Below are 70,850 nucleotides of genomic sequence, written 5' to 3'. Positions count from 1 at the left end.
TCAAAAAAATTTCCCAGTGCCTCAGGCTTCAACACTTGCCATTGCTACAGGAAGTGAATGGCATGCTGTAGACAGGATGCAGCCTGTCAAAATGAGAAGAGGCTGATCAATGGACAGGAAAGAGGAGAGGCTGCGTGTGTTTCTTATGTACATAAAGTTCAAACAAGTGACTAAACAAAATCTTACTCTGCCTCACACGTCATATGATCTGTGTGCCTCTATTCAACTCGCAAACAAACGCAAGCGCAAGAAGTCTGGCGAAACAGATGGCGTTTCATGGAGCTGAGAAGAACACAAGGTTCGTTGAAAGGTGATTAGAGCTATCTGTCTGCGCTTGAGAGTAATCAAAGGCTGCAGACATGAAAACAACATCATATGACAGGGGTTGTGATGCACTGCTGCGCCAGTGTCTGAACCGCATGAGGAAGAATAGAGTTCACTGGAGACAGCATGACCCAGTGGGAAAGAGGAGAAAGGATGAAACAATAATACGAGGAAAGGAAAGAAACTAAATCATGAGGAAGGGGGTAAACATGCAGCTAAAAACAGGTAGAAGTGGAATGATACATTTCCAAGTTTTTTCTGAGGTGCTCTTGCAAAATGCCTGTTTGGAGCTGAAAAAGACCCGCCACTGTTGTGAACTATCACTCGAAAAGATCAAACATTTCCAAATGATGTTCACAAGCTCAGAGACGTATTTGAGTTCAGCCTTGGGCCTCAGTTCAACAAGCATTCACTCAAACAAATGCTACCTGATCAGTTATTTAAAAGCCGTTAGGTGGTTCCTCCAGTTCTTCATAACTGCTCGTCAGCGGATAGAAACGTAATTTTAAACATACACACACGACAGACGTACATAGCCTTTAAAATGAACACAGGACTACAGGCTGCTATAGGTCACAGAGCAAACAGGAGGGGATTTTTCTAACAAAGTTCCTTGTAGCCTGATAGTTATTACTGAAAAATGACATGATTGCGCAGCCACACACATACTCACAAGCACACACACTGATCTCTGTGGTCTTGTAATTAAGACAAAGTGCCCCATTAGTTTTCCATTAATGACTGGAACAACTACACGTCCAATCAAGTAATTTGGTCCACTATTCATACTTGGTTTCTATAGCAACAGACCTATTGAGCCTCTCAACGCTTGATTAACAGTGAAGAGTTTGCACCATAATGCACTCCATTATGACCAACTCCATCCAATGTCAATCAAGAGCAAAACGAGCATGCTAACATATTAATAAACACAGAGGAGAGTGCAATATGTTCAATCCTCCGCATCTGTTTTCCTGCTTTAATCCAAATCAGCTCACTTCTGTTTAGTTTGCTTTGTTAGCATGCATGAGTATAGCTGCAGTACATTAACAACAGTAACAGAGCTTACATCAGGTTGGTTGAGTATCCTGTTTAAAACATTTGTGAATTAAAACCGTCCGAACTATAGCTGTTTTTTTTTGTTTGTTTTTTTAGAAATCACAATGTGCTGGCTCAGACACTGTGAAAGAAACCGGACACTGAGGCATGTAAGCACCTTGTACAGGTGTCTGATGGATGTCTCTGTGAGTGTGGGTGCACCTTTGATTCAAGTAGCTTGAAACTATTGAAGAAAACTAGAGTCACTTGTTGCTTCTACTACTGGAGATAAGATGAAGAAGCCAAATCTTCATGTTTTGCCAAATATGTTTGAGGGGGAAACTTGCGACCTGGATTATACTCAGTGTTTTTTCCAGTGCAGTGTTCTTTTACGCTGCACAGAGCCTGAGGAGATGTGGGATAATCAGGATATAGCATTAGTGTTTCTGTAATTGTACTTAATGTCGGATAAAGAAATGTTGCCAAGCAGAAAGAAATCATTACAAAATAAATAAAATTACCTAAAAATAATAATGACCGTCTATTAGTGGGCGAAATCCTGCTAAAAATGTTCTAAAAATGGACTGCACATACTAAGTGATGAGTGCAGTCGGAATCTGTAGAGCAAGTCCTTATCTCTGCACACTCGCTCTCTGTGCTTCAGTCCTTGCAGGTTTATTAAAACTGGCCAATTCACATCAGTACCAAACAGACCAGGGCATTCAGCTCTATCTATTTTGAGATGGCTAAGCGCCTAGCCTAGTTTTTCTTTGCAGATTGAGCGGTTTTTAGCCCAAAGCAATTAGGCAAACTCACTAGCCCTGTCAGCGAATGCATTGAATGCAATCCTGCATTGAGAAATTAACCACTGGGCAGATTTTCTACCATCCTGTCTCCATTCAACACATCTTTCCCCCTTCTTTTTACTTCCTTTTCCCTCCTTTGATGAAATGACAGAAAGAGTGATTAACTGCCGAAATCTGCCAGTTGGCCCCCCACACACACACACACATAGTGGCACACACAAAATCTCAAATTCATCCTTCATGTTTCATGTGAGGGGCACCGAATTGTGCCGTTTGGAGAGCCCAATTTCCATGACAACAGGGCTGAGGATTAGGGTGAAAAACTGTCATTCCAGAGCAATTGTCAGAGCACCTTGATTCAGAAGAGCACTTAAGAGTGGAGGGAAGGAGCAGAGGACGGGGGTGGAAAAGGAGGAATTTGGGTCGGTTGGAGGGATCAAGGGGGAATTGGAGGAATGGGTAATGATCCTGCTGAAGATCACTTTACCCTCACATCCTAACTCATTGTAAGTCACTACAGTATGGGTAAGAGGTGAACACCCAAAATGTAAATGCACAGCAGTAAGATATGAAAAGATGAGAGAGAAAGATGAAAAGAAGCAGTGGAAAGAGAGAAGTAAAGGTGGCAGTGCCGAGGAAGAGGGGGGAGAAAGGAGGAGGGAAGGGAGCTAATTACAAAAACAGCCAAAACAGTCCGACAATCCCCCCCAACAGCTGAAGCTTTCACTCTTTGTCACATGGCTGAAGGTGCTGAGAAACTCGCACCATCCATGTCTACTATACTCCTGCCTGGTCTGGTTGTATTTTTAGGATTTCTGGCTCTTCAGTTTTTAATATGCACTTACATGTATTTCTTATCTTGTCTTGTTTCAACAGCAGCTGCACAAGAAGATCCCACTGTGCTGAGAGGAAGATGGGAACTAAAGCAAAGTGATGTGTGTCCCTTTGTCCAAGATTGAGAATATTATTTGTCCACAAAAAAAGTTCAGACGCCCAAAATTTCTTACTACTCTCTTCCAAAAATCTACTGCATTGGAAAAGGAAATCCAGAAACTATGAATACCCGGTTGCACTTGTGAAAGTTGTTAATCGGCCCATGATTGGCTTCCACACTAGATGCATTGTCACAAAATGTGAAACTCAGATTTAAGGAGAGCACAGAGAAACTTTCTCCAGCAGATGAGCGTGAGAGCAGTGTCCAACTCTGTACGTGCGTCATTCTGCACGGTGAGGCTCTGAGCGATGTAGCAACAAGCAAAACACATTTTATGTGGAGGGGAACCTGAGAAGTCAGTTTGATAAGACCATCAGTCCTGAGATAAATCAATGATGGCACAATGGTTTAACTCTGAACATGGTTCTGTCCTCAACATGTTGCATTAACACCACTTATAGTTGCATCCTGAAAGAGAATTAGGCAGGTCGGTGGAAGACGGGAGGAAAACATGGCACTCTGCGTTGAATCATAACCTGACCATGAAGAATTCTCAGCTGCAGAAGTAATTTTAGGACTGCTCATAAACCTGGAGGGGACCGGAGGCAGGTTAAAGGAACACCTTGACATTTTAAATTCCATTTCTTTTGCTTCACCTAATCTTTCTATGACAGAAGGATCGCCTCCCACAAATTTCATGTTCACTTTTCAAAGCGCTGCCAGAAAGCGAATATCATCCTGTGTAAGCATGTTGCATGTGATTTCTGCAATGGCAGCCTGTCAGTCTTCTCTTTTCTAAAGTTTATTGCAAGCTTTATATATTTGAAACCTCTGAGCAAAAAGAATTTATGTATTAATTTCATTTTTTTTCATATTCATGAGATTTGTGACAGGTTCTCTTTCGATCCATATGGTTTACTGCTGCTTAGAAGTGATTTCTTTCATTACGCACGAACCCCCCCAACCCGCCTGCAAATGTAATAGCAAGGCGCTTGTCATTCAGCGCAGTTTCTTCTATGATGATCACCTCGGAACAATGTTTGCACGGGCGGATGCAGCCTCACTCCAATTAGCTGTTCTGGAGCTCCTTCTGAAGTTAGCAGCCGTTCATGTTCATCTCAAAACATCTGCTGTTTTTCAGTGACTGCACAGTTTTTATTCTGTTGCGGAGCTGTGCGTCTGTAACTTTAACATCAGGAAAAATATTATGAACGGAAGGCATTTGAATCCACATCTATCAGCTGATCATTATACAGCCCGGAGGAAGACAGTGAGCAGATGGAAACACAGAGGGGAAGCGGTGACACTGTTAGCACGACGCACTCAGCTCTAGTGTCATCACATGTCACTTTATACACACAAAACACTGCACAGACATTGTCTGACTGATCATTTAACATATGCACATACAACTGACCTTAGATCCAAAATGTCATCACATTAACTGGATCTGCTTTCCTGCCATCTTCATGAGATTCAGGCCTCTACTCACGGCAGGCCATTTATTAATAAAACAAACTAAATGTGCTAAAAGGTGATTATCTGCTGTGTAACTCAACAGCCATCATCAACAGAGAGAATAAAGAGATAAAACATATACACAGCCTCAAGGTCATTAGCATGTCAGGCCACCACAGCTGGCACAATGTATAGTCTATGCTGCCGCTTGTTCCTTCGCTGATTGCGGAGCAGAGAATCATGGGAAGAAAGGGCAACAACAGAGCGGATTGTTGGAGAGTCACGTGATGCATCGGCAGATCCGATGAGACCGTGTGGTTCTGTAACTGTTACTGTACAGAGGTACACTCACCATACTGTCCCTCAGCAGAGGTAAGCAGGAAGCGCTTCCTGACGTCTCAGTACCACACATATGACAAGAGGACACAAAGAAGACCAATGTCCACTTTTGTCTACATCTACATACAACATAAGTCTGCCATGTCAGTATTGATGCAGTCCTATTATGTGTCCATTCCATGCAGATGTCCTACAGGGCAGAATGAGCAGTGCTGCATGGGAACTTCAAACTGTCCCAGGTGTTAGAGATACAGTTTAAACAGGAAGCTTGAAAAGCAGCACATCACCAGTCTTGTTATGTAATGGTGATAAAAACAAGTCATAAGGAGATTAGAAAATGATCAACGACATCATGAGACATAAAGGACCTGACCTGATCAGAACAGCATCATCTAACTCATGAAGCATTAGCCCTAGAGATGTTGATGTTCAGTCAGCGATGAGTCATCTGTGTTCACGAGGACTCTCTCTGGAGTTTTTTCTCCAGAGAGCATCCCTCGTGTTCATGTGGTACATTAGCAACACTGACTTATTGATGAAGCTGCAGTCACAAGCTCCTCAGGAGCCTGTTGTTTGGTTGACAATCTGATTCTTCTCCATTTTCTCAGGCAGCTGACACCCAGCCCTTTGGAATGAGCTCACAGCTAAGATGAAACACCAGCTAAGCTAAGGTGACAATGGACGTAGCCCTCTTGAGGATGTCGTGTTGCTGTGGTGCAGGCCGGATGGGAATCTGTCTGTTGCCAAGCATCAGTTGTATGTACACTTCAAATTTGAGTAAATATAAGGGAGTGGCATCTATCTTTACAGCCCCCCTCCTTCAGTTAAAAAAAGGCTTTTCCTGGCAGCAGTCCAACTAAAACTCTCCACCAATCATCTCATTAAAGAAGGAAGTGTCGCCTTTCAATAACAAATTAGATCGTCAGTTGATATAATGGATAATTGCATTTAACAGTACTCGAATGGTATCAGTCACCTGCTGAATAAGCCAGACGGAGGGCGGCTCAATGAATTGCTCTGGGAGTCTGTCACCTGCTTTCATACATTTATAGAAGAAAGAAAGAAAGAAAGAAAGAAAGAAAGAAAGAAAGAAAGAAAGAAAGAAAGAAAGAAAGAAAGAAAGAAAGCTGCATCAACAGATTTTTTAGGCCTCTTGGGGGTAGTAACCCTAACCCCATTTGAGGCAGTGATCTGGTCAGCTGATGAACGTTGAAAAGTCCAGTTTTCACTCTCTTTTAAGTTCTGTTTTGGTGAGTGGGTCTATCAGATCTTTTTTGGATGCTGAGCTGATGAGAGTGGTGAGAGTAAACCACATTAAAGCTGGATGCCAGAAAAGCAAAATAAGTACCTGAAAGATGCTATAAAGCTCCATAGAGCCATGGGGATATTGGATGATAATTACCAGTCAATAGTGCTCCCTTTCTCATTATAGTCCTTTGATTCATTTCTAATAAAGAAATATTGATTCTCGCAACTTAAAGAAAATCTGGTGGGAGGTTTCTGACCTGCAAAGTCTGTGCTCTCAGACCTCACTAGAGCACCCAGATGTGCTTTTAATACTCTCCATTCAGTTATGTAAATCTTTTGGAAATGTGCTCTTGAATAGACATAGATGCACCACTTAGTGGCACTCAGAGAGACGTTAATAGCCTCTGATGACTTACCTGGTAACACTAGCTGCACGAACTCTAGGTTGGGAAAGCAATGTCTCTTCCTGTTTTCTGGGAATCATCTGAGCTGATTTGTATCAGGACATCGCCTCCCACCCACTTTGAAATGTATGAAACAAAGCAAAGCAACAGGTCATACTTTTGGCTATAAAGACTGTGTTATTTGATGCAGATGCTCCCTTTGATAAGGAAGAAATACTCCTTGTCACAGAAAGCAGAACTCCCACTAGACCATTAAGTCATAAAGGTTCTGCACCATCCTTTTAAGCACCCCATCAAGGTAATTGACCATTATATACATCCACCCTTCTAGCTACTTCTGCCTAGCTCTGTTCTCTGCTGTACCAGTAAACATAAAAACCACAGTAAACGGGTTCGGCTTAGTGCTTAGTGCTAAGTCTTGCTTCACATCTGCCCAAACATACACAGTCGTGCACAGACTTGACCAGAAAGCATTCCAATGAAATAATTTTCCCACCCAAATTGGTATTAACAATTAAAGTATTAATCGCTGAGCCTTAAACACACACACAATTTTCTGAAAGCAACAATTCCCATAATGCTCACCATTACACTATGACCCCCAACAGATCCTCTGTAACAACAGGATAGGACTGGCTCTGAAAAGGGTCTTGTGGTATCTCTGAGCCATGCACAGCAGATTACTTTGAACATTTTCTTTTTTTCAGTGCACACACTTCCACAGAGGTTCGAACTAAAACTCCAGCTGTGCCGAGTTGCCAACAGGTATCAAGTTGGAAGAATTTTTAAAGAGAGGAAAATCTCATTCCATAAAAATAAATTGCATCAATGACAGTCTGTGTTTAAATTGCTCTCAAAGTGATTCTCCTCAGAGCTGCCGGTAGTGACAGTATATCACTTATGAACTCAGATAGTTGCACTTTCAAAGAAGAATTTCATACAAAGAGATACTGTGCAGTTAGAAGAGAGACTTAGAGCGTCGAGTTGCATTTTCTCCTGAGGGCAAATGCCTTCAGGTGGTACAGGTAAATCATATTTTTGGTATGTTTACACTTGTGTTTTACATGTCAGGTCAAATTTAGCAGCTCTAAAGTGGTGACACACGGCACCCTGCTGCGCATTTCTGGCAGATGTCTTCATATTGTCATTCATCAGAGCTGCTGTAGCTGCACCGCGATATGATTCAACACTTCCCTCTCCTGTCTGTCTTGCCCTTGAGGAATGAAATGTAGTTCCAGAATAACAAAATAAATAATCTCTGAACCCACACTGTGAGATTTTATTGCCCCTGTGGACCAAAGCAAGCAAGCCTGAAGTAGTTCGGTGCAAGTCAGACGGATGCGTGAGAGGTATGCTGTGCTAATTCTGTAAACAAGCAATAACAAGCAGTTTTCACAATCTGTTTGGTTCGAGACCAGCGTGTTACATAAAGCGCAATATTGCACTGTCTAGCTAACATGCTGAAACAAGCCTTTGGTTTGTACATTTAATTCCTGTACAGACAGGATGGTCATAGTAATAAATAGGGCGGATGTGGGTAGTCTCTTTAAACATATGTAACTCATTATTCTTCAGGCAATAGTTGGGCATTTCTGGAAATACTTATGTTGCCAAGAGAGTTAGATAAGAGGATTGCCAGCCTCTGTCTGTATGACGCTTGAAAGCAACACAGCCCACCAATCACCACCTCTAACTCTAACTAATTAGCAAGTTATGACTCTTTTGTTTTGGCAAGGACCTTTGAAAAAACCACAACTTTTCACATTTGTACAGATTAAATCCAAAATGTTGAGCTGTTCCTTTAAGATGTATTGTTCATAAGATACGGGTATATTTTAGGAATGGGGATTTACGAGCAAATGACCTAAATAATGACATGAGTTTAGAACAAAAACAGATGAACGATATGCAAGTAGCACAAAAAATAATGAGGTTGGACACAGCTCCACTGCCAACTCATTAAAAACTCAAGTGGTGAGAGTGAAACCAAGTCTCTGCCGGCTATCTCCTTCCATCTGACCCTCTTCAGCTGAAACTGCTAGGATGTACTGGGGGGATTTTCTAATTTCATGCTCCTCTTCCCATTTTGGGGAATTAAAGTCAAATTTCTCAAGGCAGCAAACAAATTAACACAAGTGACTTAACATTAATTTAACCTCAATCCCGCAGTGAAATCTGAACCCAAAAGGAAAAGTCAAAACGGTGCAAGAACCACTCTGGACTGAAAAAAAGCAACTAGTGTGCAAAATAAGTACTAAAACTACTGGGCAAACTTTCCCTCAATCCCCCTGAGCAAATCAAAAAGGCATAGCGGATTAGCGCACTGTCGCAAAGCTCCTATTGACCTAGAAGTATGTGTGTTCATCACAACTAAATTAGGAAGCACTTGTGTATTTTATTACGTGTGTCTGTGTGTAAGAGCGATTAAGCTCCAGTCGTATCGGTGCACCTAATCCCTTTACATGGGCCTTCATATTTGAGACTGGAAGCTCAACATCCGTCTCCATGGAAGACGCTCCTGGTGGAATCGATGCATTCCAGTGTTGATCATATGCACAGCATATACATTGCAGACAAAATTAGAGCTGCAAAACACTCGCTGTCAGGTGGGATGAGAAGAGGAGGAGTGAGAAAGAAAGAAAGAAAGAAAGAAAGAAAGAAAGAAAGAAAGAAAGAAAGAAAGAAAGAAAGAAAGAAAGAAAGGACATGATGAAGATTTTCACTTGGAAGGGAGGAAAAGGGGAGGCAAGAATCAGATTTTAATGATTAATTCTCGCTGTTCTGTAAATCCTCAGGCGCCACCCAACCAGCAACATTAAGCTCTGTTCATCTGGTGACACACACACACACACACACACACACACACACACACACACACACACACAAACACACACATGCACAGGCTGTGCTTTCAAATCAAGACTTCTACTGACACAAATTCATCCGGAAATCAGTTCGCCAGTATAGGTACAGAGAATTGGCAGAAGTTAGTCCACCTCATCTTATCTCCCATATGCAGATGTGTATGTTCCACGTTCCTTCATGTCAGTCTCACTTCGACACACTCACATGTTGTGTGTGTGTGTGAGTCAGAATCAGAGAGAGAGACAAAAAAGCTATGTGACTGCGCATCAGTCAGCTCTCATTTCCCAACCCAGCATTCACCAAAGCCTCTTACACAGACCACAGCACTTTACAAAACCCCTTCACACACACACACACACACACACACACACACACACACACACACACACATTCATCAAAAATCATACAGCTTATTGTATTTTCTCCATCTCCAGTTCCTTTCACGTCTTGATTGTACCCTCATGGCTTGGAAGGTCTCACACACAAACACACGCACACCAATACACAGACACAGGCACTAAAGCACTTGAATCGAGCCCACCAACCATCAGGAACACATTTCCATATCACTCTTTCATTCTGTCCCCGGGTTCCGGCACTTGGCCTCTCTTTTATCTTTTTCTCTATTCATCTGGAAATAATGACTAGAAATAAACACATGGAAGGAGGACAGGACGAGATGCAAAAGTTTTGAGATAAACATTTCTAAAAACTTTTTTTTTTTTTTTTGGTCTTTGTCTCTTTGCAGATATAGCATATGCTTGTGTAGACAGCGAAATAATTTAAAAAAAGTCAACTGTTTCCTCAATTAATTGATTGCTCAATTGATGTCTATCACATGATTTAGAGTCATGTGATAGACAACAATCACTTACATCAGTAAGTTGATGTCTTCAAATTGCTTACCAACAGTAAAAAAAAAAAAGAAAAGAAAAGAAAACGAAAAGAAAAAAAACTCAAAATATAGTTGCAAGACAAGGAAAGTCTTCCATCTGAGAAGCTGGAACAATGGCAGCTTTGCTTGAAAGATAACTTAATCAATTATCAAATATATTACAGTAATAAATAATCACTAATCAAATAATTACCGAATAATTTTCTTTCAGTCATCTAAACTATTAACAGACTATTTTTAGCAGTTCTACAATTCAGCCCTCTGGACATACTGAACCAGAGGTTCAGTATTTAGCAGTACTTTATTAAATTAAACTGGATTTAATTTAAATTTTAATTTAAAATGTTGGGAAAAAAATATTTTTTAGGCATGGAGTGATTCATCTTAACAAGAAACAATCTTTGGTTGTATGCTGTCTTGATCGTCCGCGTGCCACAAGGCAGGCAGCGGCGGAAGGAGACACTGCGCGTGAGCTTTTACGGGGCTGTCAACGAGTAGTTAGTCCGTTATGCTAGCTAGCGTGGGCCTGTTCGCTAGGAAACAGTTAGGTTAGTTAGTTACTTAGTTAGCAGTTAGCGTTTGTTGATTTGCTTGTCAATATTTTTTGTTGATACTTTCAAGAATGTTAAATATTTGCTGCTCTTTATTTAACGTGAACTACTCCAGGAGAAGAGAATTGAGGAGAAGAAACTAGCTAAGGTAACTTCACAGTTAGTTATGGTTACCTTAAGCAGTCAAAGGTCAGCTGACAAATGAAAATAACAGCTAACAGATGATAGCGTTGATCTAATCCAATCTGACTGCCTGTGTGTATATGTGTATATGTCACATTTAGCTTTTCATAATCGTTTGACCTAACCTTATGCTTGTTTTCAACTTTTCAACTGTCATTTTAAATCCCCTCCATTCATTTTAGACGGCGTTTAACTTTCATAGAGCCTAACTTTGATGCTTGTTATAGACATAGCTAGCATGGCCGATGACACACATGTGCACACACACACACATGCATTAACCGTCAGGAAAATTTTGAAAATCACGTAGTTTATTCTGATTGGTAATGTTGTCTATGTGATGCATTTATGCATGTGCAGAAGTTGGTTACAAACACCAACCCAAGACAGGTGTGGCAAACAGAAGCTACATTATTTAGTTTTAAATCTGATTGGATTGGGCTAATCCTGATTTTATTTATGCTCACACAGAGAGAGGTCAGAGAGACGAATCAAGAAAAAAAAAGTGTGAGGGCAAAAGATGTGTGATCTGGGTGGTGAGGAGGACAGAACTTGGCTTAGAACTGAGTCAGAGACAGATGAAAAGGGCAGAAGATCAAACGGCACACACGCTTTCACACAATATGCCCTTTATTACTGGTAAAATGGCCCTTCTCTGTGAAGATCAGAACAGGGCAGGGTTTCAGGACAGTGGATTTAAGAGCTCGAATGATAAAGAGTGCTCAGAGCTCAGCTTTCGATTGAAAGGGATTAGTTCTGTCAATGGCTTTTGCTCTGATAAGAGCCTTCAGGTGTTTTCCAGAGGAGGTGTTGTTATTTCTTCCTCTGTTTTGACTTTAAATCAGGTCTGGTGAAGTGCTGTTGGTACTGTGTGTGTGCATGTGTGTGTTTAAATCTTGTGGTAGACGTATTATGTAAGGCAGGCCCAATGGCAGATTTATAACCACATGATGACAGCAAGGTGAAACATTCCATCCATTGTTTAATGAATTCTTCACGCAAATATAAAAGGGGTAAACAAAATTGTTTTTAAGTCCTAAGTGAGTAAGATATGCAGTAGCCAGACCTTGGACGCTGACTGATCAAAGCATTTTTGCTTATTTTTATGCTATTTCCAGCTCTATTCCAGCCAACTGGTGTGAAGATGTTTCCCTATTGTATAGTAATTTAGATATGATATTTAATGAAATACACACAATTAGTTATTTTTAGGTGTTGGATTAAGGATCTAAGGTTTTACTCTTTGAGATGTTTGGCTTATTGCTGAATCAACTCAGGATTTCGGTCTGTTATCTGCATATTAGTTTACTGGTCTACCGTTATGAAGTGGTCCTCAAAGCAACGTCAGTGGAACAACCAAAAGCCCCCAAAACTTGTATCATGGTGTCTGGAAATGGTGGGGTAATCTGCTGCCTTGTTTCCTATTTCAGTGGTTTCCTCACACTCTGTGGTCCTGCCTGTTCTCGCCCACTGAGGTGTGGAAATGAAATGACTAATTGCACTGATGTGTGTCAGAACAGGGGATCGTTGATGTTACTAAATAAGGGGATTCCCATCAGTAATGATGATGCTGGTGACCAGACACAAAAGGACAGATTCACATAATGACAATGTTTCAAATGGTGTGACTGACTCTGCGAAGCGTGAGGGGTTTTCCACTATCTGTTCCTCTGGCCACATCCTCTACACTGCATGACTTACTCTTGCTGTTTGACAGTGACACAGATGGGCCCTTTCCATCTTTACGTTTATCAGACATGTGTCTATTTAAAGCTTTGAGGTGTTGACCTTTTGCACTTCATTTTTTATAAAACTGAATTGAGAGCTCATTCATTGAGCCACTGATGTGAATATTAACTTCTACTGGAACGATTACTTAATTAATCAATAGACAGAAAATTAATTGCCACCAATTTTGAGCGTTAAATAATTGCTTGACTCATTTTCAAGCAAAAACATTATACCAGACATTTGCTGGTTACAGTTTCTTGGGATGAGAGGAGGATTTGCTGCTCTTCTCTTTTATATCATTATAAATGAAATGGCTTTGGATTGTGGACTGTTGGTCAAATAAAACAAGCAATTTGAAGATGTCACCTTGGCTGCTAATTGCAGCCCTATTATTGTAATTGATGCAGGACTAGTGATAACTACAGTGCTCTGCATACGCTCCATCTTATCCATCTTTACTTTGTGCGGCTGTACTGACCCATTTTCCCACAGGAATCATTAGTTTCTGTTCTAGTCTAATCCTTCTATCAGTGCGAGTGCTTAGTTTTAGTGGACTTTTGAAAGCTTCCCTGCCAGTTTATCTTTCAGCAGGAATGTCCTAATTAGTTCAGATGGCTGTAAATAATGAACAACTAGTTAACGATCCTCGTTCTCAGCACTGAGCCACTTCAGGGAGAATTTGCTGCTCAGGATGGCAAATTATGTTGTCTGCTTTACATATGCCTTACAGCACAAAATCCACAAGAACTTCCTGGCCTCCAAAACGATTCTCAAGGTCTCGTTTTCATTCCTGAAATATGTCTTTCATTCATTAATGCACATAACTATTCTAGTTGGCATTTTTTCACAGTAGTCTCCTCAGAAAACTCTTAGATTATGTGATAACTGAGCCTTTTATAACCTAGATCCTTACATAATAGTCCATGTTCATCATAGCCTATTTATTCATGTTCTATTTAGAGTGGTGCTTAATGCTCATGATTATAACTACATCTAATGCAGTTTAATGGTGTTGGCTGCATGGGCTTATTATCATTACAGGCCAATGGTTCTATATTTGTGGCTCATTTTGGCAATTACTGTTTTTCCTCCTGTTGGTCTCTTAGATTTGCACATGAGAACATCCTTTGCATGCTTACAGATGTTTTTACACTTTGTATTGTCTTTGAAGGTATGTGAAGGATGGCACATTTTTCCATGCCACATTAGAACTTGTCAATTTCAGGACAAAACACGACATGTGAAAGGTAACCTCAGATGTAGACTACATCCTTCTCTGGGATGAAATGCACTCTTAGAATCTTTTGTAATTCTTTTCTCCAATGTCTTTGTTGCTGAACGCTGTAGTGTCGCTTTTATGTTGCTTTTAGGTGTCCATGGACCACAGAAAGAGGTCAGCAGGTTCCTCAAACTCTGGGAACTTTGTTTACTGGTCCTCCTCATTTCTGCGGCAACCAGCCAGGGTCCTGATTGTGGAGGCACTACCACCCTGGTGGTCAGAGACCTGTACAGTGCTCTGTGATGCTCTGGATAACTTCCTGTCCCTGGCCTGCAGTCTGGATGGACCCTGTAGGATACCACTACTCAGTCTGTATGCTATCAGCAGGCAGCAGGAATGTATACTGCCATTTGTGGTAAGACAGATCAAAATGAAGTGTTTCTAAGAGCCCTTATTGCTTTTTCTTGTTCCTCCTCTCTTACCCGTCTTCCCTTTGTTGCTTTCTGTCACCCAGCTCTCACTTTTATTCCTTTTACTTCTCTGTCCGTCACTATTTTTAGCAGGTTCGCGGTAACCTCACCAGGCTGCGTTCCTGTGTCGAGGAGCTGAGGTCTATTCCAGGTGATGGTTGTATCAGAGGAGCAGCCAGAGGAGGCGAGCTGCTGCGACAGGCAGTGCTGGACAGTCTGCAGCAGTTTAAACAGTACATCAGACATACCAGTACTGGCAACCAGGCCAGCAACAACACGTCTGTGGAGGTGCGCATAGATAGACCCTCTATGTAGACAGCCAGCACAACAAGAAAACTATTTCTTTTTCAAATCAGAACTTTCTCTACACCTTGACTTTAACCCTTCCTTGTCGAAACAACACCACTGATGCTACAGCTCACAAGACATATGTACGTGAACCAGCACAGAACTGCATCCTGATGGGCTGACATGCACTCAGGTTGACTCTGGCTGCAAAAGTTAGCATTTCATATGCCAATCAAAACAGTTGTGTTTTAGAAGTCCATCCTACTGCTCTGCAAATGTTCACTCAATGCAGCTTTAGGTCTTTTCATTTTATGTTACAAAGCTTTGCACTTAATTAATAGTGGAGATGCTGGGGATTGAACCCAGGACCTCATACATGCAAAGCATGCGCTCTACCACTGAGCTACATCCCCACATTTAACACTTCTGCAACACCTAAACAACAACAGGAAAATAGCTATATGTAAATATATTCTCATCATATTTCAGTTTGCCAACAACGAAAGTGTGAATCACAGGCAATATCTGGCAAAAAGTGCGACAGACATGGCCTGGTTATTCAGCTGTGTGTACTGTGATTGAAAACAGCCAAAGCTGTGATTTAGATGCTCTCATTTAGATATGTTTCTGTTTCTCTTCTCAGACACCTGAGCAAGCCTTAAAGCGTGATTTGGTTGTAGATCATAAACATTACATTTGATGAAAAGTTGTTTTAGCTTCCTCTGACCATGACTTCAGCCAGTGTAGCTCCTTAAGAAGTGGAGATGCTGGGGATTGAACCCAGGACCTCATACATGCAAAGCATGCGCTCTACCACTGAGCTACATCCCCTTTTTTCCATGTTGTCTCTCTCGCAGCCTCAAGGACGAAAGAACTGACTGAACCGTAATTAGATTATTACAAACAACAACAACAGCTTTTGTTTTGCTCAACTTTAATGCATGTGAACTCTTTTCTACTGAATATTTGGATCCAATATGATGGAGCCTCTCCTCAGCTGGTAACTAGCTCAGACTGAATAAACCCCTTTGATATTCAAGCTTTGTACTTCATGTTAATGTGGGGAAGAGGCTCCACTTGTATTAGTTAAATGAGCTCTCTTCCATTCAGTTTAGTGTATTTAGCAGCTGCAAAAACACTTCCATTTTTAAAAGTTGAAAAAAAAAATCTTTGTTCACAGTTTCATTTTAGTGATTGAGCACTCTTCACATCTTATGTCAGACAGTCCTCCTAAAACCAGCTCATGCTACATTTCGAATGCAGCGAATGGGCTGTGTTCATTTCCTGCTGAACCGTCTGTCTAGGAAGAATGATATCAGTAAAGCTTCAGCTTTCAGTGCCTTCATGCTAGAATAACCAATGAGCTATCACAGTTAAGTGGCAAATCCGTTCAGCGTACAAAGTATTTCTTTGAGTTGTACCCACCTTTTTTACAGTCTCTGTTTGAATGGTTTCAAGGAAAGTCCTTGTCATTCACTGATTTTCACTGCTTCACTCTCATTCAAGTGGATGGAATTGTTGACATCAATAAAAGATCCTAGCTATCACTTGCATGCAGCACATTTGTTAGTTATTAATGTTACTTATCCATTCAAAGTTATGTCACGTAGTTCAAAGCCAACTTTGGGCTAATATTCATCCCATGTTCCGTTCCAGGCTCAGAACTTGAGACACAAACACAGCTTTTTCATGTCAGCAAATTACAGTTAAGAGGAGTGGGATTATTAGATGACTCGACCGGAAGCATCTCATTTGTTCGATTTGAATGCCGGACATATGGGGAGCCAATCGAGAAATAAGCCAGTCACCGTCTTTCTTGTTAAATTTGAACACCATGTCCTCTGGGTACAAGGCGCTGGGTTGTTGACTAAGATTTCGCAAATCCAGCCAGCTTTATTAGGAAGCTCTGGGCAGATGATTACACTAAGACTCACTGTTTCCGACAGCAGCAGATATGAATAGCGCTATTAGGAGACAGAGAGACACTAAGCAGAGACACGGCCCTCTGTATGTGTGTCTGTGTGTGTGTGTGTGTGTGTGTGTGTGTGTGTGTGTGTGTGTGTGTGTGTGTGTGTGTATCGCTGATCCACTTATACAATACATGTTTTCAGACATATGTATGTTTCTAGCATTCGTGTGTGTGTGTGTGTGTGTGTGTGTGTGTGTGTGTGTGTGTGTGTGTGTCGTCCTCCATGATGTGTGTCAGGCTTCAGCAGCAGATTGTACTTTTGTCCAAACAGCAGGAACCAGATAGTAGACACCATCAGTAATCCCATGATAATCTTCATTTACTGCTGCTGTTAATGTGATTCAGCTGGATGTTCAGCCTAACATCAGATAGTTTATCTGTGTTCCCCCCATTAGGCATGTAAATGCCACAGAAAACTAATTTCATTTCTTTCCATCATCAGACATAGAGGCTACTTGTTATAAGACACTGTCTTTTCCAAGAATCTACTGCAGAAATTGTCATTATCAAAAAAAAATCAACATTTTACAGTGCTTTAGAAGCAGTTTTGTTCATTCGTAATGCCATGACATTCGAGATAATGAAAGCTCATTGACAGGAAACATTAAAATTATAGATCAAAGGGCAACACAGCAGTTAGAGCTGTGTTGTTTTCTCATGAAAACATAGTGTCATAGTGTGGAGTTGTGTCATTATTACATATGGTATGCCGCTTTTCCGTTAGGGTGGGAGTTTGTTTTATTGGGACTAGGACAGCGGTTCGGACATCATGTTTTTAATTTAGCAACAGTAATTTACCGTACGTCGTGTCCCTGAAGTTCAGCAGAAACACAACAGTCACTCACAAAGATCGCTTTGCTGTGGCGATGTTGTGGCCTGTTCTTCTGAAGATGTGACAACGTGGAACATGAGCTTGAGCTTTCATAATGCCAGCTGTAACATTTCAGAAGTCAGCTTTGGGGAAACAGTTGTGGGATGGAACAGTTATGTGGCTTAATGATAATAAAAGTAAAAGTGACTGCAATTTGTCATTGTTATTAGGAAGGAGCGGCAATGCGTAGTTGTCCTTTCTTTGTCCTCTCTTGTAGTCACTCTAAATTTACTGCTGTTTCCAACATAGAGCATATGTAAAAGCCCTGCTGTCATAGTGAGGGACGAGGCATGGTGAAATGTCCAAACAGCAGTCTCCTCACTGGTGTTAGTGGTGTTTTACTATTTTGTATGCAACCTGCCCAATTTTGACATCAGGATTTCAAAAGTTGTTTGACCATCCAATAAGCGCTTTTGCATCCAGGTTATTTTAGGTGTGCTTATTGGTTGGGTTGTCGCTGTAAAGTATTTCTTATATGAGTCTTTTTTGTTCCAGGTTTGCTGAGGCATGTTCCTGTTGCTGTATTCACAGATTACTGTGGTGACCAGCCAGCCAGGGCAGGGCATTGTGCGCCAGTTGGAGACGGGGCTCAAAGACGCTGACCTGGTGTCCCTGAAGCGGCTCCTGGTGGTACAGATCTGTAGTGCAGCAGACTGGGGCCAGGACAACCCCACACCTGAGGCCACGCACACCGAGGCTGAAGGTAGGAAACCAAACTACAGTACACAAAAGTACACCCTGAGTACACATAGTGCTCATGCAAGGCTGGCAAAAGCAAACAAACTCACACTGCTAGTATGTGTGATACACATGACTGTGTCTGAGCAAACAAGCGAGAAGAATTAACCCAGTCGAACAACTTGAAGGAGGCCTGCTATGTATTTCCTGAACATGCTTTACTCCCCCTCACTTTCTACATGTTTTTCCCGTGCGCTTTCTTAATCATCCTCCGTCGACTTGTGCAGCACTGACCCATTTATCACGCTGCATTTTTTCTCACATGTCATCCAGTCGACACTTGAGACACGTCACAATTTATAGAACTAGACTGCAATCCAAACATTTGCAGATCCTCTCAGGAAGACTAATTTCATAATGATATGTCATCCTTTGTAATTACACGAAGGTTCAAGCGGAGTGGTCAGAGTAAGTAGAGAGTGCAGTGAGGATTGGATAGAAATGAAGGGGGGGGAGAGGAGAGTGAGAGTAGTGAGGGATGAAAATGAAGAAAAACACACAGGGCGGAGGGAGGAGAGAAAAAATGAGAGCAAGTGTAAGAGATAGGGGTGTGGTAAACACTGTAGTCTTCCCTGTAAAAATATTTATTCACCATCTGAGATACATAGTCTGTAATAATAAACCGTGATCTGTGTGAGTGGAGGAAGTGACTGCGACTTTGTTTTCTCAGAAGTGCTCGAGATGTCGGAAACTCGATACTCGTGATGTTGTGAGTTCTCGCTCACCTGACAGAATCATGTCAGTTATGCAATCCCACCACCTCCTCTCTGTTATTTTTACATCATATCTAAAGTGAAATGTTATGGATTCGTCCCAGTTCTCCATAATTAAACCTTGCCCTTGTTCCCCTTGGAACTAGTCTGGTACTGGTTTGGAGTGGCGTTTCGAAAACGGAGCTACTTGATGTCGTGATGAAATAAATCTGCTGTAAAATGGAATTCATCAAGGACCACAAGCTGAGATGTAAATCTTGCTGTTTATTGTCAGCAGAACTAAATAAAAGCACAGAACATGGTTAAAGAATGAGCACAACAGTGTTCAGGACCTCTTTGTGTTGTTAAAAAGCAGATGGCGTCCAGTTTTAGTGTGTTCTGTACTCTACAGCATCTAGTAAAAAAATATTTAGAAGAAAATGTCCAGGGGTTACTAGTCGTTCCTGCAGCAGCTCCTCCAATGCAGATTCCTTTTATTGTATTCATCGATCAATATGAGTGATGCTTATTCCCGTCTCCCTCCAGTTTCTAATAAAAAAGTAATGCCATTGAACAAAGAAATGTTTGGAATGGAGCCTTGGAGACATGGTTATGTAGTTACCGCAGTTTGATGATAGTGAGGCTGACACCCATTTAGATGCCATGATGCCACTGGGACTAGATCACTGCGTTCCTCCACGGTCTCTCCAAGTGTTTATAGCACTGAAAAACATAATTGTCACTTGAGCTCTTAGATACTGCGGCCTACACCCTCTTAATTATGTCAACACCAGTGGCGCTGCTAGACCTCTGATGTCCCACATAAAGCTGTTTCATTAGGAATGGTTTTCTTTCCGCAGTGGGGAAAATATGATTGTCAATCTTCAACATCAAACGTCTTCACACGCAGTGTAACTGGTTGCACAAGCGCGCAGGTAGCTTAGAGCGCCGAGCTTTCCTTTTGTGTTAGTTTGACAGTAATGATGGGTGTTTTTCTGCCTCCTGTCTAACAGAATTGTCAGTTTGAATTTGCATCTTCCAGCGTCAGTTTTCAAAGACGTGGAAACATGACAGATGATTTAACAGCGTTATGTCAATAATGTATGTACGACTTATTTTTCTTACCCTTCTTTCATTTGCTGCGATACCAATTGGCTTCTTAATAGACACAGTAATATCTTGTGGGAGCTGCTTGTTTGAAAAAGGTGACAGAACAACCAGTCCTCATGATACGTCCTCAGATATGGGACCACACACACTTTTGAATGTGCTCTTTGTAATATTTCAGTTTGTTGAATTACTCACAGTGAAACCACAAACATTTTGGATGGAGTCCTGTAAGGATAGGCCTGAGTAGAAAAGGAAATGGGGTCAGCACTGCATCCAAGAGCTACACCAACCTCGAAGTTCAACTGGCTGGAAAAAGAAGCTGGCTTCAATCAGAGATAAGAAGTTTGATTATCTAGCCAGTCTGAATTCTACTCAGACTCAATGCCTTACTTTAGTTTAGGCGCTAATACCTACATGTAACGCCTTTGTGAAAGTTAAACAAGGTGTTTTCTGTGTTAAAGAGAAAAGAAAGAGTTCAGATACCTGCTTTTGGGAGTTTAACCCACAAGTTGCAGAGCTGCAGCAGCATACAGGGAGATACTTCTGTTTGAATTTAGATTTCCATTTATGAGTGAGTTTTCCTTTTCTTTGTCATTTGTCAACTTTATTATGATTTACACAATGCTGAGGGACTTCGTAGCAGAACTTTGCTGATTAGCAATGGGATTTCAGTTTGTACAGCACTTTGCAATTTTGGTTTTTAAAAGAGACGTGTAACTAATATACCAAACTTAATATAATGGAATTTAGGAGCAGTGTTTATTCTGGGAATGCTCTTTCTGAGATCTGGGTGCGTTGTGGAATCTTAATCATCTCAGCGTGTGGAAGATGCTGGGTGGGAATACTCTGTGAGAGATTGCAGCAAATATGCCTCACTGAACACCAGCATATTTATTTTAGCTGTGTGTGTGTGTGTGTGTGTGTGTGTGTGTGTGTGTGTGTGTGTGTGTGTGTGTGTGTGTGTGTGTGTGTATGTGTGAGTCAGTCCATAGAGTGCAATATATTATAGGAAGTGGGTGGAGTATCCATTTTCGTGAGACTTGGAGCAAAAGCCATAACTAATGTTTTCACTCTCTTTTTGACTCTCACATTTGTCACTCACTTATCTAAATGCAAGAAAGGGGGTCACAACTCCTGTCTAGAATAAAGAAAGATGATTACACAACGGTGTCTCTGTTGTGTGTGTGTATGTGTGCATGTGTGTGTGTAAGGCAAGTTAAAACAAATAGGATCAAATGTGCACACAATATAGTGCATCTGCATACAGACATCATAAAAAAATGATAATAAGAGGACAGTTATGCAAAAGTCAGATTTAAAAAAAAAACTGCCAGCAAAACTGCGTGTGTGCATCTGTGTGTGTATGTGAGTGCATCTGTGTGTGTGTGTGTGTGTGTGTGGCTGAGTTGCAGCATATTTTCTAGTGACTGGAAGCACAAATGTGAAGTCTGCTGTGTGTGTGTGCTTACTGTTGTCTGTGTTTCTCTGTGAGGCCCATTATTGTAAAATGAGGGCATTTTGCAGAGTGTTTTTAAAGGGTTAAGATTGGACCTAGGTTTAGGTTAAGGTTAGGATAAGGCTTGAGGCTAAGCATGTAATTGTGATGGTTAAGGTTAGGGGTGAGGAAATGTGCTACGTCAGTGAGGTTTCTCACCAGTATGAAAGCACAAGCGTGTGTTAGAGCGTCTAAAGGCCGACGCCTTGATAAGCATCCTGTTTTTGTTGAAACTCAACCAGAGTATCCTTGAATCTCTGGCCGGTTGTGTAATTGTACAGTTGAGCACCAGGGAGAAGATAAAGAAATGGGTCAGAGCGAGAGGAGCAGAGCGAGACAGAGACAGGGATGATTGTGGCACCGGTGGTTTTGGGTTTTCTGCCTCACAGTTGTTGACTGAAACAGATCCAACAAGCTGTCCCACACTGGATGCAGCACTTTCCTATGGCTACCTAGCAGCAAAAAAAGTACTCACTTCAGTTGTTTAGGTTGTTTTTGTAATAGCAGTGTTTTTCTTTAGCTATGAAGTTGCACTGAAATGAAACAAATGAATTCTATAACTGGTGCAGCAGTCTGCTGCAGATGCACTGTTTGGTCAAGATGTAGTTGCACACTTGATATAATAACTGTAAGCTTTATTGGCCTTATTGAATATCAACAAATGAGTGAAAATGTGTTACAGCATCTATTCAGATATTAACTCTTACCATTTCTCAAGAGGAGCATCTATTTTTGGATGAAGGGAACATTTGTTGTTTCTGTTTATCTGTGTGTGTGCCATTGGGGTCAGAGTTTGGTGGAAGCAGAGGAAATGATGCAATTCTGTGTCTTAGAAATAATGTTAGTTGTCCAAAAGCATCATGTTGGAGAAGAGAGATAGAGAGAAAGATACAGTCAGAAGTACAAAGAAATACTGATAAAGGTTGGAATACAAAGTAGAGGGCTAGATCGATAGAAGATCAGACAGGATCAGTGACAGACAGGTGTTGATAACGGTATCAGTAAGTGGGAGATGCCCTCTGGCGCGCTGCCTGCTTAAGCCCAAGGAGATGAGGCTAACCCAAATATGTGTTTAGCTGCTGCCAGACCTGCTGTATTTGTGTGTGTGTGTGTGTGTGTGTGTGTGTGTGTGTGTGTGTGTGTGTGTGTGTGTGTGTGTGTGTGTGTGTGTGTGTGTGTGTGTGTGTGTGTGTGTGTGTGTGAGAAATATTGGCCCATCTGTGCTGTCACTTTGCTCCAGCTGAGCCTGTCTCCAAACTGCTTCAAAGTTACCACCGAAACAAGTCTTTAACCAATCACATTTGCAAAGATGACAAACTGCCAGGAGGAATCAGGGGTGGAGGTGACACTGAAACTTTTATTTGGTAATTATTCAGTGTAATTCTGTGGTTTTTCAGAAAAGTGTTTGGAACAACACTGCAGACTGATTAAGGATAAACCTGTCTCATGGTAATGGGACTAAGGGGACAATTACCTACTACTACTACTAGTACTACTCGTCTTACTAGTGTCTTTAATGTTGGATTGTCTTTAATGGCCATTGTCTGTTTATAGTCTTATTCCTGGAAGTTATTCCCTGGCACCTCCTTCTCAGTTGCATCATGCACATTGTGAAAGACGGTAAATTGTGACAGTCCTGGCAAGAATTTTTTTACTTTACAGTTGCTTAATATGACACAGTGACCAATGTAAACTTTTACTTTTCCCAGACAAGGAAAAAGTTAAGTCTAGATTTTACTGTAAATGGAGATGCTGGGGCTTGAACCCAGGACCTCATACATGCGAAGCATGCGCTCTACCACTGAGCTACATCCCCTCCTATATGTGAGCTACTGCATATTATTCAGTGTTCAGACAGCAGATGCATTTATGATACACGTCCAGACGCCTGTCATATAAGATGAGACTCCCGTCAGTGCAAAACACTGCACACAGAATTACATTTACTGCCAAATAAAGTACATCTTAATCTCACTCATCTCTTTCTGTTCATGCACACAAACTTGTTCCCCCTCGTTTGCCCACACATATATTTCTTTCTCCTATCAGGGAGTCAGTGAAAAGACATGTGAAAGTCAATATAATCAAATTCATTTTCAGTGAGCTTGCTGTGAGTAGTGGTTAGCCTGTAGCCATTGAGCTGTTTGTGGGGGCAGCAGTTTTGTAGTGTGCTTTTAGGGAAATTGTTTCCAAGTAAATGCATTGTACTGCATGGGAATGTCAGTTTCAGATGATGCGGGCAGACAGGATGAAGGAGAGCGGTACATATTTGTTAATGATAGATGTTGTAACTCTGGGCTCATGCTCTTGCATGTTATTGCGACAGCAGTGTATCTACTCATTTACAAACAGGCTGCTGGCACAACACCCGCTTGCCCTTCTTCTTATTCCTAGTAACTTTAATCATGCCTCTCTGTCGTCCATTCTGGCCAAATTCACTCAATATGTTACATGCAACACTGAAGACAATAAAATACTGTGTTTGTTTTAGGCCAACACCAAGTAGGTATATGACCTCCTCTTGGAGGTTTCTCCCACCGAGGTCACAAGACTTCATTCACAGAGAAAGTAATTTTTTTTATTGTAAAATACACTTTAGTCAAACTCGATAGAAAATGAAACTTCTTGGTTCATCTTTCCACTGTTGTGCATGTGTGTGCACCTGCAACCTGTTGCAAATAGTTTTCACTCAAGCTGAAATTCCAAGTCATTATTTAAAGTCTTCTTACACTTGGTGTCATTTTCCTTATCACACTGCAGTGCAGCTTCTCGACATCATTGTTGTTTTGGCGGCCACGCAAGTACACTATGTACACATTTTTATGCAAACACACAACAGACAAAACATATCTTTACTGTAAATACAGAATCATGAGTTCTAAAAAGAAGCATCGGCTTCGGGAGCGAGACATGTTATTTTTGCAAAGATCATCAGCACTAGATGACACCCACTGTGACAGACAGCCGTGCACATTCGCAGACACACCTATGCACACAGCACCGTCTGGAGCAGCTCCAGAGATAGATTACTACTGTCTGACTGTCTCCACGAACACCTGGACCTTTATCCCCTGAGCTGCTCTCTCTCTCTCTCTCTCTCTCTCTCTCTCTCTCTCTCTCTCTCTCTCTCTGTCAGTCTGTCAGACTGCGTAAGCCCGAGCAAAATGACAAGTTAGAGAGTAAGCTGGATGAGAATTTGATCTCTGTATTTTTTCAGTTATTGAGAGGCTCCCCCAAGTCTCATATCGCCAATCCACTTTACTCCATCTCACCCTCATTTTTGTTTGTTTGTTGTTTGGTGAAATGTGATGAAAATTGTGTTTGCATGCTTTCCATGTTCTTCAACCTATCACCTGATATTCCAGTTAGAAAGACGAGGTCTACTGTCACACAGTAAAAGTCAGATTGAGAATTTAGGAACTCACCTGCACATGTCAAAGTCACACTTTTCAAATTAATTAGTCATAGCTGTAATGTGAGAGTTGTTCCTTGCACAAACTTTATTATTAGCATTTTAGAGTAAGAATATTCACTGAGTGCATATCTGAAGTTTAGACTTATATACGTGTAAATCAGTTTTTAAGGATTTAGTATTGTTCACAGTAGCCCCCGCTTGATAACTTCCTCCAAAAAGGTGCTGCGCTTTGCATCTTGGCATAGCAGCACATATTTAAAGTCGAGAAAAGTTGGGCTTTTTGGAATGATAGACAAGGCATGGGCAGCATTGAGTCACTCAGCTAGTTACAACAAAAAGTAGCAGGTTGTGCTGTTTGTGCATAGCTGTCCTTTTATAATAATAACCAATATAAAGTCTGTTTTAGATCTTACTGTAATTAGAAAGGGAGAGCGAGCCAGAGGGTCATATTTTACAGATAAATAGATGTTAAGGATGTGTAATTTTAGATTTGTTTATTTGCACAGGCACATATGTTGATGTATTATCTTGAAAAACACTGAAATCCTCATCGAAATCCTTATGGAGTTGGTGTTATTGCTGTTCCATAAATCATCATTTCCACTCTCGAGCGATAACAGATCTCTCTCATTTCTGTGAAAGATTTGGTTGTGTCTTCCTCGGCTGGCATCACCAGTGGAGATATATACTTTAAATATACATGTTTGTGTCTTTTCTAACGTGCAGATAGTGGATTCATCCACTGTCCATTTATCTCATCATATACATGTTGGCTGCAGGCTTCACTTCCAGTCAGCACAGCATCTGATATCTAAAGAGGTAATGAGGGACTCTAAAGTGGTTTTGTCCAGTCACAGAATGACTTATTTACAGTATTTCAGAACTGTGCTAACTCACCTTTGAAGCAGAAACAGGCTGCTGCTGCTGCTGCTGCTGCTGCTGCTGCTGCTGCTGCTGCTGCTGCTGCTGCTGCTGCTGCTGCTGCTGCTGCTGGATGAACGTGGCCTTGTTGAAGCAGATCTCTGAGTCTATAAATGCTGTGAATGTCAGTGAGTCAGAGTAGTTTGCTTATGAATGATTTCACTCCACCGTCAGAGATAGACATTTCCACATTTTTTCATATCTACAGTATCTTGACATGACACTGGGCTGCCGTAGTCTCCATAAACCATTAACACTTTATGTGACATTGCTTTTGAACTCCTCTAATGGAAAGTGACATCATTCCTCCACAGATAATGTCATCATTTAGTATTTTATTAATGATAGTGGTGACTGTCTCAGGCAGTGATTCAGACAAGTTCAGCCTCTGCTAATGTTACAATTCTCAGTGTTTATCAGCAGAGACTTCTTCTTCTCATGATATGATGTGAGCATGAGGTAAATTATGAAGAATCTTTTGAAAGTTAAAGTTGCATTAACAAATAACTGAGTGGAGAAAGGCCTTTGCTAGCTGTGCTCAGCTAGCCATTAGCTAGGCAAACATATATCATCCGATATTCAGAAATAAACTGTTGCAATTGAAAGCAATGTGCAAACACTTAAATGAATTGGGTCAGCTCCTGTTTACATGAAATGCCGCCCACTCATAGATGGCTGTCTTCACACAAGTAATTATTTCTTGCATTTTCCTGCTGCATCATATTCAACAGTGGTTTGATTGCACTTAGTTAATTCCAACGACCGCTGAGCTACATCCCCACGGGAGTGTGTTTTATAACTTAATATAGCCTCATGCCAGAGATATTAATCACAACTCCTACTGTGAGTGCTGTTGGAAATGCTGGGGATTGAACCCAGGACCTCATATGTGCAACGCTGCTGAGCAGCATCCCCTATTGGCAGGGGTCTATGTGTGCGTCATATGAATGATTTCACTCCTTAGAAGTTGTTCCACCATCAGAAATAGACATTTCCACTGAGATGCTACTGTCTGAAAAAACTAGTCTCCATACCTGGACCTTGTCAAGTGTATCAGCGACATGAGAAACTGGATTACTCAAAACTTTCTGCAGTTAAACAAAGACAAGCTTGAGATCCGTGTGGTAGACACCAGAGGTCTGAGGCAGGAGATCCACTCCAAACTGACCTCAGTGTCTCTGAAATCCAGTGAGCAGGTTGTTATCTTTGGTTCGGAACTTGACCTCACAAACCACATCACAAATATAAGTAGGGCAGTATTTTACCACCTAAAAATATTTCCCAAGTTAAATCCATCTTGTGTCAGTCAGATGCTGAAAAACTGGTTCATGCATTCATCTCTTCTTGGCTACATTCATGTAAAGCCCTTCTTGCGGGACTTCCCAGAAAGAGTGTGGCACGAACCCAGCTCATTCTAAATGCTGCAGCCAGAGTACTCACCAGGGCAAGAAAAATCACACATATTACTCCAACACTTAGATCACTTCACTGGCTTCTGATAAAAAGCAGAATTGATTTCAAGATATTGTTCTTACTTAGTGGTCTAGCTCTGAACTGTAATTATTTTGGCTTTGTGCATCCCAGCCTCTTCATGATGTATCAAAAACTAGCAGGACTAAAAAGAGGGAAAAAATAGGAAATTTGTGGCGCACTTCTGCAGTGGTTGGCCAGATGTGCCTTTTTTGTACACCTAACTGTGGTCACTGCTCGGTGGGCTGGTGTTGAACTGCTGTAGCTGACAGGCTAATTGTTAGCTCCTGGAGCTTCTCTTCATTCTCTCTGCTGTTCTCTTCACTTTCTCCTGGCATTTTGTCCACTATCGCTCACAGTAAAACGTTATTGAAAAGGGAAAATCTGCTCTAAGGAGCTTGATGCTCGCTTTGTTAGCTTTGCTTGGTTGCTAAAGGGAAAATAAGTCCACACATTTAAACTGTCTGCAGACAGTTGGTTTTTGTTCCAAAAGAGGAGGTTGAATAAAAATGGATGGAGCAACACAGCTCTCCATCCCCTCAAAGGTTAGTACTGTCAAGATAGCTTGCATTTGGTCACCAGTGGGAATTCCAGTGTCAATCTTCACCTCTAGACGAAACGCTTTCTATTGGAATTAATTTAAATAGCTGGAAAGTTTTACTCTTTTAAATCCTTGTACGTCCCTTCTGCAAATTGTTATCTTCAACATAATCACATGTCCCTGTGCAGTTGATGCCACTTAACCAAATGATCACAAGAAATGGAGATGCTGGGGATTGAACCCAGGACCTCATACATGCAAAGCATGCGCTCTACCACTGAGCTACATCCCCCATGTCTCTATAGTTCAAGTTAAACTGTCACATGGCTGTCCCACCTCTCCTGGCAGTACACTAGCTGAAATACAGATTTTTCTGGAATGTGCACAGAACAAAAGTATAAGAAAACTGTGAATGCGCAATTAGATTGTGAGAAGAACTTAAAAGCGTGTGCTATATCTCATGCAAAGAGCTGTTCCAGCTTAGTGCATCCTGAAATCTGCACAACATGTGGCACATGTCGCTTTAGCCTCTGCAAAAACTGAGCAGGACTGGAAAGAGCAAACTTTAAGAAATGAACTATAGTGCATTTAGTTACATACTCTGTCTCACACCAGGCTAGATTTGAGGGTTTTTTCAGGCTACAGTTTTTGTAATTTTCCGAATTGATCTAACAGACATACACACTTCTGCAGTGACTCACCAGAAGTGGCTTTTTTGGACACCTGCCTGTGTTCGCTCAGCCACACCAGTCGCCTCTGTGAATGAGAGGTGGTTTGCTTTCAAAGAGGAGAGAGGAGGGATGGGGCTTAAACACGGATCAAGTTCTGAACCACAACAGATTTGCATTGAAGTAGCAGTCTTCCTTCAACTCCACTCCACATTTTTGAATTGAACGATCCCAGTTGGAGTTTACCACTCACCAGGGGATGCAGCTACCCCCGTGTTACCTTGAAAAGCAATATTTCATTTCCCCCAGCCTGTTCATTGATCTCTTGTAGCAATAACTTCTGCCTTTGTTCCCCTCCTCACTGTGTTGACGAGCTGCTCACCTTTTAAAGCAGCTGCTCTATGCAAATAAGTGTGTCTTTGTGTGTTTTTAACCATTTTCTCTCTGCGGAGACTTTGCTTATAATACGGTGCAGTATTATGAAAATCCATGTGACGCACGCTTCTGCCTAAATCCCTTTCAAATGGCTGCCTGTTTCCTCATCATCGTATTTTGACAAATATTTATTCAAACAGTTTTGGTCTTTTTCACATCACTTCCCAGCTTTGTCAAAACATTGATTTAATTCAAATAGCTTCTTTGCAAATGTGTCTCAAAGTGACAACACAGTCATTGCATCCACACATATTTAGCCCAAAATCCAGGTATCAAGTGACAGTCATTATTCTATTCAAACACCATCCACAGAGCTTTTTTGTTGTCCTGATTCTTGAGGTAAACATTACTTCCTCACACACACAACAACACAAACATACCCAGGCTTCTCAGGTAGTGTGCTCCTCCAAGAGGTTCACATCTTTGAAACACATCCATGTACGCTTCTGTGCATCATAAACACAAAGAAAGTAAATGCAAAAGAAGCTTGAAATTATAAAGTAACTTGGAGATGCTGGGGATTGAACCCAGGACCTCATACATGCAAAGCATGCGCTCTACCACTGAGCTACATCCCCTCTGTCAGCCTCAATATGTTTCAGGTTTAAATCGGCAGATGGCTGACTCACCTCTTTCTGCAGTAGAAGAACTGAAGAGCTTCTTTTAGAATGTGCAAATACAACACAGCATTAGAGAAATGTTCTTCCAAAACATTTTATTATTTCAAGTTGATTTAGAGAAATTGAAGGAATAACCTTTACAGGTCAATTTCACAATATCACATGATTGGGAATCATTTCACCGAGAGCGCCTTCTGCCTTTTCTTTCTATAGTGTGGGATGATGAGGAAAATAAAGTTACAGATGATGTTCAGAATGACTTAGAATATTCCAAGCAAGTATTGCAAATATGTGTGTTTGATTGGCTAATGGAACATAACAGCTGTTCATAAAACCACATTACTGGTAGAAAGAAAAGGTGCTAATCTTGATATCGTGCTACTTTTTCTTCTGCCAGAGAAATTTGAGCTGAAGGTAGATGCGGTCTAAAAGCAGACTCATATCTTGGACAAGTAGTTCTTTCAAACTGACACCCCATCAGCGATTCTTGGATCCGTCTCTCAATAGAAAAGGATTAAAGCCCATTATATCTCCTCTAATCCTCTCCCTCCCCTTGCAATCTCTCTCTCCTCCTTTTCTTCTCCTTCTCTCTCTGTCTTCTCAAACTGCCTACAGCGCTACCTCAGCCCCCCCCCCCCCCCCCCAGATTTGTCATTTCTCTCCTTGTGTGTCTGTCCAGTTTGTGAGAGAGATAAGTAGCTTTTACAAGGGACAGATGACAGTTGTTATGGTTTAGGCTAAAAGATAGCGAGAGAGAGAGAGCATGTGTGTTTGTGTTTATGCAATCATATCTTTTTTGTTAGCTATGAACGATTATACACACTTGTGTGTGTCCTATTTGTTGAATACAAATGTCAGTAAATCAGTGAGTATCTATATTTGCACCTTCTCTTCACTGTGTGCGTGTCTGTGTGTGTATTTGTATGTGTGGTCCTTACGTTGTCATTTTCCCATATAATTTTCACTTTTCTTCTAGTCATACTCTGTTTCATAGGCTCTGTCTTGCTCCATCAAAGCGTAACAGAGAGATGAGAGGACTTCTTTCCTCTCTCCTTCTCTTCACTCTGCAGCTACTTAATTACTTTCTCCTCCTCCTCTGCCTCCCCTTTTCCTCTTCTCCCATGTCTCTTTTAAGGAGGAGAGAGAGAAGAGAAATTGCCTGGCGTGTTTTTTGTCTCCAGCTCTCTCTCTCCTCCCTCGTACGTTGCAGATTTTCTGTTCAGCACCCCGTTTCCTCTCTGCTTTTATCTTGTTCTCACTTTATCTCTCTTGTATTACCGTAGATTTATGATATATTAACCTAGATTTATTGGACTCCTCTGCTTTAACCGCCTGCGATTTTTCTTGGGATGGGTTTGCTTAGATCAAAACTAAACTCAAGAGTTTCAAACCAAATCTTTGAAACATTCACTTTAGGCAATAAATGAAGTCATGTTTAGCAGCCTAGAACAGGCTATGTTGTTGATCAGCATGTTAATGTTATAGAGATAAAAGTGCATGATTAATCTCACGAATGTCGTAGTTAACTCGCGATTAATCGCAAATTAATCGCACATTTTTATCAACATATCATCAACATGAAAAAGTGGATAGGCTTGCTTTGTGCAAATGTTTTTTATTGAAAACAACAACGTGTAGTGTTGAGTTCAGACTGGATGTGCTACGGTGATAACTCAGTTCACACCGACAGATAACTTTGGTCTTGTCAGTCGACCCATCTGGCAACTTTTTGAAACTAGACTTTCCATTCAGAATCTTGTTCACATCCATTTCGGTGTTTCGCACTTGACATCCACACAAACCGGTAGCCTACACTTTTACAGCTAGCGAGCAGACGAGACCAAACACGTGCGTGAGTCATGCCTATTGTTTTATTTCCGGTTTAAAACGGGATCCTGTAGTTTTTCTTACGTTACTAGCAGTGGCCACAGCTTATAAAAAACTACAAGTTCACTAGGTCACAAAGAACGTTAATCGCGCGATAAAAAAATAACGCCATTAAAATTGATTTGCGTTATCGCGTTAATAACGCAATATTTTTGACAGCACTAATACATATATGTATATATACTTGGAGGGGAACATTTTTTCTTGGGCAGAGTGAGGTGACAGGAAACTGGGGGAGAGAGGGGGCCGTGACATGCACCAAAGGTCGCCAGCTGGAATTGAACCGGCAACATCACGTTCAGCCTCCAAGGCGCTGTGTAATCATATTAACTTTTCCACTGCCTGCAGCACTGAACTTTTTTATCGTTGCGACTGCCACCTTGAATACATAATTCTCTTTTTGTTTAGAACTGTTTCCCTTCTCCTTATTTTCCGCCTTCGGAACACTTAAGCCATTTCCACACCCCACACAGTTGCACTTGGATGAGCATACATCCCACAAATCCATTTTGAGTCGCAAGAATAATGACTCTGAAAATGTACGTCCCCTTGAGAGGAGGATTGTAATCCACTGGCCCAGAGCCAGGAATTATAAAACGGGAAGCCAAGTCGTCATCCTGAATGCCCACAATGAGCCGCACTTCTTGTATTCCGTTACAATAATAATGTGAAATTTCATCGATCCCCAGAGGCAACTTCTCTCCACGGAGATTTAAGACCTACCGAGCAGAAACCTTGGAGCTTTTTCAAAGGTGCTCCAGCAGAGTGAATGCTTGCAAATGTGTTCGTATTAACTGTGGACATCTGGACAGTGAAGGGCAGTGTCCCTGACCGCATATGAGACTAAAGCCTTAATCCGCTCAGCCTTAAAGACAAAAAGATCCATAGTCATACACTGGGCTCCAAATAGCATTTTGCTTACATCTGCACTACTGTAACATCTAATGTTTTGCAAGTAAGAAAAAGATTTAATGAAGATGTTGTGTGTATTAAACAAGCGAGGCATCATTTGTTCATGACTGAGCTTCAGTGGTGCTGATAGGCAGGTTTTGCTCCCTTCATACAGTTTCCAGCCTTTATGCTAAGCTAGGCTAAGCTGCTAGCTGTCTAACTAACTGCCAGACATGTGGGTGATACTGATCTTCTCATCTAACTCTCCGTCAGAAAGAGAAGCACACTTTGCTCACTTTAATGTCTCTTGTTCATCCTGGTTATTTAAAGATCCCTTCCTAATGCACTTCCAGTGGAAGTGATCCGCAGACCTCCATCTGTCCAAAATAGCGTTCAAAGGATTATGTGAAATTCAGCCATCAGAGTTGGACAAATTAAGTGGATCTTCCAAAATCGGTCTTTTTAGTTAGCTATTTTTTTCCTGCCTTCATTTTAATCCAAGGAGTCAGTAGGTTTAACAAGTGATAAATTTTCTAGTACATCACCCTGTGAGTAACTACAGGATGTTATTGATGGTATTTGTGACCTGCTCTGTATATCAGTCTTATGCAGCTGACTCCAGTGTGAACTCAACTCAACAGGGAGATGTTAATAAACACCATTCCCACATTTTTGTGTAATTGGTTCTGTATAAAAACCACTTTCCACCAGACTTTTCCATCTCAGCTACTATTACTACCACACACCTGCAGCCGTTCAAACGGGGGTCTCTCTCTCTCTCTCTCTCTCTCTCTCTCTCTGTTTCTCTCTGTCTCTTTCATTCACTTAATTTTCCATCGCAGTCAGCTCGTTGACTTTAGTGTGCGGTGGGTAAGAGAACAGAGCGGTGCTCAGGAGGAAACCCTACCCAGACCTGCTGACATACTCGTGCACAACCAACTGAAGCTACCGCAGAGCGTTTGTACAGACAGGAAGCACTCTGCACACACACTCACACTGTATGATCATGCATTCAATACAAGAATTCAATACAGAGATGATGACAAAATCAAGAGATTGCTTTATTTATTTATATGTAAATATGGTTTGACATGCTCGATAATGAAGATGCGTGAATTTCATCCTGCCATACACACACACACACGCACACACACACGGCCAAGGTCAGGCTCTTCGCACCTCTGTGACGTTAGCAGAGCAGCAGGTGGTCATACAGATGGAGATTGGCATCACTCTTCACACCAGGATATGGAACCTATTAGTCCCACGCTGAGAGATGGCTGGTTGCCCCGCATCATGGGCACACTTGCACACACATTTTTGTTTATCCAACCCCTCCTAATATCTCGTCTGTCTCTCTATCGCAGTTTAATGATTTTCAGCTCAATTTGGCATAAAGATCATGAGAAAACAGATATTGTAGATGTACAGTATAGCCTGACAGACATCTTAATAATGGATAATATGGTAAAACAAAGTTGGTACTTCACTGGTTGTTAGATGAAAGGTCGGTGTCACAGAGGTTGTCTTGTTTGGTGGTTGGTTGAAGAGGGAGCAAAAGACGCCTAGAGAAAAATAAGGAAAAGGCTCCTCAGATTGGTTCGCAGCTATTAAACACCCGGACAGTCATGTTGCACTTTCTTTTCTCCAATCTCTGACAACCTGCATCTGTCTGCCACTATCTTGCTCTGTCAATCATGTCCCTTTCCTGTCTTCATCACCTCTTTCCACTGAGATAGGATTGGAGGGTGAAGAGTGTATTAAGCCCCTTCAGACGTGCACCCCTTTACATTAATCTGATGGATATTTAACATGTCGCTCTCGTGTCTCAATGAGCACCCGAGTCACTGTCATGTAAAACTCATCATCTTAGTTTGAATCAACTTGCTAGGATTATCTTACCGTCACAAAGCAGCAATTAAACGCTCCATTTTTGTTTAATTAGCCGACGGTTAGTTTATGTCTTAACAAGCACCGTCGTGTGTGTGAACTGTGGGTTGTCTATAAAGCATCAATTAATCCCCCATGCACTCTTGTGTCTGACAAATACGCTGTCTTGTTCTTCCTCCCATGCTTTCATCTAATTTCCTCTCTTCTAAGTTCATTCTCTGTCTCTAACCACCAGGACAAAATTACTGCTCCTTGTCCCTGTCTCGTCCTGTCTTCTTTATGTGTGTCTGAGAATACGCAGATAGACTGCACATCTCTCTCATCTTGGCTTTCAAGCCACTTAAGGAAAATAAGGTCATTCTTCCCTTCTCTTTTGAGAGGTTTGTTTGTTGCTATCACCTCAATCGCACCTCAGTCTCCTCTCTGTGCCCTCTTTTATAGGCCTCTTTCTTCTCTGTCCTCTTGCTTGCCCTTTTTGGTTTGAAGACATTTTATGACACGAAACTTCTCTTCAAAGTTTTTCAAAAGTCCTCGGGGGTCACCGTGGGAGTGAGCTGTTGTTGATTATTTTATTCAGTGCAACTCTGATAAACTGTTGTCTTTGTTAGGTCCTCAAAAAGCATACCTCCTAAAAAAGTAGACAACTTTAATTTTTCACCATCTTTCCTGCTTTCCTCTTCTGTAACCCCCTCCTCTGATATGTGCCTCAGTGAATACTGTCTGCTCCTCTCATCCTCTGTCCTCCCGTCTTTTTCAAGTGCTTCAAAGAAGCCGTCCAGCTGCCATCCTCTCTGAGTCTCTGTGTCCTTCTCTCCCGTCTACCCTCTCCTATTTCCAGATTCTGCTTGAATCCAGGCAGTTCTTCTCTTGCCGTCACTTAGCTTCTCTTCTCTGCTGATCATTCTCACTATAACATCATTTATTTACATTAACATGGTTGCGTCTCATTCGTCTCTCTTTCATTCAAGCCTGTTTTCATTGTGTGTCCACTTGCACTTTGCATATGGACACCACAAAAACACCAAGAATGTGGGGACATACCTAATGAGCCGTCATAAAAAGATGTCCTTTTTTTGAACTTCTTTCAAGTATTTGTCATCATAGCTCTTCTTTTCTCTCATCACTTGTCCTTCGTCCTCGGTGATGACAGCCAAATAGCAGTGCTGCTGTTGCCCCCTCGTCCCCTTGTCCTTTTCAAGTGTCAGTCTGCTTTAATTGTCTCCGTGACCGCATGGCTTCATCAGAAGCGACTGCACGGCAATTAGGTCACACAGCCGCTGGTGTGTCAAGTGGCTGTGTTTCAGACCAGATGATCAATGTCCTATTTGTCACAGTCTCAAGCTACATCAATGAGCTATTCATCATTAATGCTCACGCTGACAGACAAGGACGGAGTGTGTGCCGTCACTGTCCTCAGAGGGAAAAATTCCAGAGACAGATGTTCATCAACACGTCCTTCGTGCTTAGACTTTGTGTAGTTTGTGTCAGAAGATGCATTAGGTTGATGGTGCTAAGTAAGGACAGAAAAGTCTTTATTATTTTATTAATAGTATTTAACCTGGGCGGCTGATATAACAACAGCTAAAAGGGTACATTGGTATCACAACCAATAGAATCAATGGTTAAACCGACAAAAGTGCAAAGTCCATTATCTGTATCAGAGAAAGGTGATCCACATCTAAACAAATGAGTGAAAACAGGGTTGTGGAGCAGGGCTCTGTTTCCTCTTCTCCTGCTGCATTAGCTCGCTGATTCGCTAATTTCCCCACACAAGCTAATGTTACATTGGTCGATGGACATGAGCTCGATGCACTTCCTAATGCACAGAGCGAAAGGAACCATTACTGGGTGTGGGCCAGGATGGGTCAGAGAGAGTTGGCGGTCATGAAAAGAAATAGCACAGGGATGGTCAATTAGAAGAGGAGACAGAGGAAGAAGAACACAAAGCTCAGGATGTAGTTATCTCCCTTGTGACAGCCCCGGAGCACCTTGATACCGCACGTGCCACATGGCTTGATGGGCTTCACGACGTCGCCGCTTCCTTTGTTGCATGTCAAACTCCTCTTGTCCCCCCCCCCCCCCCCCGTTTCCTGTCTGCTTCTGCATCTGCTGTCTAATAAAGGCAAAGACATGCCAAAAAATCATCTTTAAAAAAAAAAAAAAAAAAAAAAAATGACAGCCCAACCCTGCTGGCAAAATAACCCAACCTTCTCTGAAAATGCTCATCAGTCATGTAACAAAAAACGGATGTCTCTGGGGAAATTACAGCAAAATTGAAGTCATTACATTTTCCTCCAATCAATTTGTGTCTGTGTGTGTGTGTATGTGTGCGGAGGTGAGTCGCAGACATGTTTGCCCTTTTTAAATTTTACTCCAACAAGAGCTTCAGCAGAGACGCGGCGCCGTGAAGGTGTCACCCTAAGCAGAAATGTTCAGTGGTTGTGTGTCAGGTGTGCATCACCGTCATTCAACATGTGGAATCATAAATGAGTCATCTGCACAGGAAGAAGCTCTCCAGTCATTAGACAGGTGAAGACAGAAGAGACACGCTAATGTAAATGTAAGCAGGCAAGGCATTAGCAGGCATCCTTTAAAGGATGTGTGTTTCCAGGGTTGTGATGAGTCAGCAACAGGAACTTAGGTCTTGCAGTTAAAACCCGTTCTGTCTTAACTGTAGCAACAGATGCGATGTAGAGGTTTCAAGGCAGTTTGGCGACCTTGTGGTTAAAGAGGAAATAACTGAAAAGACTCTACATAGCCCTGTAACCCACTCGTGAGTCAACATGAATATGATGTAATTGCTATAAATCTGCAGTAATTTAACAGTTTCTCAATCTCTTACAGAGCAGAAAGAAAGGGAGAGAGGTTCTCTAATCTTTCATACCTACAGTAAACACGCACATAATGAACTCGGTAAAGACTCAAAAGGAGAGGCATCTGTAGGGGGATTTAGCCGTGTAAACACATTCTTCATGAAGTCAGATAAGCCTGCTGAGGAGACGCAGACAGCACCTCATCACTTCAGCTCCTCGCTGTCTCACTGAACACACACGTCGAGGTTAACTGCCGTCACCCATCATCCTCAGTCAGCAATGCTTTGCTTTGTGGAAAGCGATATGACACACACAAGCGCGCATGCAGAAGAAGACGGACTGTTTTGGAGTTATTTATGCTGCTGTGAGACGCAGTGCATCTCCTGATCTCCGCCTTTTTCTCCCACACGCAAACATGCACGCAGATACACGCTCCATGGTCTAATTAGGAGCATTTCCAAGTGTGGTCCATCATCCCTCACCCTCATACCCATCCATCTCTTCTCTATCTCATCTTCCCCTGTCCTCTCTCCCACTTCCTCCTGCTCTTTGTGTAATTTACGCTCTCCTCCCTTGTTTTCTATCTCCGCCAACTTCCACGTTTCTCTCTCTCCTACCCCTCTCTGTCTCTCTCTCACTCTGTCTCCTCCTCTTCCATTCCTATTCCCCAGACAGACATTATCTTAGGGAATGGCAATTGATTTTCTTCAACCCATTTTCCTCCATGTCTGTACATCTCTCAAGGATTTTTCTCCTATCTCTGCATTGCCATTGCCATAAAGACAAGCACACATCCTGTCTTTCTCTTCCCTGTGTTCCTCCTTTGACTGTATAAGCCTTTGTAAGATCCCTCACCTCGGCTTTTACTTCTCTGTCTCTGCCTTTCTAACCTTAACGCTCTGCAGCCACTCAGGATGGTAGGAATGCTGGTATACAGTAGACCGCAGGTCTTATTTTACTGTTGATCCCCAGTGTCAGAGAACTCCCATCAGGTCTTTAATCCATATTAAGAGCAAGAGCAACGTGGCATGTGTCAGAATTGAAAGCTTGCCTTTACAGTGTGCTTTTTTTGACACATAAAAGGAGAACTTGTAGAGCAAAAGTGCCATTGGTACACAGTTGTTACCCTCTTAAGCATCTCTTTTTCTCTCTTCCTTCATCCCTCTTGCCTTCATTCTGCAGAGATCTGACGACAAACGTCCATCAGCAACAAAACGCAGCAAACACAGTTCCTTCCCCTCAGATGAAGTACTTATTTCTGGATGAAGTACTTTTAAAAACTTTGGCCCAGAACCAAAAATAGCTTCCATACTGTGTCTGCCTCTGACAGATGAAAGAAGCAAGGACATATTTTATTCCAGGAATTTAAAGTTTCTCATTTTCTCCCGAAAAGTTCCAAGAAGGGAGACTTTAAATACTTTGTCTATTTTTCATCCACATCCTCTGCTTTTTCTGGGTCTTATCCCCCCTTCTGTCAGCCTCTCCTCCATCTGTACCCTCCCTGGCTCTTACAATGCCTCCTGATCCTCTTGTCTCCCTTTAGTCCCATTAGTTATCTCCTGATGGGTCATTAACTATTAAACACCAGATAGAGGGAACAGGAGAAGAGGGGGATTCTGTAAGGTTTGTGTCTAGTTTGCAATAATAAATGGACATTGGGGGACGGCAGCAGAGAGAGAGCAGGAGTGGAGGGTGGGGCAGCTCCATAGGGTCTCTTTGCTTTTCTGTAGTGATTAGTTGAAATCATCAGCAAAGAGGGTAGAGCAATGCAGCTGCTTTCCGTCCAATGCAGCATTATTATAAGAACAGAAAATGAGAGAAGAGAGACTGAAATAACTAGACAGGCTGCTTTTTGAATTCTCTGCATCGTCTGTCGTCTTTAAAAAAGTCAGCTAACATCCAAAAATTCAGCCCATCTTCTTCCCTGAAGGAACTCAGCGTCAGGCCTTCTCATCCAGGGAAGCTTAAGAAGGTTTTTGGTTAATCCAGATACACTGAAGCCTTCAAATGAGTTCAGAGAGTCATCAGTGTCAGTCGAGTCCCAGAGGCCATGCTGTTCATCGGATTTATTGAATTCTGTTTCCATCTAGTGGCCGTAGGTGAATATTGTTGAGTTTCTGCAGGAATAAACCACAGCAGCTGGTATCTGTGTCGGACATGGATTTGGAAAACATGTTTGGCTTTACCAAAATTAATTCACCTTTAATCCAGATGTTGATGCCCCTGTGTGTCTGTCCTCAGACTGTCTGATGTTGGGAACGGAGGTCGACCTGCAGCAGGTGGAGAACAGTGTGCTCGCCGTGGAAATGGTGTTGAAGGCATGGCTTCAAGAGCAGGGCGGAGACAGAGAGCACCTCCACCTCCTGCTTCCCAGCCCCCAGGGCAATCCTCTTCCAGGAGCAGGTACTGCACACAAACATACCAAAATATCTCCTCTAGGTTATTGTATATGTGTATGTGATTTCAGCTGATAGTGGCAAAACTGGTTGGAGTATAGACCAGCGGTACCCATAGCTATGGGCTTTGTGTGCAGCATACCGTGAGACCCACGGTCACATGTCATTCTCCAGATAACCTACAGATTCAGATGGCATGTGACAGTAACATGTGATGTCTTTTCGCACCTCTTAAGACATTTGTCCCTCGTGCAGTGTGCGTGAAGTGTGACATGCAGGAGCGTCTGATAAGCCCTGCACTCGTGCCCCTGAGCCCCAACCTTGGCGTGAAGACGGAGAGCGTCCGGGACTTCCTGCCTTTCACCAAGGAATCAGCCAATCAGAGTCAACCGCCACAGAGACTGAAAGCAATCAAGTAAGAGACGGGGCTTCAGGGAGGGGCTTGTTACTATAGATGCACGAAAGTCAGCTTCTATTGCTTTCAACTGAGATCCATCCACACGCTTTTTGAGCTTCAGTACAAAGGAAAAACAAAACATTTGTGCTAAGATGTGCATTATGACCAGGAAATCTGTTGCATGGTGAGCAGCATGAATGAAAAATATCAAATGCTAAGTTCAAACCTTAAAGGGACCATCTGGATCTGATGTCTGCCTTCACCATTTTTCCAGTCACATTCATGCTTCCCTGTCTTTTAGACTGCGTGCATAATGTTGCGCAGTAAAACCCTGCCCGTCTATGAATGGCTTCATTCTGATAGCAGGGAGAAGTGGAATATTTCTTAGATGAAACTCTCCCATCACATCAGAGTCTGCTTTGTTCTGCAGGAGTCACCAGCTCTGACGCTGGAAAACATTCACAGCGTCTAGATTTGGGCTCCACGCCTGAAAGCTCCAGAGTTTTCCTCAACTTGTTAAGCTGACTTACACGCTTTGTACGTTACAGTGTATAGTGTCCTTAGCCTTTATTATATCCCCTTAAAGGACAAGTATACTCTAGTAAAATGAATCTAAAGCTATTCTCGGGCACTGGGGTTAAATGTTTTCAGTATTTTCACATGAATGAAAATGATTTTATTCCTTCCTTCCCCACATTCTTTTTTTATTTTTGCAGAAACAAAACAAAACATGTTATAATGAAATTCAGAAGACGAATCCCTTGGTGTGTATTGTAATTCCAGCATGTACACATTTATACAAAACAGACAAAAACAAGTCCCGTACTTGTCATCCCACCAAAACAAAATAGAATACAGCCTCAAGAAATACAGTAACAAGAGGGAGACAAGTTTGAATACATTCACAGTTTAACTATATATGTAGTACTCTTAATAAGCTCCATTTAGTTTAGTAATGATTATTCCTGACTACTCACGACCAAAGTATGTGCTCAGAGGAGACTCATCTTGCAAAACACTTTTCAAGATTTCTTCTCGATGCTTTGCTCTCTGTAACAGTTTCCCAGACGTGGGATGAATAACTTTTTATCTTATCTTATCCTATCTTATCTTATAATCTCTTGTAGGAAAAAGAATGCAGTATACAACGTTATAATAAGCAATTTGCATAAATTGTGTTAGATCCATTGCTATTTAAATCCTGAGAAACAGCATCTTCCTCAGGCTGCTGTAATTCATCATACTGTACGTGGTAACTTCACTCTTTCAAAACATGGTGAACATAATCAAATCTTTCAGTCTATAAGTCATGTGACATTCTTGTCCAGCTGATCCAAGAGCATGAAGGCAAAGGAATTACAGTGAGTTTTGTCTGATGCATCACAAATAGAGTAATTGTGCAGAAATGATCAATTACAGATGGAAAGTCTGCAACTTCTTCGTTATGTCTTACCGTCACTTTTACACAGAGCATCACGTTGAAGCGAGTGCTGTGTGTATTGTGTGTATACACACATTCTCCGCTGATGATAGAAAGCAGACATTCAGGCCTAACCGAGGTGAACAGTTTCTTCCTCTCCCCTGATTTGCATCAGTTTTACATTTTTGGGAGCTGCAGTCGAATGTAATTTGTGCCTGTGTGTGAGTGTGTGTTTTGCATAACGGCCAGTCCAAAAGTTATGGTGCACTGTGTGCGTGTATGTGTTTGTGTGTGCGCTTTACATACTGATGAGTCATGATTTACAGCAGTGACATTTAAATGAGGCTGGAGGACGCTCAGGGAGATGATGTCATGGACTTGTGTGCCCTTCAGCTTGGGTCTGGACACTAACCAAGGTTGTGTGTGTGTGTGCTCTGCAGAACCCTGCATGCAGATGGAGTGTGTGAGAGTGTGCTGTACGGCCTGCCGCTGGTGATCCGCCCCACCACCTGCTGGCAGCTGGACTGGGATGAATTGGAGACCAACCACAACTTGTTCCACGCTCTCTGCCACACACTCAGGGTGTGTTTGCTGTGTGCTCATCTCACAATCTGGACATTGTAGATTCTATAAAGAGAAATGTTGGAGCTTATTATAATCATTTTCTAAATAAAGAAAATAATAAGCTGATCAAGTTTGCTTGTCAGAATAATTATTTCCATCACTCTTCTTCCTCCTCTGCGTAGTTGGATCCGGTCTTCCACTGTGCAATACAAATGAATGAAACTGTTTGATGTTTTTCCCTCTTTTAGAGTCGTGACTTGTTCCTGCTGCTGCAGGTGGAGCCGGCGCAGAGGTCTACAGCTGGAGGCTCAGGTCCATATGTGTGTGGGTGCCATTGTGTGTGTGTGAGAAAGAATTGTCAGCCCTCTTCAGTGCACTCACCCTGTGTTTGTTCGTGTACAACACAGGTGTGTGTTCTCACTATGTCCTGCAGCCATCCCCGTCTCTCTCCCTCCTTCTGAAGCCTGTGGTCTCCAGAGAGCTGCTGCTGCCCTGCTCACTGCCCGTCTCAGCTCAGGAAGCTGCACCTGATGCTGTGCACACTGTACAGGTGAGGTGACCTTTGTTCATTGTAAATAAATTGCAGAAGTGCACAGAGGTATTCAGAACTCAAAAGGAGACCTGGATTAATTTTAGACCAGCGCACGTACTGATACCAGGAACTGAATATGGGGCTGATGAAAAACTGTTTCACACCTTCAGAACAGTTCCTCATCTGACTATTAATGCTCTCAGTGAGGTGATCCTCTCTTCCTTTACGGTAAAAATAGCATATATCTGATAAAAGATGAAACTGAAGATAAGCTCACACTAGTTTTTAACGTGCTTAGATGAATGAAAGTGTTTCTCTGAATTAGTATCAGGTCTATGGATATATCCTGTATCTACATATCCTGTGTTTTAAGAATGACCTGATTCTCAGTCACTCACTTCAAAGCAGAAATGCAGAAATGGACACAAAGTTTGATTCATTTCATCACCTGCTAGACTTTTAATTCCGTAGTTAGTCGTTGTCAGTACAGTAATGTGTATCACGTATATTTTGGACAGACTATGCTTATGCGTTTCTACATTTGCACTGGCCTCCTACAGTATTTGCATAGCTCCTGGCCATTGAGTTCAATAGTTTGGTTGCTTGATACTGTTTTCTGTCTGTTTTTGTCAGGCTTGTGTCACTCAGCTGGACGAGGAGTTCGTGTTCAACCCTCTCTCTCTGAGCAGTAACCTGTACCAGCACCTCAGGAGTAGAGGCCTGCTCTCACAGCCACGATACCCATACAGGTGAGCTGCCACAAAGCATGAAAATATGATGCAAATAAACCTGTGTGCCCCTCGTGATGATGTTAGAACAGTGGACTGTAAGACAGCCGAATCTGTGAGGGTGTTGGGCAACTTCAGGTGCCTCACGACCTCATCACCACCATGGAGACTGTGACAATAATATTGATAATTGTTATGTAACGCATGATGATGGTGATGGTTGATTGCAGGCTGCAGCCAGCAGCAGCCCACAGAAACCAGTCTCAACCACCAGAGGGCCCCAAAACCACAGGCAGCAGACAGCCACGGCAGGTAAACACCACAGCTTTATGACAGTGTAAAGGTCACTATGTGCAGCTCAATAAATGAGCACAATGATTATGACACGAGTGAAGTCGACGGCATGAGTCGAGAGCAGTTAGACAGCACGAAGCGGGTAGAATGTTTTTATAAACCTCACTGAGGTTGTGTGCATGGAGTGTTTTTTGACAATGCAACTTCCTCCTCGCTTCCACATGTCCTCAGTAGGTGGCAGCACTTAGGTTTTAAGGCACTACACGGAAGGTGGATATAGGACGTCTTACTTTGATGTTGAACATTTTTCTCACAGCCTTATCACTGGCAGCACACACTGGTTAATGAGGAACAAAAGCAGGAGGTGAATAAACCAGGTGCAACTCTAATCTAAGTTTAGAAAATCACACAGGACCTGAACCTGCAGTGGCAAGACAGTCTAACCAGTAGTGGAAGAAGTAAAAAGTAAAAGCCAAATATCCACCTCTTAACTACTTTTTACAGTGTTAAGTAGTTTAGTCCAGTGGTTCCCAGCCAAGTTGAAAGGCCCCTGCAAAGGGTCACAAGATAAATCTGAGGGGTTGTGAGATGATTAATGGGAAAACAAAGTTCTCCTGCACAAATTTATGTTAATTTATTGGACTTTTGTGAAAGTTTAGAGGGAGATTACAACAATAACTATTGTGGTTGTATATGAGGATGCATGTGAAACATCAAAAGTTGGAGTAAAAGTTGGTTTCATGTGGACCCAAAACTAAAATGTGAATACAGGAAGAGGTTAGATTATCTCCTTGAGTGTTTTTTGCACAGGAACACATAATGCTGTGAATCATTCTTTTGTTGTACTTTAGAGTTTGTAGTGAGTCATAAAGCCTGATAAAACTAGCTGACATGTCATGACTGTGGTTTTATATCATAAAAGATTCATCTTGAATGAAGCTTTATCCAGCGTGCGTTTGTGAAATGACCAAAATTGTCACCGATTGCACACCAGCAGTCATTTTTTCAGAGTAGGCGTCCATATTTCACAGTCTTTGGGTCGGCTGTGACCCAAGAGTGTGTAGCTGTTGGCAGTGTGACTCATCAGGGTTGATAAGGCTGCTGACATGCAAATAGTTCACTACAGCAGCAAAACGCAGAGAAAATGTTCATCCGCTGCTTTTCTTTTGTTCTGTTCTGTGGAACGCACTCTGGATTCACTGCAGTGGAACTCAGCCCTTAACTGTTAACATAATGTTTGTATTTGCCCTGCTAATGTCTTCCTCCTCTCACCTTTTCCTCTCTAATTCTTTATCTCTCGTTTGTTCCACCTCCTTCAGAGCCTCCTCTTCTTCCTCTCTTGTATCTCACTCTCTTTTTTTTTGTCTTTCTTATCAGTTGAGTGTGCCAAGAACTGACAGCTCAGACTGTTGTTTAGTCAAAGCTGCCACTTTATTTTCTCATCTAAGTAGCAAGTGTCAAAGCTTACACTTGAAATATAAAACTGGTGTGTTTCCACCTCTCAGCCTCAAAACCAGCGTCGCCAACTGGGAACGAACAGCAAGGTCAGGGCCACTGTGGCTCCCTTCCCCTCTTCCTCTTCCCACTCCTCTTCCTCCATGGGACCTCCTCCTCCTAAGGCCTCTCGTCCAGCTCTGACGCTCCTCAGCAGCAGCGGTCGGACCCTGCCCCCTATTAGGCAGGAGGAAGACGATGAGGATGATGAGGATGATGTCTCCATGGTAGTTCAGTAAGAACGCTGGAGGACGGGCAGAAGAAAGTGGACTGAGAGAGCAGCGCACTGACAGGCGAGTGACAGAGAGAGGGCTTTACAGTGCACACACACACACAAACACACACACATTGGTCTCCATTGTAAAGTTTGTGAGTAATTAAGCAGCTCATAAAGGCTTTAAAAGTCTTGTAAAAGAGGGAAAGACATACTCATTTGCACGTAAGCATATACAACGTACACACTATAGTCTGTGCTACCCTCTGGATGGTTACAGCTTCTTTTGATACTTTAATTCATCTCTTTATTCCCACCACAAGAACAGCATCAGCCAGACCTGAATTTAACAGTCCTCCTCATATGTGTGTGTGTGTGTGTGTGTGTGTGTGTGTGTGTGTGTGTGTGTGTGTGTGTGTGTGTGTGTGTGTGTGTGTGTGTGTGTGTGTGTGTGTGTGTGAGAGGAAGGAAAGTGTCAGCTCGCTGCCATCTGCAGATTGCTGAGGCAGCAGAGCTTCAAAATTGCCCATCGCGAACAATGAAAAAGCGGGAGGAAAGATGAAAAGGAGGGAAACAGCAGGACAATGGAAGCCCGGAAGAGTCAAAAAATGGAGGGAAGGAACAGAAAGTTAGACGAAATGACAAAAAAAAAGAACAAAAAGGTGGGTGGAGCGGGAGATCAGAGGGAGGTTAAAGGATGTATAAAAAGCCTTGTCTGCATGCGGCAGCACACCCACAAGCACACATCAAGAGTTAAAAAGCAAAAACCAGCAATAAAATGATGATTTTAGGCATAATAAAGCAGACATAGTCCTCTAATATACAGTGACTTATAGACAAACGCACATATATGCACATTCCATTTTCATTTTGCCCTTAAGCCCCCGTCTGAACACAGCTTCACTGTTTTAATGAGACAGAGAATAAAGCAGCAGACAGAGGGGCCTCTCTGCTCTCCTTCACCCCCACAGCGCTCTCCCTCTCTGGGGGTTGAAAGGCAGCGTGAGGGGAGGGTGAATGGAAGGAGAACAGAGAGGAGAGAAAATGGATAAAAAAGCACAGTGAAACCAAAAAGGTTTGCCACGAAGAAAACTGCGCGTCGTGCGTTTGAGGGGTCGATCCCGCAGTGACATCACCGGTCGATTACGACAAGATTACATTTGCACACATGTCAATCAATGATTCATGCTCATACGCACATTGGTCAGTTACACACATCCATCGTCACTATTATTAATTCACTCCTTGTCGAGGAGCTTTGTCATCCACACACACACACACACACTGGCTTAATCAGTCTCCCGCCATTCCACCCCCTTGTTGAACCTTATAACATTACAGGGACCAGCCAGGGGCAAATGTCTTCATGACATTGTGATGTCACAGGACTTCCGCATTCACGAATTACATCCACAACGATCCTTTTGTCCCTGGAGAGAATTTGACCAGACCTCCGAAACTACCCACTGACATTTTACCCACTTCTCTCTCGCTCTCTCTCCGTCCTCTCCCCCTTTCCCTCTCACTCACTGCTCTCTTCTTAATCTTCACAGGCTCAGAGGAGTCGAGTCAGTGTGTGTCAATTTCATAAATTTGTTCAAATAGAGCAACAGCAGTCTCTCTGTCCGCTAAAAGGTCAGATGGCTGAAGCCAGAGTTCCCAGAGGACATCGGCCACACTCCTCATTAAATGTCATAACAGATTAATGGGACGTGACCCACAGCCAACAATAGTGTTCCTATTTATGTTTGCAAATTCATTCAGCATTAAGTCTCTGGTCAGGAGACGCTTCAGGTTTTTGACCCATTGCAGCTGTTTGGTTAGTTCTTTGTTCGTTGTTCATTTTATTCCTAAACTAACTGATGTTCCTGTTCAGCTTTCACGTTCTGACTGTTTTTAATGCATCATCTGAGCTGCACATCGACATGAATTGGTGCCACTTGCTCACCCTGTAAACTGATTTTTCCGCAGTCGTGTCATTTAAGGATCTTTTACTGCAATAAATTGTCCTAAAGTGACATACTGGTGGGACGCTTCTGGTAACTTTTCTATGAGGTGATACTGTACTATACTGAGCTACCCCTGCTTTGAAAAGAGGCCATCTAACCACCTCTGGCTTTTTACCACCCACTGTTCCACCTGCAGCATGCTAGCACAGCGCACAGCTTTAACAGACTGCTGGATCATGAAAAGGCACATGAGCGTATTTGGTCTCTTTCTGAAACGGTGGCATGTTTGTGTGCTCTCGCAGGTTGCATTCGGGGTTAGTTCGTGCCATCTTGTCTGTTGACAAATTTGCTGTTCAGCCGATAAATAGTCCAGTCCTGCATTGACACACAGTTCAGGCACCTCACAGTGAAACTTTATCATCATACATTGACATATAATACCTGGAAAGTGTGTTTCTTTCTGGCAAAATGGCGGCTTTTCATCACTCGATATTCTGTCTGGCAGCGCTGTTAAAACACAGTCAAATATGCTTTTCAATGAATGACTAATTAGCAGACAGAGTGAGCGCTCACCATGCTACAGGAGACAGTTTGTCTCCCGCTTTTAAAGTTTTGATTCGAGGTTTCCTGAGGGTGGAGGGGTGACCTTTCACGCCAACGTTTTGTCTCACTTTGCAGACAGTTGACACAAGTCTGTGCTTCGCAGTCAGCGTGGACGGGACGCTCCTCTGTTATGGTTCCACTGTGGCTGATAAGTTCTGTATTTTTGTACATAGATTTGTCGGCTTCCTGTTTGAAACTGCAGCAATATTTTGCCATTTCCGAAAGTCTTTTATTATTTTTTTTCCATTCTGGTGTAAAAGAGTGGCTAAAAGTGTGATAGTATTTTTTCTGTACCTCATCAGTTTCTATATCAGTCAGGATGATATTAGTGCACTGACTTCCTGCTTTATTCTCAGTGTAGCATTTCCTTAGCTTCAGTCTGCAGAGGACAAAAGAAATGTCAGGCTCCCTCTGTCCCTGCTGTGTTTTTCCTTTAATTTCTGACACCTACGACCTCACAGGACCTTAATGCACACGCGGACGAACACACGCGATATAGAACTCGGAGAATAATCAACTCTCTCACAAGCAGAGCGCAGCGAGAACAGAAAGAGGAAGTGCGTCTTTGTGAGGAGGAAGTGAGGAGGTGAAGTCAGGAGGCTACAGGAGCTGATCTAGAACCCTGCTGACAGAAATCTTAAGGTCTGTCCTCCTACGCAGGTAAAGAAGGTCTCGAAACATCCAGAAGTCTGAGACCCACTGATGAACATAAATCACACTGAAACGGCTCCAGCCTTAAATCTGCTTAACAAATTAGGCCCTGAAGAACTTAGTTTGATCTGACATAACGTTCTTGTTAATGCCTGAGAGATTTCGCTTTAGCAGGGTCACTGACACATGCATAAAAATCACTTCATTCTCAAATCTTTGTGCAGGATTCCCTTTTATTTTTTAAGGCAGTGGAGCCACAGTCTGACTGAGAAGCTGTCATTTCCTTTAGATTGCGCTGAGAGCAGCGAGAGAGTGAATGAAAGTCTCTTCGTATGACTGAATGGGCTTGCCCACGCACAGCTAAAAATAAAAGCTGGTGGTCTGCACAGTCACAGGCGAGGAAACCGGACAGTTTCAGGTGTGTCTGAAGGAGGGACGTATGACTCTTCATCAGACGTGCAGAGAAGAGAAAGGTCTCTTATGTCGTGTAGCGTAATCTTAAAACAGAATGAGGAAACGCAGCTGAGTTTCAGCTCGAGGTTTGTTTGGTTTTTTACAACACTCAGAAGTGAAGCTGACAGATGTGAAATCTACACGAGATTGTCCGCATGGTCTGAACTGAAAATGATGAGTTTCCACGTGATTTTTTTTTTCATATATTGCTTATATTTTCTTTCAACTTTGCATCTCTTAAAGATGATTTATACTACTTATCTGGGTTTTTAGCATGTTTCAGCTCATTGTTTTGATTTTGCAGCTCTCAGCCGTACTGTTTTGGCTCACGCTCACTGCTCTGATAAACCCGCTGTACACTTCCTGCACCGAATGCAGCAAGCTTGCGTATATAATAGAACATTAGCAGCTAAAGAGCCAGACGCGTACACCACAAGAGAGCTAAAAGCATGGTAAATATTGGACTTACATCAGCCACGTGGCCTGAAACACTTCAAATGATTGCTAACCCTAGCATCCTGTCTGTGTCAATTCGCTCAGCCCACAGAAAATTCACATCTAATTGTGCCTCTCCTCATCTTCTCATCTTTGTGTGCAAAAAATTGTGTTTGTTCCCAGCATGTTACCACATTCCAGCCTCCACAAAAAGCACCTTTCAGTGCGAAGCCTAGTTTCAGTGCCTCTTGTCGTAGGACTGACCCTGTTCTCTTTCCGTAAGTCTGACGTGACCTTTTAAAAAAAAAAGCGAGACTCAGCGAGAGACCTTGACAGGAACAAGACGGTGAGACAGTGTTGAGGACAGACAGAGAAGAGGACAAGAGGGCTGACATGATAACAGCTGAAGATTGCGTGTGTGTGAGACATCGGTGTGCAGAAATGTAGAGACCTCAAGCCTGCAAATAAAGCTGCTCTGACCAAAGATAGCATCATGTGGTTCGAGATACACACACAAATACGCCTACGAAAGAAGATCAAGCCGTCTGTCTTATTAAAGTCAACAGTTTCAACATTTAGCAACTCGTTTTTCAATTCATTGTTTTTGTTCTTTTTTCCATCATGAGTCCTGCAGCAAAACATTAAAGGGCTTCCTGCTGACTTGACATTTCTCCAAACACTGAGAAAACGCACAGAAATTGATCTGAAACTATGAAGCAAGGTCTCTTTTATGCTTTCAGTATGAGGCTACCAACCTTGAGCACACACACATAATGGCACAGGAATGCACACATGTCATATGGCAGCAGTGGAGGAATACATGCAGACGCACAGTCCCGCCAGATACGCTGCAAACTGAACAAACCTGACAGCAGCAGGCCTGTCGGTAGATTTCTGACACACACGCTCGCCTGTGGCTGTCACACACGCACATTCAGGGGCACTCGGGCAGTCATTTGAGCTGTTTTGCAGATGTGTGAAAGGTCAAAGCAGATGAGGAGAGAAATGTGAAGAAGGAAGGAGAGGAGGCGACTGTAACACAGGAACAAGACCTGAACCACTACGAGTTTGGAAGGATGCAACAAATATGTGTTCCCAAAGGTGAACTCAGTCATTATGTTATGCTGATGACTGATTCTACAACTCTACTGGTAACTGTGTGTTAACCAGTATTCTGTCAAATTCAGTGTTGTGGTGCGTCTACCCACCATACGTACAACTGCAATTTCAGAAATAAGTCATGTTGCCAAAAGCCTGTGAAAGTCTAGTTGTCTAATGTCCTCTGTTGCATCTCATTCAGACCATTAAATATGTAGCTACATCCCGCATAAGGTTAGCTTAGCATAAAGACTGGAAATGGCCAAACTACTGTAAAACACCCGTAAAGCTCATTAATAAACATTACATATTGAATGCACAGATATGATAGTGATTGGTGTTCATATTCTCCACACACACACACACTCTGGCACACTGACTGTAAATTTGTAAACAATTTGTTTTTTTATATTCCAATGAGGAAGTGTTGACCCATATTAAAGAAGCAAATGTTGACAGCATGGAAACAGTACCCTGAGCGGAGTGCGTGTGTGTGCGTGTGTGTGCATGTGTGTGCGTGTGCCATGCTTCTTTTTCCAATGAGTTCACCCAAAGTTTAATGAGAAAGACAGAAGGTTGTCGCCGCTCTTTCTCTTTCTGTTTTTCTTCCCCCACTCTGTCTGAAAGAACAGCGGAGGTGGGGAACAGAGTTCGGAAATTTACCTCTAAATGTAATCCAGTTACTGCTGGAGGACTTTCCTGTCCAGAAAATACTCCAGCAGCAGGTGGGGAAATAAAGGGAAGGGGGGGAAAAAAAGGGATAAAGAGGGATGACAGGGATAAAAAGCAGCACAGGAGTGACGGGAACAGTTTGTACCTGTTATGCAAGCCAACCAGACACAGACACGCTCATCCAGCCAGCATTCATCATGTCAGCATCTTTTTCATGTCTTCTCTCCATCTTTAAGTCCCTTTCTTCTCACGCTTTTGTCATCCTCAGCTCGGGATAAACACCCACTCTCTGCAGCCTTCTTCAGCAGGTCAATTAACCGCCCCCCCCCATTTTTCCCCTCTTTTCCATCTTGTGTTCCTTCCCTCCTCTCACGGTATCTCTCGGCAGTTAAAATGCACAGCGTGTCCGACACAAACCAGCCGCCATTAGCGGTCACCGCGGCAACCAAACAACAGTATTAATGCAGAGAGGGAGAAAGGAAGGAAGAAAGACAAGAAAGAAAGAAAGTCTTTGTTTTGGGGTTGTTTTTTTTTTCAGCTTGACTTGAACGGTGTGATTAAGTGGTTGGAGACCGACTGAAACAACAAAAACAGAGCGTGGCAGAGGGAGGGGGGTGGAGGGAGGTGGAGGATGAGGTCAGACTGTTTTACTGTCTCGTTTGGTCCAGAACAGAAAGTCTTTGAAACGCTACAAACTGTGTCTAATTGGCTCCTGATGGAACAAACGCACTGAGGGGAAGTCGTGATGTAGCAATTAGAGGAGTTCTCTTGGTCACAGATGGAGAGATATTTTAAGTTTTTGGAGCCATTTTTATTAGTAGTTATATTTACAGACAGCACAGCTGTTTCTGACACACATACACACACTGACACATTGCAGGGAATTGATTAGTTCCATACGGTTTGTCTGTCCGTAGACACATAAAGGATTCAAATAATATTATCTTGTGCAGGACCCGAATGGGGGCTTACAGTCCCATTTTTCACACTTCCTCCCAAACAGTAGCATCAATGTTTTTCGATCAGTGGATCCTCAGATGCACCCACGTCGCATATTACTTTCACACGCTGCAAATGCACATTCCCCTTATTCATTGGGATTTAGGATGACACATCAGCCCGGGAAACACAAGCAGAAAAAGATCCGCTCCTGTTGAAGTCCCAGCCTCGCAGATACTCCAGACCTGTCAAACGGCAACTCCTCGCTGTCACATTGTGTGATACTGCAGAGAAACACAAAAGCAGCAGTGCAAAAACACGTTTCCCAGTCACTTCATAAGCACGGCAGACGTTTTAGAAGAGAAGAGCCAATCCGCTCGCTCGGCTTGTTAAAGTGAAGCCTGTGGGCCGAGAGCTCCTTTTGGCAAATCCTAACGGTTTGTGTGTATGTGTTCAAGTATAGTGGCTGGTTCCAACCACACTGTGGATTGGTGCTGCAATTATGGGTCTGACCATGCAAACACACACACACTCTCTCTGTCTTAAACACACACACACACAGGGTGGCCCTTCGATAGTTGCTCTCCCTATTTCAAAATGAAGCCGTAATGTGGTTTTCTCATAGCTGTGAGCTAATCCAGCCCGAAAGAATCGACTGTCTCAAATAATTATTCCAGACCCCAGACAGAAGAAATGTGCTTGGTCCTTAGAAGAACTGCGAGAATAAAAGCGTCGACCAAAAGTCTGATTTTCAGCCTCGTTTTTTCCTGCTTTAGCTGCAGAAAAAAGCAAGATGTCAAATATCTCCCAGGTTGTCATATATGATGTCAGGTGATCTCAGCGGCGCCTGCTGGTGCTGGCTGTACCACGAATTAGCAGATGGAGGTTTCTGTTTCGACACTTTGCTGTACAGCTCCCGGCCCCCTCCTCCTCCTCCCCCTCCTCCCCAAATATTGTTGTTATTGTTCACATTACTCCCAGGGCTTGCATGTTTCCCAGGAGGCAGAGGCACCGGCTCCTTGCGAGCAAAAGCGCTCCTGGCCGGCTTGGGGGCGGTGACGGGTTTGGGCCACCTTGGAGCCAGAGGTTGGGGTGTGCCACGGCTCGGCCCCAGCTGTGGAGGAGAGTGTCTGTGGGACTCTGACAGCTTTCCGTGGGAGGGGGTGCTATAATTTCCCTCCGATCCTGATGGGGCCACCACCTCTTCCTGTCTCCACGGGTTGCGGGGCTCCAAACGAGCCTCATCGTAAATACTCATCCCCAAACTGGCGGGCATGTTCGCGCCTCCTTTGGCGCGACCCTCTGGTTCATCGTATATGTGCTCCGAAGGACAAGCCTCCGGAGCCCCTTCTGCTTGACCTCCTGGGGGTCGCCTGTTACTGTTCACCCCTCTCCCTCCCCCTCTTCCTCCCCCTGTAGCCCCGTTCAGACTCAGGCCGCTCGTTTTCACGTTCAGCTCCAGGTTGATCCGGTCGTACACATGTGAGTACAGGTCCGGCGGCTTCCTGTGGTTGCTGCCAATATGGTGATGATCCCCTTGGACGCCACCTCCCGAAGCCTCGTCTCCTACTGGTCGGAGGCGCGGGTTGGGCACTGGAGGGGTGGATGGGCAGCTGCTTTGGCTTTGACCCTTGATGCTGTCCACTGGGTCGGAGTAAAGGCAGTCAGAGGCCGTCAGAGGCAGACGGACTGAATCTGCTGGCTCTGAATAAAGACCTGCATGTTCATCGGTGGAGGAAAGACCTTTTGCTGCCACCCCTCCTCCTCCCAAAGCCCCCAACATGGCTGGTGGTTCTGGTAAACTCCTCCCTTTGAGTGCTCCCGCTGCTCCTTGTCCCCTTCCTCCTCCTCCATCTGCACCCTCTCTCTTCCCAAGCACGCCATCAGCAGAGCCCGGCTTGCTGCCACCGGAATCGCCGTCTGCCTCCCGACTGCTGCAGCTGCTGCTGTCTCCGCTTCCCGGAGCGGCGTTGCGTATGTGCTGCAGCGACGCAGGGCAGTCTGCGTCAAAGTTGCAGCTGAGGTGGCGCTCCTCAGCTTGCAGCTTCTGCGACTGGATGGCCTGATCCACCAGCAGGAAGATCTCATTGCCTTGCTTGGTCTCGAAGGTGAAGTTGCCAGGACCCGAGTCGCAGCGCCGGCCGGCCTCGAACGAAAACATCACCTGCAGAAAGAAAAGGAAACATGTTTAAATGTATTTAGGCGTGAAAGTGGAAGTTAAGTGCGTGTGACTAAATAAATATATACTAGGCGTCCGAATAAATGCCAGACCGGGACTGAAGTAACGGAAGCTAGTCACAGAAGTCCCTAAACTCTTTTCCAGTCATCTCTCATTTTCTTGGCAGTAAAAGAATGCTTACTTCCTTTTTCCACTGAATTTTATTTTTCAGTTTTCTCAGCATGTCTATTTTATTACTTCACTTTCTTTACTGCTTCTTATACATGCATGCTCTCTTGCTCTGCTTTCTTTTCCTCTCTACAAAGACCTACACATACAGATGAATTACTTCCTTTTCATCACACATACAGAAATAATCTTGTGTAGACAAACCAGACAGACCCTTTAAAGGTCAGAGCCCTTTTTAAATCCGAGACTCGAGTTTTAAAGCATCAGAGTTACACAAAACAACCTCAGACTCTAAAACTGAATTTCCTCTGCAACTGTCTGACCACAGGCACATGCACTGCTGCTGAAAGTATCATTTGCACGTCCCAACTACGACCAATCATGGCAGTGAGGTCTCGAATTTAACACACCAAACTTCCTCTGCATGTACTCGTCAGGTGCGTCACACCTCCATTATTTTTGATGCGCTTCTCTCCTAAGCACCCACCCGGTCTCTCCCGTATCTCCTCAGCAGCTTGTAGGGCCACACCAGGACATTCCTCTTGCTCTTTGGCTCCTTCAAGATTAAGACGTCCTTTTCCGCTTTCAGCCAGTAGCTCCCCGTTAGCCCGCAGCGCTCCGACGCCTCTGTGCGCTGAACGCTCACCCAAAACTCGTTCACTGCAAGAAGAAGAAGACAGGAGTTTTTGCTGAGGTTAGCTTCACTTCTCTTAATGCCAGATGATCTACGCTGCAATATTTTGGTGAGGTTGAGAGTTTTGCATCCTTACCCTCCTCTCTGGAGTAGTAGATGAGGTTTTCAGACATCTGCAGGTCTTGCGGCCCTCCGTTAGGGTCTGCAGCAGTGCTGTTGCTGCAGCCACTTCCTCCCTTTTTACACAAAAAGACACAAACCGTCAACCAGCTGAGAAAGACCTCTGTATACCTCCACTGGTCGGAGGCATACGGTAATTCTAGTTGCCTTATGTGTTGTGTATGAGTGAACTGTGAATGAATGAAAGCACTGGAAACGACTGTAACGACAAGAGGAGTTAGAGTGAGCAGTGAGAGCCGGGAACGAGAAAAAGAATAAAGAATAAGTGAGGCTGAGTGTGCGACAGAGAATGATCCGGATGAAGTCTTCCTCCTGGAAACTCCCTCTGGCTTCCTCTCTGCAAATATGTGCAATCTTCATGTTTGTGTGTGTGTGTGTGTGTGTGTGTGTGTGTGTATATGAGTGCTCACAAAAGAAGCTGCAGCCGCTACAGACACTCCAGGGGCATGTGGGAAATTTTGGAAAACTCATGAACACATACACACACACATGAACACATACACACACTCATCCCAGTTGAGAGCTAAATTCAAAGCAGCAGTTCTTCAGCTTTTCCCACCAAACGAAGGAGGTTTTTTCAATATTTTTGTCAGTTGGACAGTGAGAGCAAAACACAATAGATGACAGATGAGCTCAAAATACACACATAAAGGAAGCACACATCACCCACGTCTTACTCACTTACTGAGAACACTATTTCCTAAAGATCACACTGTGGGCAATGGTCACCCTAGACAAACACAAGAGAAGAGTAGGCGCAAATGTACCTGAAATGCGATGTCACACATGATATCCATCCAGTCCTTGGTGGCGTTCTTCTCTGCAGCAAACACGTGCGTCTTGTCGTTGGTCTCCACGCAGAAGGCGGCCATGTTTTCCTTGGGGCAGCTCTCCGTCAGCGCCGGCAGGATGGAAATGCACTCGGACAAGCGGATGATCTTCTTGTCGAGCTTCCTGGTTTTCTCATTGGACCCGCTTCCCGAGCCTCCGCCGGCGCCACCCCCTCCGCCTGATGGTGAGTCGTAGAACTCGAGGCGGGCGATGCCGTTTTGGCTGGCGGGGTAGAGGACGAACCAGTTCTTCTTCCATTTCTGATGAGAGGGAAAGGAGGAAAAGTTAGAGAGGAGAAGTCAAAAACGCATCTGTCCTGCTCACATCTGTCTGCTGAGGGAAAAACTATTTGCATGTGGTTTGTTCAGACAGCGATGGGGAAACGCAAAACGATGAGTTTGCCACAAATGATCAAAAACTGATGAAGGGAGAAGTGGAGAATGTTAACATTTGAAATCCACAGGAGATGTGAGTCAGAATGATATTTCCGGGTCTTTCTTTTACTTCTACTCGACTCCGCTGACTGAGGCTGAACGTAGGAGGCGTGTGGTGATAAATCTAATGCAGTTTGACTCAGACCTGTTGCGCGCACCGTTCTTTCCTCGACTATCAATCAGCAGCAGCAGACCACAGTTATGGCATGAGTCAGCACGGCTTTTGCAGAAAAGAATAGTTTCCCCCCCAAAAAAATCAAAGCAGGCACTGGGCCGGTTTTCACAGTTTGAGCCAAATGAGTGAATGTTTAGTCTGACGACGAAAAACTGAGTCAAACAAGCACGAGATGTGCAACCAAAAACACATCTAACCACAAGCAGCTACAAGGGTGGCTTCTTCTGTATTTTAAAGCATAAATCCAAATTAAATCTACATCATTCTGCGACATCATCAATAATAAAAAAAAACAGTTCTTTTTAGAGCTTTTTGAAACAACAGGTTAAAAATACGACCTGCTGCTCACTAGGCGGCAGGTGCATCATCCCTCGGTGAGGTCAGCTGTGAGGAAGCAGCGGCTAACAATGATCTCTTCCTCCACGGGGACAAAAAGGGGACGTGAGCAAACGACACCACACGCAACACTGAACACTAAGACACAGAGCAGTGTGTGTAAGACTCCAGATGTTCACCGCCGACAATGGACGTGGTGACACGCTACATGCATGATAGTGAGCAGTCGGCGCAGAAACGAGTGTATAAGTGATTATGATAAAAGCCGCATGAGACAACAAGACTCAGCACTGGTTTGGGAAGTCCCTATCATCTCTTGTACCCTCTGGACATGTGTCTACTCCACATCACTCTATGCCTCATCTCAGCTGCAGTGTGTGTGTGTGTGTTTTCCCCTACATTCTCTCACTCATTGGGGCGGAAGCTGCCTGAAAGAGAGCTGAGCTTATGACAGGAAGGTCAGAGGTTTGAAAATCCTTCGACCGGTGGGGAAAATCCGGCTAACAGACAAGAATCAGATGCTAAAACTACAGCTACGGGTCCTCAGATGCTCCCTCGCCAGTGAGATTTTCTTCTAACAACGCTCAAATTTGTTTAATATAAGGGTTCTGACTGAGGATATTTACAGTAGAAAAATATGCATTTTTCACAGCAGATGTTCTGACATGTCTTCGTAGCTCTGTGTTGCGTTCAAGTGTCCCAGTAAGGCAGGACAGTGACCCAGCATGGCCATAACCAGGAACCTGAACCCGAGGCAGCGACTTCTTCAAGTCACATGCCAAAATGTCTGATGTGAGTAAGGCCTACAATCCAATGTATGCAATCTGTAAAAGCATGAGAAGTAGCATTAATATGACAGAAAAACACTATCAACAGTAGTAGTATCAGTATAGAAAGTAATATATGCCAAAAAAAACGGCCTATGAGTGATACACTATTATTGTTCCTGATGCATGCATTTAGAAGCATCAGATGTCTGAATTCAATGGAAATACTTTTACCTCAAAATTCAGAGCACTATCATCCACAGTATGAAAATAAGAGACATGTGAGTCACTCAAACAGTGTAATTATAGTATTTGCATGATGGGCCCGATATAAGTGCAGCCACAGGATGCACATGCTGCACAATCAAGTATCAAACCCTCAGTGCAGCTTGAGTGACTCGGCTGCAACATTTAAACAAACTAATTATCCCGAGAGCTGAAATTACAAGAGCGGAGGTGCACACACACACACGAAAGCCAGCGTCATCGGTTTCTAACGCACACGCACACACCAGGTTTCAGAAGTCAACACATGTGCATGCATCCAGCGCGTTCACCCGCTCCCATTTAACTGCCAGAGAGGACAGGAAATGCGTGGGATTGTTATTACCCAGGATTCTCTTTGCTTCCTTCTTCTGCGTCCAGGTGTGTTTGATTGTACGTGTGCAAGTACATGTGTGTACGTACATCTGTTTGTATTGTTTTTATGAGTCCCTTGGTGCATTGTGGACCATCTGTTGCTGTGCACAAGTGCACACACACACGCACGCACACACACACAGGCTCTGAATGTTCAGTCCATACAAACGTGACTGTGCAGTGCACATGAACAGGGTGTGAAACATTGCATTATGGTCCCTAAGCGTGCATGTGTGTGCGCATCGAACAGCTGCTCCAAATAAGGCAACAGACCGTTATCAGCCAGTAAAACACTGAGTGGAAATTATGCAAAAAGGATCATGACAAAAGCAAGGCAGAGAAACTTCCTCACTGCTGTCCTGCCTGTTCACGAGATCACAGCAGCGTTAAATTTGACACAAGCGTGCGTGTTCACGGCCTTTAGCGTCACGCTGGCGTATATGTTAGCTGTCGCTTTTAAAACTCGAGACTTTTAACGAAGGCAACACTTTGCAAAGCTAAAAAAGCTCAACTGTTCGTTGGAAATCTCATTTAATGCACGATGGATGTAAGAAACGATGTCCGTCTTTTCTTGCACAGCTCCTGGCCGATGTGCTGCCTGATGAATGGATCCCAATCCACAACTGTCACTGCTCAAACATCCTCTCTTTAGGTCATGTTATGCTATTCAACTGAACTGCTCAGCCATGTTCCCACCAGCCACAGACAGACCTCAATTACACATGCAGGAGATGTGTGTGTGGTTATCTGAGTGTGTATGTGTTAAAGGTTAAAAATATGTTTGGGCATGGGAGGGTGTCTGTTCTCGGTAATGTGTGCGTAAGGACGAAAGAAATAGAGGAAAGCTGTGTGTTTATGTGTCATGTATGTGTGTAATGTGTATTTAAGAGAAGGAGAGAATGAGGGAGAGGAAGAGTGTGTGTTTGAGAGAAAGAGGCTGACCGCCGCTTTGACCACAGCTCTGCTGCCATAACCTCAGTCCTCTGCTGTGCCTACAAAATAACCAGGACTCCAACAGAGGACAGCAGCGAAGGAGCAGAGTGGAGTTAAATATCACACCAACAAGCTCTGAGGTTGCTCTTCTGACGACTTGAAGCTGATCGACCACAACGGAGGCGCTCTGAGCACGAAATCTGAGTGAAAATCTGAATATCACGCAGTAAAAAGTTCATTTAATTTGACACAAACAGAGCGGTGACGATATCAAGTACTGCACTGTCCATTCATCATACCACGTGTTCACGATGGGACTGATTGCTCTCCACCAATCGCATTACATCACCAACAACACAGGAGTTATACTCACACGTTCAGTTCTGTCTCAACAAATCACTGTGTGTCGGCATAATCAGGAGACGATGACAGTTATTGTGAAGAAAGTGATTCATTACTTCATGCTGGCTTGCACGGGACAAAGAAATGAGCGAGAAACATTTGTCTGCGGAAAGAATACTGCTCTTGAAAACGAGTGAGTGTTGGTGTGACTGGAGTTAAATTACACGATCACTGTGAGTAAGGACTGATCATTGCTTCTGCACATGCTTAATCATTCCTTTCCACTTAGCATCACAAACTCATGCCGTTCTTCCTGAAAATACGCCCACGGCAGAGTATATATGAACAATTACACACTCTCCTACATCAAGCTCTTCGTACGACCAATGAGCTGGTGTTTCCTCATGATTTAGCGTCTGAGATGCAACCTGTGACGAGCAAGACAAACCACAACGCCATTAATCCTTCAGGCATTCATTTCTTTAGACATGAGCTTCTTGTATAAATTCAGCCTCGGGGTGTGTTGTACTACTTTATTTCTGACACACCTCGTCTCTTCAAGTGGCAGCTAGCTCCTCCTCATTAACCATACACACATCTGCAGGCTTGACTGGTAGATGGCAAACTGCAGCCAACATCAAGATCAACCGAAAGCTTTCTGTAGCTCCAGGGTGCAGCAAAACTGCACATCCAGGCATCTTGGAGCTCCGCGTGTGTGTGGCTGACAAGCTGATGCACATACAGAGATATTATCTCACTAAATCATCCACACCATCACAGCGCTCTGCTGCACATTTTAGCCTCAAAGCGAAACGGGATGACAGCTTTACAAGTTGCAAAAAGTGTAATTGCAACAGCAGAACGTTTAAGAGTCTTTCATCAAGCTCCGGGCCTCGACACTGTTACCGCATTTACTGTACACATAAAAGCCTCAACAGCAGCTCTGACTGCAGCTCAACGTCACCGTGAATATTTGGCACGCTCTCCTCATCGGCATTGTTCAGATGCGATTGCGAGGGGCCGAAACGGAGGCATGTGCCACGCTCTGGATGTTATGAATACCTCTGTCATGCAGTCAAACCTCAGAGGGAACAGCAGATATGTTTTTCTTTCAGCGTCCCGCCGCAGTGTTGGACAGAGGTCTGGGACACTGTGTTGAAATACTTTTAATTTTTCAGGTTTCTCTTGTGAGAGGAGTTCTACTGGAAAACAGTTGCATAATGAGTTCTGTGGAAGGAGATTTGTGGATACACACAAAGACATCAAAATGGCCATAAGTTTGAATTAAAATAAAGACATTAATGACTTGTAGTGTACAACGTGTAAAACTAAGGCTGCAGCTAGTGTCACTTAGCAGATGGCGTTATCAATTAATCTATCAGTTTTAGGGCATGCTGGTAGTCTGCTCATTTCCTGTCAACACGCTACTAGACGCCATCAAACAGAGACATACACGCCCCAGAATACTGTTATCGTAACACTATGTTTTTCTCAATCGATGGATAACTTTTTTTAAATTCAACCAGGTGTCATCTGAGTAAAAGATTCAGTCTGTACTGATATGAGATAAAGAATATCTGCAGATATGCACATTGTAGAAGCAGGAAGCCCTAAATATTGGCCATTTTTAATGCATAACTTCAAATTTTAAACAGCTTTTTTAGCTTTGGTCAACTAATCTAACGGCTCCCAATCTGGGGGTGCAGCCAGTGCACGATTGTGGGCACATGGAGCAGAGCCCAACAGCTGAATGAATCTGATTCATCTGGGACTGGTAAACAAACATGAGGGCTCTCATGCTGGCAAGACAATTTGAGGACTCACTCAGGAAGCTGCAGGTCAGATACAAGTGGAGACTGAAATGTTTGAATGTTTGAGATGCATCGTGGTGGTTCACGTCCTAACAGCCTGCAGTGTGACCTCTCGAAGGGCCATGACTTCAGACATCATAAACCAGCAGTCAGAAACAGAAACCTGGGTCAGAAGTGGCCGCTGCATTTTTAAGTCACATTTTCCAACCCTGCACGTGGGAATGAGCCTGTACGAGTGTGTTGTGTGTGTGTGTGTGTCCACTGACAGCTCTACCGATTGCATAATTCACCAACAAACCTCACCCCAGTTTCCACACTTTCACATCGGCCGACACAGCTTCCTGTGCTATTCTTCTCTGCTCTGATGCTTTTTTAATCCACCGCTGCTCCCCTCGAAAGATAACGTTATTTCTGAAAAAGCGGAGATTTCGTTTGCTCGTGCTCTATTGTATTTTCTCCTGTTTATAAGAGGCATTGACCCTGTGTTTTGGGAGTTTGAATATCCATTGTGGAGTGGTGATTTCGGGGCAGGAAACAGGGCCCGAGCGTTTTTGTTGATCCATGTCATATGACCAGAGAGAGATGGAGAGACAAAGACCCTCTTACAGATCTGAAAGAGTAAATGATTCTTAGCCACTGAGACCAAAGGCGAGGTTGCACGGAGGCCAAGGAGTGAAACAAACACACAGACACACCCACACCCACACACACACACACACACACACACACACAGGTGCTATTGCTGACGTTTAACTGTGTCCAGACCTGCTCTGTGAGCTCCAAACTGACATGAGTGAATGCATCGTGGCAGAGGAGGTGCGATGGTGGCTTGTTGACTGCGCCTGCAATGGTGCGAACATCTGCACATGCAGCTGGGGCGAAGTGGAAACATGTCTGTCGCCTGTGAAAAAGGTTCCTCTGATGTTTCAGCTCTCCAGCTCTATGACGCCTTTAGTGATGTGTTTATTGTCATCAAAACAAAAAACAAAAAAAAAACTTCCTTTGTCTGCCTCCTCAGCAGGATTGTCTTTTAGGACACTGGGCGCTGTGACTGGTCTGTAATTGCACCAACATGTGCTCTATTTCTTTGTCATGACGTAAAATGCTCCTTCCTGGTTTACAACTGGGAATAACACAAAGTTAACGTCACTTGTGTGTGAATTAAAAACATGTTGAAGACCTAACTTCCATGCTTTCATATGTATGTGGTGTGACTTTATCAGTCCTATAATGTTACTTTAGAGAATTTAACTAATAACGTTATGATTTCATTTCTATGAGGAGTTACAGGCTGTTTATGACAGGCACAGTCACCTTAAAGTGGGTTTATCACACTTGCTGTAATATTTCTATAATATCTCTACAGTGTGTCTTTGACTTTAAAGAGCTTTTTCTCCTCGTAGATTACCGGTTCGTTGTATTATACATATATAATATTACCTTTCTGTCTCTTATAATCTTGATGTTGTATGCTATTAACAGCCTCAAAAGATTTAATATGGAGTCGCTTGCTAGTTATTTTTTATTTGGGTCATTTCTACCAACGCCACAACCGTACTAGCAAAATATTTTTTTTTTCTTGGACTTACCTTTCCAAACTTTTGATGCTGCACATAAAGTTGTCCCTCCTTAATGTGGGTGTCCATGCCCTCCAAACACTCCAGGGCCACCCTTCCTCCAGAAAGACGAAAATTGATTTGAACTTGACGCAGGAAAATCACTTTTTATGGGTTTATTTTTCCTATATCCCCTAACAACTTCCCCCTTCTATCACTTCCGCTCTCCAGCCGTTGAAACGCCTGTATCGTCCCGCTCGCGCACAGTTCAAGGTGTCATGGTGGAAATAAAGAGGTCCAAATAGTCGCTGGGTGGTCCCGACTGAGTTCAATAATGTCCGAGAGTTGTCGGCTGGTCGCCTTTCTGTCGCCTCTCACTCCTCCTGCAGGGCTGGACCAGTGGAAAGTTACACTTAATAGATAACGTGACGTTTCCGATTACCGCTTTCAGAATAAAAGTAGAGTAAACAAATAAACAATAACGGCATACATTTTTTTTATATTATATATATTTTCCATCCATCCATTTTCTATGCCGCTTATCCCTTCGGGGTTGCGGGGGGCCGGAGCCTATCTCGGCTGTCAACAGGCGGGAGGCAGGGTACACCCTGGACCGGTCGCCAGCCGATCGCAGGGCACAAACACACAACCATTCACACTCACACCTAGGGGCAATTTAGAGTCACCAATTAACTTAAAGAGCATGTTTTTGGTCTGTGGGAGGAAGCCGGAGTACCCGGGGAGAACCCACGCATGCACGGGAAGAACATGCAAACTTCACACAGAAAGGCCCGACCCGGGAATAGAAACGGCGACCTTCTTGCTGTGAGGCACGCGCACTACCTGCTGCGCTACCGTGCAGCCCATTATATATATTTTATTTTTTTAAATATTTCTAAAGGGCCAGATTAAGTCTCATATGGGCCCCAAGGCAAAAGCTGACTTTTGTGTCGCCCTGTTTTACCCCACCCTCGATGCATCATGTATATTAGATACTAATTGGCTAAATCTTATTCAGGAGGCCTAATTATTTTGGATTACCAACAAGCCAAACCAGACCTTAGGTAGAGGTACCCAGACATCCCAGGCTCAGTGTCAAATGTTTTTGATAGGGTTTGGGTTATAAGGTCATTTGACTTATTGCAATTGGTGAGGGAGGGTGTGCCACTAAAGCACTGGCCTGCATTATTTCTTTATACTGAGGCCCTCTCTTGTCAAGGGACCTGTGTCAAAATGTAGTTCAAACAACATAATTATTTATTATGCTGACATGGTGTACAAATTAAGTGAGGCACGGAAAACAAGGGTCCAGTTCACAGTAAAATCATGGTTGGTTTCTGGGTGTCTGAGCATGTAATGAGGTTGTCATGTATACTAGTATGTTCTGCAGCAGTTCACACTGAATCTAATGACAACTGGGAGTTAAATAGTGAGCCAAAATACTGTGGGAAATGTTTATGAAATTAAATACAAATCAAAACATTAAGGATCGATATATTGTTTATGAAAGAACTCGGTATTTTCGTTCTGGTGATTTTATTTTGAAAGCTGGATTAAGTAACATCCGGTATTGTGTTAACACTGCAATACTTGACGCGGTGCTCTCCCTGCAGGAGGAGTGAGCAGCGCGCGTTGAGCGCAACGCGCCGCGCGGCTCCTTCCTCTCCTCCCGCCTCCTCGCTCTTGTGTAACTTCTCTGTTAGTTTCAGCTCTGACACGCGCTTTCTAACGCAAACAAACTACATGCAGAATATTAACTATGCTATAAACAGCGAGTAACAACAAATGGCGTTTATTTAGGCAAATGGAGTGCAGGATAGCACAGCAGGACTAGAAATCTCATAGAAAACTGCTCTTATTCCCTTTGCGAACACATATCATAAAGTAAGGCCAGGCGTCTGTGAACTCACTATTAGTCCTTAGATATGGCCTCCTTAAACTACAGTGACGTTCAAGGCATTTCGCGTAGCCAAAGAATGGTAGTCATTATTAAGCAGCATATGTTGGCAAAGAGAAGCTGGCCCCCAAATTAATGTGTTGCAGATGCTGCTGGCTCATAGTGTAACTCAAGTTCTCCCTATTTTCGGCCCATAACCAAATATTCTTGACACTAACTGTGTTTTTTAGAGTATGAGAATAGTTTATGATCATTTTTGCCGTACTTTATGTTTTTCTTTTAAAAATCATCGCCACAGCTTGATGTGAGCTGTCGGTTCAGGGCAATTTTTCCCTAAATGCAGCTGCCACCTACTGGTAATTAGTCAGCATTGCAGGTCAGAGCGCAGTTGCCGCTCTCGCGATATTTGCACGCTTCGACGGGATCATAATTGTAAGAGAGACATGGCAGCGGTGTTCGGCGGAGTGGAGGGGTGAGAATGAGTTAAAACAACAAAGCTTGTCCTGTTCTACTTTTTAAAAAAATTATCAGTTAAAGATTTCATGTTTTGCAGACTTTTAGTCGTGTTTTTGCGGTTGCCATCTTGAAATAAGGAGCTTATAGCTCATGCTGAAAGAGTTTCATCCTGACCGTGCTAGTCTTGTGACTGAAAAGGGAACTTAAACCTTCCGTGCGTGTCTCGTATATGACTTTATCTGCATTTTTCTGCAATTTGAAAGTACATGTGAAATGTGAAGCTCTTTTTGAACTTCAGAACAAAGAGTATACGTGGCCTTGCAGCCTCAGCTGTTAGTTTACTCATGGCAGGAAATGACTGTCTGTTGTTCTTGGTGTCGGCTCGATCATGTGCTGTATGCTCGTCTGTCTGCTCCTCCAGTGGTGGGACCCACTCCAAAGCTGTGTTGGTGGCAGCAGATGGAAAGATCCTGGCAGAGACGGAGGGATCGTCCACCAACCACTGGGTGAGCCGGGGCAGGCATGGCAAAGTTGGGTTGGAAGAGTGGAGAAGTGTAGGAAGTAAGGATGGCAGGGAGGGAAAAATGGATTAATAAGGAGGGTTTGCGTGTTTGCACTTGCTTTATATGTTTACTCAATACATGCGTATTAGATAGATTGTTGTTTCTTTAACAATCAAAACAAATGCCAGTTAACATGACAACTGTGTGTGTGTGTGTGTGTGTGTGTGTGTGTGTGTGTAGTTAGTCGGTGTGGACAAATGTGTGGAAGCCATCAATGACATGATCCAGAGAGCCAAGACAGAGGCTGGGCTGGATCCGAACACGCCACTGTGCTCACTGGTCAGTCAAACTGCACATCTGCCCACCACGAGCGACTTCTCAATGGAAGCAACCGATGAAGAAAATATCGCAGAGTCGAGCGTTTTACACACCGGTCTCCTGTGTGTGTGCAGGGCATGTCTCTGAGTGGAGGGGAGCAGCAGGAAGCTATCGACAAGCTGATCGAGCAGATGAAGGAACGGTTCCCCACTCTCAGCCGTCACTACATCATCACCACCGATGCCATCGGAGCCATGGCCACCGCCAGTGATTGTGGTACGTAGTCTTTTTATGTATTGATTCATCAACAACGAACTGCATTTACACTTCATTATATTCATCTCAGTCTATTTTCAACCATTTTTACCATCTGAATGTGCATAAAATGCAATAAAACCTGAGCTATTTTGCACTATATACATGTTAGAGGGTTTGAATGTGATTGCACTGTAGCTACTTTTGCACCATCAGCATTTGAATGATTCTCACATGTACAGATAAGCGGAAGTGACGATCATAATATGTTATAGCAGCACAAGGATTCATACTTCACCCCCTTAGGTGTAGCTGTATACAGTAAAAGTCATAAAACCCATAGTGTGTCTTTCTAAACTTTACGGCTTAATGAGATCAGTCTCGCTGTTTCCTCTATAGGAGGTGTAGTGTTGATATCAGGGACCGGCTCTAACTGCAGGTTAGTCAATCCTGATGGCTCACAGATCGGCTGCGGAGGCTGGGGTCACATGATGGGCGATGAGGGATCAGGTAAACATGGCAGTATGTGTTTCTTTATCTTTACTGACTGAATCAAAGTGTTTACACATCTCTCCACTCTCTCCTCTCAGCATTCTGGATCGCTCATTTGGCGGTGAAGACGGTATTTGACGCCAAAGACAACCTGGTCGCTCCTCCTCACGATGTTACATATGTCAGAAAAGCCACAGAGGAATACTACCAGGTCAGGCTGAAGGAACAGTGAGGAAATGTCCTCATCGTGTTAAAGCTGCAGTGGGTAAGATGGAGAAGAGAGCAGACTTAGCCTGAAGATTTGAACCAACACAAGTTCCACATCACTCCCCCTCCATCTCCGCTGCACTGATGCCCTGCCTCCAAGCCCCTCCTCCCTGCGGCATCTATGTGGCTGCCGTGACAACCAGTAACGCTAGCCTTAGCATCAGAAACAAGCTAACTCTGCTCAGCCGCTACATCACAGTCGCTAACATACCGTACGTGCTGTGGAGTGTTACTGTAACAATCACCATATTTAGTGTTACTGTAACAATCACCATATTAGCTTTATGGTTATTTGTTGTCTTAGCCGTACATGCTGTTGTTGGCAGCGGCGGTATGGCCAGTTTCTCCTTTGCGGGTGGCTGTTGCTCCGCCATAGCTTTCACTAGCCTCCTGACGCCTCTCAGAGCTGTTTGACTGAGTGGCAGCCGGCAGCATGAGTGGAGGGAGGGGGCAGTTCACATCGTGAGTGAGTAGTGATTGACAGATGTCAGACACTCCCTCAGACGCTCCTCTGGCTCTGATTGGTTGTTTTGTGTCAGGCGCAGTGGATTCTTCTAAATCGTAGTAGGAGCAGTAGGTGGGACCAGGGTTTTTTTTGTTTTTTTTTCAAGGATTACATGTTTCATGTACTGCTGTCTGAGCATAGTTTTAGCAAATATGACAAAAAATATTTTTATACAAGTTACCTACTGCAGCTTTAAGAGATGAACTAGGGCTTGGAAGAAAAACACCTCACAGTAGAGACATGCATTCAAGGAAAACAATTTGCCTCAGGTGTCAGATCTGATGGGCATGCTGCCGTACCTCTACAGGAACTTCCAGAAGTCCTACTTTGCTGGTCTCTGCAAGAAGCTGGCTGAAGGTAGGCGGCGCGTCACTTCCTGCTTGGTTCTGTTAAAGAAAACGGTTGCATTGGAAATGAAAAGCACGTGTGTGCATGTGTTTCAGGTGCAGAGGCAGGGGATGCTCTGTGCCAGCATGTGTTCACTCAGGCTGGAAGAGTCCTGGCAAAACACGTAGAAGCAGTCTTACCTGCAGCACAAGACGTAAACCCACACACACACTTGTGTTTGCTGAGCTTTCACTCATTTGTTATAAACCTTCACTACATGAATTTCTTTTAATCTCCTCGTCTGTGTGTCGCGACAGCCTCTATTGAGCAGCGACCTCGGCCTGCCCGTCCTGTGCGTGGGCTCGGTGTGGAAGAGCTGGGAGCTGCTGAGGTCAGGTCAGTGTCCCTCAGGTCAAGAAAATGAGGTCCTGTCATCGAAGCGGTTCAGTTCGGCTTCATCTCTTTGTTTCTGCGTCTCTCTGTCTCTGACCAGGGTTCACTGAGGTCTTGGATAAAGTGGCATCATCTGACAAGTTCAATGGTCGTTTCCATGGCTACAGCCTCATGGTTTTGAAGCAGTCTTCAGCCCTCGGTGGTGCCAGTCTGGGGGGTCAGAGCGTCGGTGTCACCATAGCTATGGATTACAAAGCCAACGTCAAAGTCTTCTACCGACACACTTTCAACAGCAGCCAATGAGGGTTGAGGTGCACATCCTGTACATCTGAACCATCAGCTAAAGGGACCATGTGTCGGCCTGTATGTGATTATACTCATCTTTGCTAATAATGTTTACTGTAATGATAAAAATGAAGATGTAATAATGGTAAAGCATTTTTATTTGTGATTTACAATATTCCACATCTTGTTTTTGCTGCTGCATGTGGCCGTTCTGACAATGACATTATGTTCAGTTTACTGTCGCTGCAAATCTTTGCACCTTTCGAACACTTTATAATAAAGACTGTCAACAGAAAACTCACTCAGGGTTGGGAATCTTCTCTGATCCCCAAGATAATTCAGCCTCCGCTTGCGCTGTGAAATCTGAAAACTGTCTGCTCACAGTTAATGTGGTATTCAGTTAAAATAGCCAGAGAAATGACTCCTTTAATAAAAATCAACTCTTGATTTATTCTTCTGCAGGCTCGTGGATGGCATTATTACGCCACCTTTTCGCTTGTGAATTGTTTGGTTTATGAATCCAATAACTAACAGGAAACACTCATGGTCCACAGGCGCTGAGATGTTACTTAATGCATCCAAAAAACAATCTCTATTCACAAAGCAATCATAGCTGGCCTGGCCCATCTGTGGTGCACCTAAACATGGGATGGGGTCAGAAAGAATACATCAGACATTATAGAGGAGGACAATCATGGCACAGCACTCACGACTCACTGACAGTGTGGGAATCCCGCGCAGAGGCTGCTTCAGAGGAAACTTCTTGTTGTCTGGGACCTGCCTAGCTGCAGCATGAACATATATGAATAATCTCTCAAGCACCTTTTTTAAACTGAATGTCGCTGAAGGTGATGTAGGACATTTTGAAGATATGCGGTCTCCTTGTTTTCCGTGCGTAATACTGCGCAGCCTTATCACAGTAGTGTCATATATTTACCGGAAGTAGAATTAAAATCCGCTTTTCATGCTTTTCTTTTCTCCTAATGTGTCTTTCTTCAAGTTATAGCTGAATGCTTTACATGCAAAAAATAATTGCTGGCAATTTGGCAACAGAATACTTGCCTGCTTAACCCTTGTAACGTTAAGGACCCACAAATAAATCAGGATTTTTAAAATAACACTTGTTTCTGGGAGCGCCACTGCGCCATTTAACCCAATGGTTCTCAGTCACATCCGGCTGCTCTCCACAGCCATATTTCTGCATGTTCCGTGATTAACTATGAGGAGCTCCTGGCGACTCTCGAGAAGATGACGCGCGCGGCCGTTGCCCTGGTTACCTGGTGTTTTGGATGGAGACACCGAGGGAGGTCCGTCAGGAACGGGCAGTTCTGAAGGAGTCATGAGTGGAGAGAGAAGTTTAACCGAGCTGCAGTTTTTAACTGAGCTGTTTTCAGTGCGTCCGTCTCCAACGCGCCTGCTGGTTTCCCGGAGAAAACAGAACACTGACTCGAAACTAGTGTGATGTGCACGAGAGCAGAGGTTTCTGAGATTGTTATGCAGCAGTCCCGGTGCCACTTTGATCAAATTAAACCCGCAGATCATCCGTGCGTAATTGTGCTTAACAGTACGCAACACCACTCTGTCCTTGACAGATGGAACAGATAGCATCAGCCTCATTCATTCATCGGTCTCATGTCTGGATGCCACTAACGCCATGATAAGAATTTTAACTTTTTGTATATGCTCGCGGAGAGGCTACATTGCAGGACGCTGATTGACATCGCCACACCCTCTTCCGCGCCTGTCCTGACACTGTGGCGCCAAGAGAGCCACCCACACACCGAACCGGCTCAGTGCGCCTCAGGAAAATAACAGTTCGTCGGCGTGACACTGCGCTCCTGCAGCCAGCATGAAAACAAAGCCCACACTGTTTCTGTTAGCCATAAACATGATGCGTTACATTGTATGAGCTGCTATTTGGATGTCACAGATGTGAGTCTTGCAGCCTGGATAATGATTTTGTCTCAGAATGAATGTATGTGCTCAGTTCTGGCCTGCTTCTGTGAGCACCGCTCCACACACTGTTTATCCCATCATTACTGTATGGACACAGTGCCTGGCTTGCACGTAAGCGTAAGTGTTTGTGTCATATCTGTAGAATGAATACAGTTTAATTAAAAACAGCAGCAGCTACATTCCTCAGGCTTCC

General features: G+C 43.4%; 3 protein-coding genes and 5 non-coding genes across 8 annotated transcripts; 2 read left to right on the top strand and 6 right to left on the bottom strand.

The window, feature by feature from the left end:
- Positions 1-12,425: 12,425 nt before the first annotated feature.
- m1ap (meiosis 1 associated protein) lies at positions 12,426-45,243 on the top strand. Its single transcript, XM_070993809.1, has 12 exons — positions 12,426-12,446; positions 14,147-14,410; positions 14,556-14,753; positions 18,125-18,296; positions 39,421-39,582; positions 39,831-39,990; positions 41,833-41,974; positions 42,205-42,268; positions 42,364-42,506; positions 43,122-43,237; positions 43,447-43,528; positions 45,016-45,243. The coding sequence occupies exons 1-12, from the start codon at positions 12,426-12,428 to the stop codon at positions 45,241-45,243; spliced, it is 1,752 nt and encodes a 583-aa protein (XP_070849910.1).
- trnaa-ugc (transfer RNA alanine (anticodon UGC)) lies at positions 15,095-15,166 on the bottom strand. The gene has a single exon. It is a non-coding gene; the product is annotated as a tRNA-Ala (tRNA).
- Positions 15,513-15,584, bottom strand: trnaa-ugc (transfer RNA alanine (anticodon UGC)). Its single transcript has one exon. It is a non-coding gene; the product is annotated as a tRNA-Ala (tRNA).
- Positions 23,373-23,444, bottom strand: trnaa-cgc (transfer RNA alanine (anticodon CGC)). The gene has a single exon. It is a non-coding gene; the product is annotated as a tRNA-Ala (tRNA).
- trnaa-ugc (transfer RNA alanine (anticodon UGC)) lies at positions 28,196-28,267 on the bottom strand. The gene has a single exon. It is a non-coding gene; the product is annotated as a tRNA-Ala (tRNA).
- Positions 29,585-29,656, bottom strand: trnaa-ugc (transfer RNA alanine (anticodon UGC)). Its single transcript has one exon. It is a non-coding gene; the product is annotated as a tRNA-Ala (tRNA).
- Positions 45,244-51,872: 6,629 nt separating the features above from the next.
- dok1b (docking protein 1b) lies at positions 51,873-63,390 on the bottom strand. The gene is made up of 5 exons (XM_070993084.1): positions 63,037-63,390; positions 55,947-56,270; positions 55,136-55,235; positions 54,853-55,025; positions 51,873-54,182 (listed from the first exon to the last, which is right to left on the bottom strand). Exons 1-5 carry the CDS (start codon positions 63,091-63,093, stop codon positions 52,815-52,817), a joined length of 2,022 nt encoding a protein of 673 aa, XP_070849185.1. The 5' UTR covers positions 63,094-63,390; the 3' UTR covers positions 51,873-52,814.
- A 1,926-nt stretch (positions 63,391-65,316) lies between these two features.
- On the top strand, positions 65,317-69,672 carry nagk (N-acetylglucosamine kinase). Its single transcript, XM_070993135.1, has 10 exons — positions 65,317-65,372; positions 65,778-65,862; positions 66,100-66,198; positions 66,312-66,453; positions 66,832-66,942; positions 67,023-67,135; positions 67,966-68,053; positions 68,140-68,237; positions 68,341-68,419; positions 68,517-69,672. The coding sequence occupies exons 1-10, from the start codon at positions 65,344-65,346 to the stop codon at positions 68,717-68,719; spliced, it is 1,047 nt and encodes a 348-aa protein (XP_070849236.1). The 5' UTR covers positions 65,317-65,343; the 3' UTR covers positions 68,720-69,672.
- Positions 69,673-70,850: the final 1,178 nt, after the last annotated feature.

Source organism: Chaetodon trifascialis, chromosome 23, assembly GCF_039877785.1.
Source record: "Chaetodon trifascialis isolate fChaTrf1 chromosome 23, fChaTrf1.hap1, whole genome shotgun sequence".
Lineage (NCBI taxonomy): Eukaryota > Metazoa > Chordata > Actinopteri > Chaetodontiformes > Chaetodontidae > Chaetodon > Chaetodon trifascialis.
This window is presented reverse-complemented; position numbering and strand designations above follow the sequence as displayed.

What these genes read in the sequence shown, in the direction of transcription:
- m1ap (XM_070993809.1), top strand. Translation starts at nt 12,426, where the DNA reads ATGGTGTCTGGAAATGGTGGG. An exon ending in CACGCACACCGAGGCTGAAG is followed by an intron (nt 18,297 to 39,420) that starts GTAGGAAACCAA and finishes GTCTGTCCTCAG; the next exon opens with ACTGTCTGATGTTGGGAACG. An exon ending in ATGCTGTGCACACTGTACAG is followed by an intron (nt 42,507 to 43,121) that starts GTGAGGTGACCT and finishes TGTTTTTGTCAG; the next exon opens with GCTTGTGTCACTCAGCTGGA.
- dok1b (XM_070993084.1), bottom strand. Translation starts at nt 63,093, where the DNA reads ATGGACACCCACATTAAGGAGGGACAACTTTATGTGCAGCATCAAAAG. An exon ending in TGTGTGACATCGCATTTCAG is followed by an intron (nt 55,236 to 55,946) that starts GTACATTTGCGC and finishes TTGTGTAAAAAG; the next exon opens with GGAGGAAGTGGCTGCAGCAA. An exon ending in GGAGATACGGGAGAGACCGG is followed by an intron (nt 54,183 to 54,852) that starts GTGGGTGCTTAG and finishes TTCTTTCTGCAG; the next exon opens with GTGATGTTTTCGTTCGAGGC.
- nagk (XM_070993135.1), top strand. Translation starts at nt 65,344, where the DNA reads ATGGCAGCGGTGTTCGGCGGAGTGGAGGG. An exon ending in ACACGCCACTGTGCTCACTG is followed by an intron (nt 66,199 to 66,311) that starts GTCAGTCAAACT and finishes GTGTGTGTGCAG; the next exon opens with GGCATGTCTCTGAGTGGAGG. An exon ending in TCTTACCTGCAGCACAAGAC is followed by an intron (nt 68,238 to 68,340) that starts GTAAACCCACAC and finishes GTGTCGCGACAG; the next exon opens with CCTCTATTGAGCAGCGACCT.